The following is a 72,089-nucleotide window of genomic DNA, read 5'->3' as shown; positions in this document are numbered from 1 at the left end:
ATTCATCTCACAAAAATCATAGGAGTCCCTGATTGAAAATTTAGATCGAGTGAGATGATTAAGAAATTAAAATTAACTTCAAAATTAAAATTAACTTAAATTTTTTCAAAATTAAAATTAACTTAAATTTTTTCAAAATTAAAATTAACTAAAAATTTTTCAAAATTAAAATTAACTTAAATAAATTAACTTAAATATTTTTAAAATTAAAATTAACTTAAATATTTTCAAAATTAAAATTAACTTAAATATTTTCAAAATCAAAATTAATTTAAATTTTTTTCAAAATTAAAATTAACCTAAAATATTTTCAAAATTAAAATTAATTTAAAATATTTTCAAAATTAAAATTAACTTAAAATTAACTCAGATTGGGTAAGATGTAAAATTAAGGATTTACTTCAATTAAACTGTCTTTTGATCCATCAACTACTTTGTGTGTAGGAATTGGATCAATGGATGTTGGACAGTGGATGCTCCAGACATATGACTGGAGATAGGTTGAAGTTCACTAAGCTAAAACTAAAGAATCTAGGATCAGTTGCATTCGGCAACGATGGAAAACTGAAAGTAATCGGAAAAGGTAATATCGAACTTAATTCCGATTTTATTATTCGAAAAGTATTATTAGTTGAAAATTTTAATTTCAATTTATTAAGTATAAGCCAATTATGCGATACTGGTTACTCAGTTAATTTTACCAAGTCTGAATGTATAGTCAAACATATTGATAATCCAAAAATTAAGGGCACAAGGAAAGATAATGTCTACACCATTTATCTACCAACACCCTCGATAAAGTGTTTTCTAATACAACAAGAGGAAACTGAGTTGTGACACAGGAGATTGGGTCACACTCACATAAGACTCATTTCAAAAATGAGTCAAAATGGACTAGTCAGAGGATTGCCCAAATTAAAAGTTATTGAAAATTCAATCTGTAATGCGTGTCAATAAGGAAAACAAACCAAGTCAACCCACAAGTCAACCAATCTAGGTAGAACTACTTGTTTACTTGAGCTCCTTCACCTAGACTTATTTGATTCACACGGAGCCAAGTCACTAAGCAAGAACCAGTATTGCTTAGTTATAATAGATGATTTCTCCAGGTTCACCTGGGTAAAATTTCTAAAAACAAAAGATGAAACCTTTAAAATATTTAGTAATTTTTACAAATTAACAGAAAATGAAAAAGATACTAAAATTAAAAGAATAAGAAGTGACCATGGAGGAGAATTTGAGAATCACAACTTTACTGAATTTTATGAAATAAATGGGTACAAACATAAATACTCCTGCCCTAGGACCCCTCAACAAAATGGTTTAGTAGAACGTAAAAATAGAACTCTACAAGAAGTTGCTAGAACCATGTTAAACGAATATAAACTATCTAATCAATTCTGGGCTGAAGCAGTTAGTACAACATGTTACATTCAAAATAGGATTTTAATTAACAAATTTCAAAATAAAACACCCTATGAAATTTATTATAATAAAATTCCCAATTTAAACTATTTAAAAGTATTTGGGTGTAAAGTCTTCATTTTGAACACTAAAGACTACTTAGGGAAATTTACATCAAAAACAACCCCGGGAATATTTTTAGGATATTCAACAACCAGTAGAGCATATAGAGTATATAACAAAAATACCCTAAAAGTAGAAGAAACAATAAATATAATATTTGATGAAGAAAATAAGTTACCCAACACAATAAATGAAAATGAAAATACAGAAAACATTAACCCAATAAACAAAGAAGATCGACGAAATTCAACCTGAACCTATTGAATCTGAAGAACAAATCACTAACTCAAATGGTATACGACCAACTAGAACAAGCACAAACCACCCATCTGACCAAATTTTGGGTGACCCAACTATAGGAGTCAGAACCAGATCATCTTATAGAAACCAGAGCCAAATAGCCTTGATTTCAAAAATCGAACCCAAAACCATAGAAGAAGCCCTACCAGACCCAGATTGGACTCTAGCAATGCAAGAAGAATTGGCCCAATTTGAAAGAAATCAGGTCTGGGAATTATTGTCTAAACCCGTTAATAAATCCATAATTGACACTAAATGGGTTTTTAGAAACAAATTAAACGATCAAGGTGAAAATAGTTAGAAACAAAGCTAGGTTAGTAGCTAAAGGATTCAGTCAAGTAGAAGGGTTAGACTATGACGAGACCTATGCCCCAGTAGCAAGACTTGAATCCATTAGGATGTTGCTAGCCTATGCAGCACACAAAGGATTCAAGCTATTTCAAATGGACGTAAAATCCATATTTTTAAACGGATTTATCAAAGAAGAAGTATATGTAAGTCAACCCCCAGGATTTGAGGACTTAGAACAACCAAATTATGTCTTTAAATTAAAAAAGGCCCTATACGGACTAAAACAAGCACCTAGAGCTTGGTATAAACGTCTGTCCAATTACTTAATATCAAAAGGATTTAACCAAGGTCAAATAGACCCAACCCTGTTCGTAAAAACCTTAGAAAATGACATTTTTATAGTCCAAATTTACGTTGACAATATTATTTTCGATTCCACAAACTCTAAGTTTCTAAAAGAATTCACCAAACTTATGGAAAATGAATTCGAAATGAGTCTGGTAGGAGAACTTAATTTCTTCTTAGGTTTACAGATTAAGCAAACTAAAGATGGAATTTACATTTATCAGACTAAATATGCTAAGGAATTAATTAGAAAATTTGGCATGGAAAACTCAAAAATAATCAATACACCAATGGCTACAAATGCTAAAATTGACTCAGACTTAGAAGGTAAATCAGTAGACTTGAAATACTATAGGAGTGCGATAGGAAGTCTACTGTACCTAACTGCAAGTCAACCAGATATTATTTTTGCAGTAGGTATGTGTGCACGATATCAATCTTGTGCAAAAGAGTCCCACTTAACCCTTGTCAAAAGAATCCTTAGGTATATTAAGGGAACCCTAAATGTAGGACTATGGTACCCTAGATCTGGCACCCTTGACCTAACTGGCTACTCTGACTTAGACTATGCCGGATGCAAGCTAGATAGAAAAAGTACAAGTGGTAGCTGTCAATTTCTAGGACAATGCCTAGTAAGTTGGTCAAGTAGAAAACAACACTGTGTTGCTTTATCTACCACTGAAGCTGAATATATAGCCTTAGGTGAATGCACATCTCAGTTGCTGTGGATGATGCATACCCTTAAAGACTATCAACTGGAGTATCATAAAACTAAAATCTCAATTGATAATATAAGCTCAATAAATCTAACAAAAAACCCAATTCATCACTCAAGGACTAAACATATAGAAGTGAAGCACCATTTTGTAAGGGATCACGTAGCTAAGGGTGATATTGAACTCAACTATGTTGAGTCAAAATCAAACCTAGCTGACATCTTCACAAAGCCCTTACCTGAACTTGAGTTCAGCGCACTTAGAAGGCAAATAGGAATGTGCTGGGTAGAATAGATATAAATTTTCAAAATTCACTGTCTTATTTCAAAGCTCATTTTTTTTCAAAATCTAGGAAAAATAATAATTTTAAAATCCTATTTTCTTAGAATTTTCAAAAATTTGACTTAGCCTAGACTCTACCCTAGAAATCTTGTTCCCCTAGATTTAAGCCAGAGCATCTCACAAACACCTAGGTATACCTTGCTTGTGTTTGTAAAACATATAATGGTGTGAGATGCATAGGGTACAGCTTGGACTCAAGAATGCTTATTTCTGTGCATCAATATGAGTCTGGGCATTAAATACTTTATTAACAGTAATCAAGTCAAGTCTTCCAGCCTTAGTCAAATCTAACTGGACTAAATGACTTTACTTGACTAACCAAGTGAAAGTTGTTGCCCTCTAGGCAATCAGCAAGTAGCTAATGGTTAGACAGTTGGTGAAGGAAATGTTAAACTTAAGCATGATTTTACTTTAGGGCTCTGATACCTGAACAAAACAATTAAATTAACAATTTAATAAGTTAAACTTGACTCATGCTTGGACTTAAGAATCAACTGAATAAATTAAATTTTTAGTTACTCCCTCTTCGTCCTAAAATTTCAGAGATTCTTACTCCTATTCAAAATTATTTTTTTTTCAATCTGAAACTAAATTTTCAAAAGGCTTAGCTAAGTGGCACAGATAGTAACCTTCAAACTTAGCCATCTTTATGAACTTTTGCCTCGTTACCTATTAGATTCATTCTATACTTATCTAAAAGGAATTAAACACATACTTCTTTACCTGCAAAATTTAACTTATGACTTTCAAAATTTTTTATAAGTAAAAAGAATAAATTTGTTCTATGATAAGTAAAACTAAGTGTTAAACAGGCATTTGTTCTTGCAAAGAATAAATCTATTATTTTTCTAAAAAGTTAAAACTTGCTTTCAACTAGCTTATTTTTTATATGTGACAAAGGGGGAGAGTAAGAAATTCAATTCAAAAGTAAAAATTCAATTAAAAATTGCTTCTACTAAGGGGGAGAGTAGGAAATTTAAAAGTAAAAGGAAGCCCTGTATTAAGGGGGAGCTTCACAAAGTTCAAGTGTTAGCTTAAGTTATGCTTTTATTTTAATTTATATACTTAAGCTTGCTCACTTAAAATTTGTTAATATAGTTGTTTTACTTAACTTTGAATTTGGGTTGCCATAATCAAAAAGGGGGAGATTGTTGGTGCAGGAAGCATCCGACGATCGAACCTGAGTTTTGATAATGGCAAAGGATTCAAAGTTAAGGTGTGTTGTGGACTGACGTGCTTAATTGAGTGTTTCAGTAAGTCCTAACTGTGGTTAGGCAAGGTAAAAACCCTATGGGGTGGTAACCCTAGGTTATAGGGAGTGGTAACCCTATGCTGAAAGTCTTAGTGGGTCGAGTGCTTCAGGCAAAAGTCTTAGGGGGTGGTAACCCTAGGTGGAAAATCCTGGTGTCGCGAACCAGGTGGAAGACTGGACGAGTCGGGAAGCGGGCGTCCAGCAGAAAGTCTGAAAGCATCGAACACCGAGCAAAAGTCCAGTCGATCTGGAGGATCGAACTGGCAAAAGGTAAAATCTCCTGAATGGAGTAGGTGAGGACGCGTTCCTCGTAGAGGGAATAGTAGGCGTCGGGTCGACCTAGGGTTTCCGGTCGGAAACTCGAAGTCAGACTCGGACAGTCCGAAGACTGCCAATTCATTTGTTTATATATTATCTTTTGTGTTCTAACTCTGTTTTGCAGGAAACTAATACTTTTGTGCAGGGTTAGTACTGACCGCGATCGGTCGACCGAACCTTGGGATTGGTCGATCGAACCTTGGGATCGATCGACCGAACCTCCGAGCTACCAAATCAGATCTCTAGAAGTTGGACCAGGTTCGACCAGGGATCGGTCGACCGGACCTCGGGATCGGCCGACCGAACCTGGGATAGGTGTCGACTGGATCAAGCCGAGGTGTGCGGGTCAAAGGAGACTGATCGGTCGACCGAACCTTGGGATCGGTCGACCGAACCCAGGGATAAAGTTTGACCAGATCGAAGCGGAGCGACGGATGGACGGATCAGATGCGGTGGAGATCATCTGATCGGTCGACCGAACGTGAGGATCGGTCGATCGATCCGCTTCGGGTCAAATCTGATCCCGAGACTTGGGGTTTGGATCAGACCTTGCAAAGCTATAAAAAGAGGCCTCTAGGTGCAGCTCAGAACATCAACTTCGAACAAAAAACTCTGCTCTTCCGTGTGTTGCTGCTAAACGCCTCAACAACGCTCTGCTACTCCAACGAATCAATCCAAAGTTCTCTATTCTCCTTTTCATTGGTATAGTTTATTTACTACAATTACTTGTACTTATTCACTTGTAAAGATTTGCGCTATATAGTTGTTGCCCACCGAAAACGGTCAAGGATCGCGGACCTTCGAGTAGGAGTCGAGATAGGCTCCGAATGAAGTAAATCAATTGTGTCTTTGTATTTACTTTACTTTTCATTTCCGCTGCGTTACTTTAGTTACTCGAACGATTTCCGTAAATCGATAAAATAGCCACGAGCGTTATTCACCCCCCCCCCCCTCTAGCGCTTTCGATCCATCAATTGGTATTAGAGCCCGGACTGCCAGAAGGTTTAACCACCGACTGTGCACAAGAGCTATGGTATGATTAAGCCATGTGGGTACAATATTGACCTCGAACAAAGAAAGTGGAGGCTCCTATGTTCGGATCAAGAGGACCAGACACCAGGCAGGAAGTCCTAGTTGCAGCTAGACAAGGAAGTCCTAGTAGGTCGGGTGGACCGAAGGGCAGGAAGACCTGGTGGGTCGAGGATCGGACATGGGAAGCATGTGGTCTTTTGTTTTAGGGGGGGATTGTTGGTGTTGCAAGGTTTCAAATATAGTCCCACATTGGAAACACATGGGAAAGATCATGGGTTTATAAAGAGAAAGATATCTCCATTGGCATGAGGCCTTTTGGGGAGAACCCAAGAGCAAAACCATGAGGGCCTAGGCCCAAAGTGGACAATATCATGTCATTGTGGAGATATCTAAATTCTTTTCGATCCTACATATTTTCTAACAAGTTGTTAGGATTCCATGATAATATTGTTCCCAAAGGCATCTCAGCCGAAGGTTGACCAGACCGAGCACCCCTTGAAGTGAAGGCAGAATGGAAACCTGAGCTTTATAAGATTGGCCGATATTCTGTATTGCTCTACCATATCTGCGTGGTCATGTTGGAGCTTTGAATGAGTTACTGCTCGATTCTTGCTTTACTGCTCTACCATACCTACATGGTCATATTGAATCTCTGTGTGAGATACCGCTCGATCTTTAGGGTCGCTCAGATATATGGAGTCATCTAGAGTTCTGGGTTTACCACCCGGTCTTTAGGGTCGGTCGAATATATGGAGTCATCTGGAGTTCTGGGTAAGGTTTGCCCGGTCTTTAGTGTTGCTCAGATATATGAAGTCATCTGGAGTTCTGGGCGAGGTACTGCCCGATTTTTTGGGTTGTTCGGATATATGGAGTCATCTAGAGTTCTAGGTGAGGTACCTACCGATTTTTAGAGTCACTCGGATATATGGAGTCATTTGGAGTTCTGGGTGAGGTACCGTCTTTTTTAGGGTCACTTGAATATATGGAGTCATCTGGAGTTCTACACGAGGTACCGCCCAATCTTTGGGGTTGCTCGGATATATGGAGTCATAGAAACGAGTCTCTCAAATCTAAAAGGTCTTGTGACCACCCTACCATATACAAGGCTACCCGCCAATCATTAGGACTTGAACGCTTGTTCCTCAGGAATGACCGGACCTCAGGTAGGCTATCTTTAGAATGATCGGCCCTTAGACAGACCATCTTTACATTAGAGGCCTTAGTACTAATCGAGAGTCTAAACTCTATCTCAGGGTGACCCTCTAACTGTCACCCTATTTTAATTTTGATCTCTATCTTATCTTAATTTTTATTACCGTATCGTCCTCTGAGTCTGCTTGTTATGTCACATATCAAGTTCCCTATAATGTTGCAAGACCAAGGGACGGATCGAGAGTTGATATTGCAGGAACATAAGAACGAGGTGAGCAATCTAGAGGCACAATTATGGATTTGCTACTCAGTGCTGCTAAAAAGTTGCGGAAGATGAATTGACTTTACAACTGTAATATCAACTTTACTAAAAATTGCATGGGATATCATCCTTCACTACTTGGTTGTGTATTTTTGTGCCCATATTGTAACATCGACATAAGAATAGCTAAGCAAAGTTTAGTTATTGAGTCTTAGAATATCAGTCGACTGCACAAAAATGTTGTTAAGGAATCTGAAATAGAAAATATTGATTTCCGTGTATTATCTTCACTAATTCCTGAAGATATTATTCAGAACTTATCATTGTCACTTAATAAATCTTCAAAAAGGGGCATCACTTTATCCAAGGTAAATTATAGAAAATATGGAGAACAACAGTCATACAGTGTGTAAAGGAGGGGCCTAATAAGATTAGGAAGAAGTCAAAAGGACGTGACAGTCAATAATCAAGAGGAAATGACAGTCAACAATCAAGAAAAGACGGGAGTTAGACCGTCTCGGGTCGTCAATCGCATAATTCTAGGTCGGTCATAGTCAGGGTAGGTCCTCAAATCTGAGACATAAGATGAAGCTGGAACTAGTTTCTGGCCTGCTCCCGACTGATCGGATTTCCTCTGCTCGGACTTTATAAATGGTCCTAGTACTTTTATTAAGACAACTTCCGATCAACTCTTCAGCGGTCAAATCGTGAAAGATGGGCACCTCGCCACAGTCTCAAATAAAACCCGGTCGGTTCATCACAACTCATCCTTTTCATCAAAGCTTAGTCCTGGTAGCACACTTAAGCGGTCATCCCGAACTGTCTGTAGCTGAACCTGGGTGAGACAGAAAGTACTAAGCGACAACAATGTCAGAGAATCGTAACCTCCTGTCAGAGAATAACTGTCATACACCAAGGAATATTCAGTGGTCTACCACTCTCTGAGAGTGAAACCTTTCTTCAACCAATAGGAGGTCGTCGTACATCCTCTCTCACTCGACAAACTTTGACACCTGACATTCTCTGACAACGGTCAAACTCAAAAGACATGCAAAGTCATATAAAAAGGGAGATCTTCTTCCTTAACTAGATACGCACACATTCGCACTCATTTTCAACCGTTCTTTTTCCATCGTACATTGTTTTTTTAGGGAAAAATGATCTGACTTGAACGTTAGAGGGTCTGCACTGAAGACTTTTTTCTTGGTTTCTGATCTTTAATGTTTTGAGTGCTTATCTGAGTATATGCAGAGTCTAAGTACTACTAATTTTCTTATCATAGACTTTTGGGTTTCATGTGTGAATTTACCTTTCCGACATATATACATAAGGTACGTCAAAATCATCTCTCCATCAATACTAACATCATCTCTACTGATCTTACTCAGATTCTAAATAAGATGAAATGTTTTCAACGGACGACTTAAAAATCCAACACCCTATGATTACATTTTCCATCTGAAAATAAAATCCTTATAACAAACTGTAAATATCTATGGCACGTAGGCCGGAATACCACAACAACTCGCAGGCCGGAGCTCAGCACGCAGGCCGGATAAGCCCAATAACCCACAATGATGATAATGATACAAAAAGTAAAATACCTCGGCGCGATGGCCGGAATTATCCAAATAGTACCAAGCTGTGGCTACCTGGAAGGTGACGATATCTACTAAAGACAACGGCAGTAGACGCGTGAGGGGGCTATTGCAGCTCTGGCCGCGGGAGAGGGTAGCGGTGGCTGCCGGCGGCGGCTGTGGCCGCGGGAGAGGGCAGCGGTGGCTGCCGGCGGCGGCTGTGGCCGCGGGAGAGGGAGGAGAAGGAGAGGCGGAAGTCCGGTCCCTTGGCAGCGTCAGCCGGCGAGGAGGCCGAAGGCAGTGCTGACTGCGGGTGGCGGCGATAGAGGAACGCTCCTCCTCTCTCTCTCTCTGGCGGCGGATCCTTCCCCCTCCCTCTCGAACAGAAAAATCCCCTCGTCAAGAGCACGGTTCGTGCTCTTTTAAGCCCACAAAACCTAAAGGCCAAATGACAAAAAAACCCTCTTCCTTCTCCTTAATTAATCCCATGCCATTCCCTATATCCGGATCACAAGCCTCCCCTTCAAGTCTAGTCGAAGGAGGCGTGAGTCCGACTGACTGGACAGTCTATTGCAAAGATTTGAACCACTCTCGATGTCAAAGCCAAAACGCTGAACCAATAATATAATGTCCCTTGAGCGGTCGCGATAATAATGGTGTCGCAGGAGATGGTCACGATACCGAGCAAACTAAGTCGGAAACTGGACCAATGCCAAGTGCGCAGCCGCGAAAATACCGACCGGACGATCGAAGTGTTGTCGATCGGATGGATAGATGCTAGGCGAACGCTGTCGTGCGAGCGATCGAAATGATGTCGATCGGATGGATAGATGCTAGGCGAACGCTGTCGTGCGAGCGATCGAAATGATGTCGATCGGATGGATAGATGCCGGGCGGACGATACCGCGCGTGCGACCGGAATGATGTCGATCGGTCGGATAACTGCCGGGCGGACGATACCGCGCGTGCGACCGGAATGATGTCGATCGATCGGATAAATGCCGGGCGGACGATACCGCGCGTGCGACCGGAATGAGGTCGATCGATCGGATAAATGCCGGGCGGACGATACCGCGCGTGCGACCGGAATGATGTCGATCGGTCGGATAACTGCCGGGCGGATGATACCGCGCGTGCGACCGGAATGTCGATCGATCGGATAAATGCCAGGCGGACGATACCGCGCGTGCGACCGGAATGATGTCGATCGGTCGGATAACTACCGGGCGGACGATACCGCGCGTGCGACCGGAATGATGTCGATCGATCGGATAAATGCCGGGCGGACGATACCGCGCGTGCGACCGGAATGATGTCGATCGTAAGAATAGATACCTGGCCGAGCGGCTCAGGCCTTCGCTCCCTGAGGTAGTACTCAGCTAAAATGTACCTGGCCGAGCGGCTCAGGCCTTCGCTCCCTGAGGTAGTACTCAGCTAAAATGTACCTGGCCGAACGCTGCTTACATTCAGGCCGCTCATATCCTTCCCGACCGAACGGCTCGGGATCTTCTATTTCAAGCATCGCTCGTATCCCATACGCAGCCCGGCCAAACGGCTCGGGGTCTTCGGGTTCGAGCCCGTGGCTCGGATATAAACCTCCCGGCCGATCGGCTCGGGGGCCTTCGGCTTCGAGCCTGTGGCTCGGATATAAACCTCCCGGCCGATCGGCTCGGGGGCCTTCGGCTTCGAGCCTGTGGCTCGGATATAAACCTCCCGGCCGATCGGCTCGGCTCGAGCACGTGGCTCGGATATAAACCTCCCCGCCGATCGTCGGCCTCGAGCACGTGGCTCGGATATAAACCTCCTACCGATCGGCTCGGGGCCTTGACTTCAAGAAATAATCTGATCATATAACTAACCGAGAACAAATAACGGAAAACCGACCTAGGTCATGAGAATGGCGAACTCTCCAAGATCGTCCATCTTCACGTTCGGATCGGTGCGTTCCCACGCCAATTTGATCTGCTCGAAGCCGAGAAAACGAACTCAGCCGGTGTGACATGGTGGAATGTGGACCGCATCCTCATGACCCGGTGGTGAGCTGTCCGCTGCGTTGACCAGTCGTCAGAAGTCCTCCTCCGGTCCCCGGTCTCTGGTACCTCGGTGCTCGAGGCGAATTCCACAGACATATAAGCAACCGAATACTAATGACAGCATAATTAACTGAATGCAGAAAAGGTACGAGAACGTACCCTGGCCCAGGGGGCGCCCTCGGATGGAGCGATGAGCTGGTTCTGGTGAGGTGGATGAATGCAAGTCAGTCGGGCAGCCGAATCCGCGGGCGATAACTCGGAATCCAGTGCGGCATGGATCCAAAAGATGGCACGTAGGCCGGAATACCACAACAACTCGCAGGCCGGAGCTCAGCACGCAGGCCGGATAAGCCCAATAACCCACAATGATGATAATGATACAAAAAGTAAAATACCTCGGCGCGATGGCCGGAATTACCCAAATAGTACCAAGCTGTGGCTACCTGGAAGGTGACGATATCTACTAAAGACAACGGCAGTAGACGCGTGAGGGGGCTATTGCGGCTGTGGCCGCGGGAGAGGGCAGCGGTGGCTGCCGGCGGCGGCTGTGGCCGCGGGAGAGGGAGGAGAAGGAGAGGCGGAAGTCCGGTCCCTTGGCAGCGTCAGCCGGCGAGGAGGCCGAAGGCAGTGCTGACTGCGGGTGGCGGCGATAGAGGAACGCTCCTCCTCTCTCTCTCTGGCGGCGGATCCTTCCCCCTCCCTCTCGAACAGAAAAATCCCCTCGTCAAGAGCACGGTTCGTGCTCTTTTAAGCCCACAAAACCTAAAGGCCAAATGACAAAAAAGCCCTCTTCCTTCTCCTTAATTAATCCCATGTCATTCCCTATATCCGGATCACAAACATAGTCCCATATTGAAAAAACATGAAAAAGATCATGGGTTTATAAGAGAAAGATATCTCCATTGGCATGAGGCCTTTTAGGTAGAGCCCAAGAGCAAAACCATGAGGGCTTAGGCCCAAAGTGGACAATATCATGTCATTGTGGAGATATCTAAATTCTTTTCGATCCTACATAAATGATAACTTAACGTATTTTTAATACACCGTAATTTCAGGACATGTTAACCATATTTAAATATCATATGATATGAAAGTACAAACTCTCTCATTTTTATTAACTTAGTACAAGATTTCTCTATATTATTCTCCTCATGCACATTGTGTATATTAGTAGCTCGTTTGACAAACATTTGTTTCCATAATGCATTTCAAGCAATTAGTATATTTTTAATGTGAAAGAGAGCCTTGTCGTAATATTAAAATTGCTACGGTTATCAAAATATACTTAGGCTCGAGTATGATAGAAAATATACTCGAACCCTTGTCCAAGATTTCCATATCAACAGAAGTTTCATGCATCATACTGTTAATTTGCCATTAGTATATTTTTAAAGTATTTAAATATTATTTCTAATGAAACTACTGTATTTTTAAAATTAAAAATTAGAAAGAAACTCTTTATAAATTATTTTGAGTCATCAAAATTGATAAATTCCATTTCGCAATTGAATTACTTTCATGTCAAAAAAACACTTAAATGCCCCCATTCAAAATTTGTTGGAAAAACTTAAATGCATATCCCCGCAGCTCAAAGTCTAGGGTTTCTTAACCTTCTCTGAGTTGCAATCTTTCTCACCTCATCCGTGTTATCGATACTTTCTATTGGTTTTTATAATGCATCCATCTTTGGATCTGGCTGCAGGTGGGTGAGCTCGGCCTACACCCTAGTTCGGGAAGGAGGAGCGTTTTGTCTTTGATATGGAGGCGGAACGCGCGGAGTGTAATGGGTCCGTGAAGCTGGAAAAATCGCCAAGTGATGATTTGATCACTCACAAGAGGCGGAGGGACGATGGGTCCAGTGCGGAAGCTACTAAGGTTTGGTTGCTTCGTCCTTTCTTGTATTTCTTGAACTCATTGACAGATAATTGTTTCCCCCCAAATGTCGTGATGCTTTCATAATTACCGGAGCAGCTTGGTTGGTAAATTCAGTTAGATGTTGCTTTCGTTTGTAGTTTCTACCATGTCACCTATTGATCTTGCATGGCAATACATTACTTATCTAGAGCAACAAAACCAAGGAAATGCAATCACTGAGGATATGTAATCCTTGTTGCCCTGGAGTCATCATATAATTGACATTTTATCTCAGCAGCTATTATGTTGAAGCTACCAGATGCTCTAAAGTTTTTATGAAGTATATCAATCTTACAAAAAATAATTAACTATCATGAGCTGGAAAAGGATCGGAAGCTGATCAACAGTAGGTGCTCAACTAATGAGCTAATAGATGCACCAAGAAGGAAGCTGATCGACAGTAGGTGCTCGACTAATGACACCAAGAAAGAATAAAAGTATTCCTATCGAGCATTTTGCTTTCAATATTATTGAGGTCACTTTGTGTATGTAGCTACATAAGATTCATCAGTTTTGGGTTAATATCAACTCTTTCACAGGAGAACTAATATATAAACATCACTGATGCATATAGAAAGGAGGTCTTAATCTTATTGAAGCACAATGAATGCTATGTTTGTGACAAAAAATATGTATTCTTTCATTTAATTTTTCATTTTCATAATAAAGATCAATTGATTCTGTATGCCGATATGTAGGTTTTGGAAAGACCTGGTAGAAATAGGGATATTGGGTGGAACCATTGTGTCAGAGTTGGAGAAGGGAAATGGAAGCGCTTGAGGTGTAACTGGTGTACCTTTAGTACAGGTACGATAACTAAGATTAAGTATCATCTTATTCATCGTTGGCCAACAGCGAAGTGCCCAAATGTTCCAACTAAAGTTTCGAAGTCCATACTTGATCAAATGTTTGAGAAGAGAATGTGCAAGAACAAGAGGCTAGCACAAAACCGTAGCTTTGATGGAAAAGAGATGAGTAGTCCTTGTAAAGATGATATAGTTTATGCGAATTCCACAAAAAGCGACAAGGTTTTTCAGGTGGAAAGTTCTGGTATATTCAATCCGAAAGCAGATAAGCAATTTGAGAACACTAAAGCAGCTACTAAATCATCGGAGAGTGCTGATCATCGTTTAGGGACTACTTTCCAGCTACCTAAGACTGACATGACTAAGGTAATGCCTTTAATGTGAACTGAGTATATTTCTCTCTCACCTCTATTTTTTTTTTTTTTTTTTACATAGTTTAGCATGGCGGTGATTTCCTCAATTTTTATCTTGTAGAAGCAAATCTTATAAAAAATATGGCTTTGCAGAGTTATTAAATGCTTTTTCTAGTTTTTATCTTTTTTTTTTCTATGTAGATTTTTTCATTAGAATTTTACATTGGAGGGTTGGAGGGAGGGTATTTCTAGGTTTTAAGATGGTTTAAGTTTCCTTCCTCTCAAAGAATAGAAGGAAAGCAGAAAAAAGGTGGCCAGGGAGGCTAGGCAGAAGAATATTAGATACATAGTACAGGAATTGCTGGATGAATACTAGTAAAACCAAAAGTGGGGACGGGTAGTTGGGTGGCTAGCAATCTGTTTTGCTTCTTGTTCAACCAAGGGTATAAACGTTGGATCATATGGCCTTGTAAGGCATATATTGGTCCAATTTGGCACCACTGCACACATCACCCAACTTGGTGATTGTGGCCAACCGAAATAGGGCTTACCCGAATCCAATTTTCGGCCTTCTCTCGAGCAAGTTTTCGCTCCGGCTTCTCGTCCCTCGAACGTCGCGTACGTTCTTCTCGTCTACCAGTGCACTCTTCTGCAGCACTTCGTCCCTCGGATGCACTGAGCCTGTCGGCTTTCTTCCGTGTCATCCTTCTCGCTAGTTGCGTCTTCCGCTCGACTTCCTGTGCTCCTAAGCTCCTGCACACTTAGGCACATGGATCAAAACACAACAGGACCTAACTTAACTTAGTTGATCACACCAAAACTATCACGGGGTCCAACAATCTCTCTCTTTTTGATGTGCATCAACCCAAGTTCAAGTTAGGAAAAAAAAACAAACAAGTTGAAATAAATGTATTTGCAAAAATAAACATTTTAAGTATGAGGTTGCAATAAAAGAATTTGCAAACTTTGGAAAAAAAAAATCCTAACTCCCCCTAAACTTGTACTATTCCTCCCCCTTTGATTACATTAAAAAAAAAGTATAATAAGTTTCGTAAGTTAAGAGAACAAGTCACAAAAGCAATTTTTAAGTTTATGAAATTTTCAAAACAATTGACAAACATTAAAAGTATTATCTTCATTAATATCACACACTTATCAGTTTAATTAAATATTCAATTCAATAATCGACTTCTAGGCTGTGGCGAGACACTATGCCTTTTTGGTTATTGGATCATCAACTACTTTTAGACAAAGCTTCTTAAAAAATTTAAACATTTAATTTTTCTGAAAGCCTTAAATCCAAAGAGAAATGTTTAATCTAAGTATAATTTTGGAACCCAGTATAGGTTCCTTCCTACTGGGTTAAACTAAGTATCTGGGGGGTACATATCCTCTGGGAATTCTTCTAAGTTGTCCTTGGTGATGTCTAATATACTAATTTAATTTACTATATTTTCCATACTTTGGTTTTTGACAACTATTCAATTTCAAGCATGCATGGTCATTCAAACTTTTGATTTGAATTTTTAACTTATCATTTTCTGATTTCAAATTATCCAATTGTCTTTTTAAATCAACGTTCCCTTTTTCTAATTTTACTAAATTTTTCGAAAGTGCTTTAATGAACTGAAAAGAATGTTCGGGTGAAAGAGCACGTACCTCACTTATTTTAAGTTCTAAAGCTCCCCCTTCATTGCTGCTATCTTCCGATGATTCTCCCCCTTCATCAATGCTCATTGCTAAACTGGTATCGTCTTCCTCTTGATGGGTTGTCACTAGGGCTAGTTAGGCGTATGCTTTGATTTCGGATTCGGAGGACGACGACTCATCCCATGTGGCTTTGAGATTATGTTTGGGCCGAGCTAGCTTTTTATTCTTTTCCTTGTCTTTGTTCTTCAATTTTGGGTAGTCATCCTTGATGTGTTCTTCTTCGTTGCAATTGTAGCATCAGACGGTCCTTTTGTGTCGAAAGTGCTTTCTAGTCTGCGATTTAAATTTATTAGATTTAATAAATTTATTGAATTTTCTTACCATTACGGTTACTTCGGCTTCATCAATGGATGCTTCGGAGTCTTGATCTTCCGTCCTTGCCTTTAGGGCAATGTTGAGATTTGTTTTTTCTATTTCTTTAGGATCTGCAATTCGAGTTTCATGAAGTTCAATGTAGAAAACAAACTCTCTAGCGTACTTACCTTAAAATCCTTAGAGATGTAATATGCATCAACTAAGGATGATCATTCTGGAGTCCTCTGGAAGGCATTGAGCGCATATCGGATTGAGTCTCGGTTTGTTATTGATTCTCCGAGATTGCTTAGCTAAGTGATGAGTTCTTTGATTCATGCTTAGAGTTGTGCTACCTTTTCTCCATTGTTCATCCGTAGATTTGTTAGCTGGGTCCGGAGAATGTCTCGTCTTGCTAACTTTGCTTCCGAAGTGCCTTCATGGAGTTCTAGGAACTTCTCCCAAAACTCTTTAGCGGAGTCGTAGCTGCCGATGTGATTGACTTCCTGGCTGAAGAACGTTAAGCAGATGGAATTCTGCTTTATCATTTGCCACGAAGTCAGCTTGTTCCTTCTTCGTGCACTGATATTCTTCTTTGTCTTTCGGAACTACAAAATCATATTTCATTATTAATAGAATTTCAAAATATGTTTTGAAGAATACTTTCATCTGGCGTTTCCATTGTGCGAGGTCTCCTTCGAATTTTGGTGGGTGAATGCTTGCACCGGTCATCGTCTTGATCTTAATGTTTCGGTCGGCGGTTAGTCCTTCTGAGACGGTTGGGCTCTGATACCACTTGTTGGCTCAGAGGGGCCGGTAAGAGGGCATAGCGTCTGTTAAAAAAATGAGACAAAACCTTTTCCTTTTTCCAACTAAGATTAGTAGCACTATCACAATAATTATAAACTCAAATGAACAACTAATATAATTAAAAGAGGCTAATAGGTTTAACTTGGTTACAACCTAGGTGGTTGTTAATCCAAAACGGTTGCAAAGCTCCACTAGAAATATCTCGTTCGTGTAGGCGGAGAAGCCTCTTACAATCTATAAAAAGCTCAAAAAAGACTAGGAAATGGATTACTGAAGTTATTGTTGATTTCCTAGGTCCAGGGATCTTTTTATAGCCCCTGGAAAGTCTTATCTGTAACTTGAGGGCGCCTCCAAAGGGCTTAGAGGGCGTCTCTGGATAAAGCTTTATCCACTACGAACGACTATATTGATTGGCCGAAGGCGTCTTCCATACTTATGGAGGACGCCTTCTATGCTTATGGAAGGCGCCTTCTGCCTAAAAGTGGCGGAGGTACTCGCGCGCCTCGGAGGCGTCTTCAACTCCTGTTGAAGGCGCCTACAGCAGTATTCTCTAGCTCTTTTTGCTTTTCTGCTGCTCCGATTGTCTGGGTGATTGCGGCCAACCTAGTGTACTCTTAGCATTTATATTTTAATTCTAAACATATATACAATTAGTTTATGTAATTAGAAGTCGTTCTCAAATCCATAACAATCATCTCCAAATCCATAATCTTCATTGTGACCAACAATTTTAACGAGTTCATTCTCCTTTGACATTTGAACAACATCTTCATTGATCACATTTAAACCATTTTACATTCTCATCTTCATTAACAAAGTGAAAGTTTTGCATTTGATTGGCTTGTTTTCTCTTTCCATGAGATTCACTAGGTGTTTCATCAACTACATGAAAAAAAAAAAATGAATGTAATAAATTTAGCGCTAATATGTAAAAGTTAAAATCCAATGGAACTTTGCATGATAATCGATGATAAATAAAAATAACTTACCAGTTCTCATTACATGTGATGCAATGACTTCAACCTTATATATGAATGATAAGTTATGTTATCCATTCATCATAAGAAGGAAGATCTTCAAATGGATTTTTTTCAATATTCATCCTCTTTTGTTTTTCTCTTTCCCTCTTTTTCTTTTAATCTCAAGTTATACATCACAAAAACGAAATATTCATCCTTTTTGGGCTAAACAGTTTCTCCTTTTTGAATACACTAATTTTTCAATGAAAAAGTGTAAAGTATCAACACACCGAATTTGTTATAAGGGTTTTTCAGTAGTTTAGATTGTTTAGCTACTTGAAAAATTAAATAGCATACAAAAAAAAAAGTATATCATTTCAAATGCACTCCAATTACGTTCACATCTTGAAGAGCTACACGTCAATCTTAAAAAACTCTAATAGCAAATCATTGCAACTCCGAGCAATCATCCCCAAAAGAATGACACGAATCAGCTAGAGTAAAAGCAAAACATAAAAAAAAAAAAAATCATAAACATTTTTTATTACCATTAATTGAGTCTAAAACTCAAAAAAATAATATGGAGATTTTGTGTTCCTCAATCAAATAGCATTTTCAATGCTAAATAATACTTTTGTCATGCTGAATCTGTCCAATTATTGGTCAATTTTATCTCGATCTGGAATATTAGGAACAATTCTGGCCATGCATTCATAAAGTCCGCACTTGACATTCATATTTAGTTGAAAAGTTTGACTATAATGATATTGAGAATTCAAATAATAGCCTCCAACATGCAAAGGTTGACGAAGCATACATTCCCATCTCTTATTGACAACAAAAACTAGCTCTTGCTAAATTGTGTCTTCCACTTGAGACATAAAAGGGTTGGAGGCTATAAAAGAACCAAGGGGCTCATGTTTGAGGCATCAAGGGTTTTCTGTGACAAGGAACCCTAGGAGAGAGTCGTTTCCAAGAAGCCGGAAGGATTCTGTCACTGAGGAGCTTGGGGATCTTCCGAAGACATCGAACACCACGACTAAGCTTCTTCATCTTCTTTCTTTGATAGAAGTTGTAAAATGATTTTCATTATGCCTTTGGTTTGTATCTCCACCTCCATGAAATAGTTTTTCTAATTTTAGGATTAGGGAGTAGCATTGTTGACACTTGTTTTATTAATTCAACTCTTTTATCGCATGATGTGCTTGGTACATAGAAGGTTCTGCCATAGGACCGGAAGTCATTAGTTCTAGCCTGATTATCCCAAAGCTAGTGTATGCTTTCCTATTTTGACTTGCTCCCCTATCGTGATTGAACGAGAATGCATAAGACGCTTGTGGAATTGATGTGATAGGGTCAGGATGACTATATCGTTGGGAGCGAACTCCAGGCTAATATGAAGCGCATGGATACAAGTTATGCCTTAGAATGAAAGAGAATTCCGAATCCGCTTTATCTACGAACAAGGAAACTATAAATAATGCAACTGCCTGGATTAAGATGAACGCTGGCGGCATGCTTAACACATGCAAGTCGGATGAGAAGTGGTGTTTGGCGACCGGGTGAGTAACGCATAAGAACTTGTCTTCGAGAGAGGAACAACCACCGGAAACGGTGAACCTAATTATTTGACTTATTGAACTTGAGGATTTGTTTCGAAAGTAGTCCAAAATATCTCGAGGTACCATTGGCTATCACGAAGTTTAATGGGTCTACTCTGATTTGATGTCATGAAATATGAGATAACACCTAGAGAATCGTGGGGTAGCATGACCAGAGTCTCCCAGAGAAAATGATCGCTTTAGTAAGCCTACCTTGAAATTAGGCGTTGCATGAGTTGGTGCACTGTATTGTTCAAGAGGAAGTATCGAGTACCTTGGGATAGACTACTTTCATGCATATCGAAGGTAAAAGAGTGAGTTACATTTAGGGTGTCAACGATTATCACAGTGAAATCAAAGTCCTATAATTGCTTCCAAAAATCAATTTTCCACGCATATTCTCATTTGCTTTCTTAGTTTGTTTTTTTTTCACATACGACTCTCAATTTTGATTTGTTTAGATAACTTGCTTCGCATTTAGACTAATACTCAATCTAATGGTCCCAATGAACGATATTTTTTATTACTTGACGACATTGTACATTTGCGAATTTCGCATAAAGTTTTTGGAGGGAAAACTTCTTATCCATGATGATATGATCTTGAATCACGAAGAAGGCATCTATTATTTGTTTATTATATGGAATAGTTGTCTATGAGCTTCATATTTATTTATCTATTTATTTATTTATTTATTTGTGAATAATTACATATTGACGACTTTTGTTGTTTGATGACTTAATTCCCAAAAATTTCTGGTCTTTTGATAGTTTTGGTAATTCTGCAAATCTTTTACTGATTCAACGTCATCTCTGGTAGTAATAGGCACTGAGGTAATCTTCCTGTGACATTTAAAAAGCTGATCCAAGAATTGAAAGATTTGGCTCCAATATATAGTCACAGGATGTCTACTGATTCATTTTTTGAGTGAAATATAGCTTGCATTGATTGGTCAGTGTAAACTTGGGTTGAGCAAGTTAATCTTTGATGTTTGATGTCATCATACTCTTGTGATTACTCTTAACAATATTTAAAAATTGGGTTGAGAAACTTAATCTCTTTGTGGATTGTTAATCTTTGATGTTTGATGTCATCATACTCTTGTGATTACTCTTAACAATATTTAAACTTGGGTTGAGAAACTTAATCTCTTTGTGGATTGATTTCACCATCTTCAGAGTGATAATTTTTAACAATTTTATATCATGATACAATTTTCATGTGTAATATACATTTTTTAGTTTCAAATTTGGGTTAGTCTGTCCTGTGTGAATCATAGAATTTTGATGATGGATACTAAAAGCCTTCTTTTGTCAATACTGTCTCTCCTTTGACATTCCTTCTGTGATATCAAATTATCAATTTACCAATGCCCTTCTTACTGTCTTTTTGAATATGAACATTGCTATCCTTTAACTGGCTGTAGACCAAATTACACATGATGATCATGACCAGCAATATTTGTACTTCAGAAAGGCTCATCTTCCATTTTTAGTGACACGATGATAACAAGTGACTGGTTACTTTGGATTCCTCTCCATTCAACTCTTTATGTCTTCCACTTCTCTGCTCTGTTTTTTCCAATTTCTGCATTCCTTGTTTCCTTTTCCAAACAAATTGTCTGCTCAGGATTAGTTAGAGATTCATTCAAATGACTGTTTCTAATTTTTATTGAGATAATTTCTTTATGTCTTCCACTTCTCTGCTCTGTTTCTTCCAATTTCTGCATTCCTTGTTTCCTTTTCCAAACAAATTGTCTGCTCAGGATTAGTTAGAGATTCATTCAAATGACTGTTTCTAATTTTTATTGAGATAATTTCTTCCTATTTTTCTTTGATGGTACTAATCTCAGGGTTGACTAATTTAGGAAACCACTAAGTATGTTTCTGAGCAAAAGACAAAATCTAAAAAGTTATATAAGATGATATAATCATGTTCAAGGGTGTTTCCTAGATGATTGGTAACTTGCGTCTAGTTATTAAATTTAAATGAATAATATTTATGATGTAAAGGTACTTAGTTTGAATCATTAAAAATAGGGTTAGTGGCCTACCATCGTGCGCCCCGCGAAAATGGTGCATATAGACATCAGCTCTTAGGACTTCACACCTTATGGCTTCTTGTTGTCATCATTGTCAGAGATGAGATTGACATTGCAATGGACAACTTCTCATTTAGGAGAGAATCATGGAATAGAAGAATGATAGCCTGCACACCTTTATGTGAGCTCCTGTGGATGACGCCCGATGTGGGCGATCTGACGTGGCCAAATTTAATTTTTTTAATCTCTCTCATCTGCATGCAATAACTCTTTTCTTTCTTCTTTGATCGCATGCAAGGTGATGTTGGTTTGTAGAAGTCAGCACCACCTTGGTGCTGGTGGTGCTGGTGGTCCAAGGTGGTGATGGTCTATAAAGACCAACTCCAACGTTGGTGCTGGTATTTAAGACCAGCACCAAGTGGTGCTAGCTTGGTGAAACCGACACTACGTACAAACCAACACCAAGGTGGATGGTGTTGGAACCCCGTGGTAGTTTTGATATGATCAACCAAGTTAAAGTTAGGTTCTATTATGTTTGATCTTGTGTCTAAGTGTGTAGGAACTTAGGAACGCAAGAAGTCGAGCGGAAGACGCAGCTAACGAAAAGGATGGCACGAGAAGGGAGACGGCGGGCTCGGTGCATTCGAGGGGCGAGATGCAGCAGAAGAGTACACCGGTGGACGAGAAGGACGTGCGCGACGTTCGAGGGACGAGAAGCCAGAGCGGAAACCTGCTCGAGGAAAAGGTCGCAAAATGGGTCCAGGTGAGCCCTATTCCGGATGGCCACGATCACCCAGGCGATCGGAACAGCAGAAGAGTGAAAGGAGGTTGGAAATACTGCTGGAGGCGCTTTTAAAGAGAATTGAAGGCGCCTCCGCGCCTCACTGTGGAAGGCGCCTTCCATGGCTGGACGGCGCCTTCGATGAACATTATGAAGGCACCTTCCAGCCTTATGGAAGGCGCCTTCGACCAGGCAGAAGTGAACGTTGGCGAGGATAAAACTTTATCCTCGCTTGCCTCGCTGGAGGAGTCTTGCAGCCCTATGGAAGACGCCTTCCAGCCACGGATAACTTATCCCAGGGGTTATAGAAAGACCCCTGGATCTAGGAAATATTAGAACAACTCTTGTAATCATTTCCTAGCAATTATCTGAGCTTTCAACAAGTGTAAGAGGCTTCTCCGCCTTCAAAGAAGGAGACTTTTTAGTGCGTTTATTTGTCTTGGATTAGCATCCATCTAGGTTGTAACCAAGTAAATCTGTTAGCCTCTTTTAAATTATTAGTTGTTCATTTTTGCTTATTCTAATTGTGATATTGCTTTTAATCTGAGTTGGAGAACGAGAAAGGTATTATTTTCTTTTTCAGGCAATTCACCCCTTCTTGCCGGCCCCGCTGCGCCGACAGATGGTACTGGTTTGGTGGTGCCAACACCAAGGTGGATGGTGCTAGTTTCTAGAAACCAGCACTACCTTGCATGAAATCAAAGTAGAGAAGAGAGTTGTTACATGCAAATGAGAGAGGGATTAAAAAAATTAGATTTGGACTGTGTCAGATCTCCCACGTCAGATGTCACCCACAACCACTCACATAAAGGTGTGCATGCTATCATTCTTATCATGGGGCATAGTGCTCAAATACTTGAGTCTTGATCTGGGCATTTCAATTGTCTCCTAGGATTTTCTTGATAATCTATCTATATAATATCTATCTATAAATATATATTGTTTGTTGGTCTATTCTATTTTCTATTTTTGTTAATATATATATATATATATATTTGTGAGGCTTGTGTTGTTCCGTTGCTATCAGGCTGAAATCAGAGTTTTGTATATTGTGGTATGGCCCCTCTAAATTAAAGTGTTGGACAATTAAGAAACAAGATAAAAAAATTAATGTAACATAGATGAACAATGGTAACATGAACAGGCAAATAAATTAGGAAAGAGAAAAGAAAAATAAAAACTATAGGAGATAACTATGTGAAGCTCCAATGTATGATAAACTGAGAGAGAATGTGTTAAGATATCATGAAACATATAATAAATTTTATAGTAAGATATGTTGAATAAGTTAGAAGAAAATGTGAGGGGTAGAAGTAGATTAAAAAACTCTAGATGCAAAAGATTTGAATATTAATCACATTATCGTCTTGCATAAATTTCATTTAAGGGAAAAATCCATTTAGTCAACTCTAAATATTTGGAACCATTACTGTTTGATATGATGATATGGATTTTGATAGTTGTGCAAATTAATTGGTACGATGTAATTGTAGAAGTTGGGGGAAAGAAAAAAGTGTATTGCATCATAATGAGAACTACCCATGCTAAATCCTAAGCTTAAAATACCAATGTGGTATTAAACCCACTACACCAATAAACCTATTAATCTAATTATTTAAAATACCTCTAATACCACTGAGGTCAGCCTATGCGAATGAAAGCATCTCATTATTTTAAGGTACCCTTTAATATTTAGCGAGGATCCATTAAAATGTAGCTATAATACTGTATGTGCAATGCGAGTTGTTTCTCTCTATTGTTAACTGTATATTTATTGAATATTAATATATATTTTTCTTTATCATCAACAAAAACATTTATATGTAAATTCATGGTATGCAGATTTCCATACGGCCTTAAGATATTAACTTATCGTGTTCTTTTACAGCTGGAAATAATTGGCCCTGCTGAGACTGTTTCATTTACTGATTCTGATCCAGAAAGACATGACAGGATATATCGTCGTTGGAAAAGTGCAATAGAATGCCTGCTCAAGCTATCCTATTTGATCCCAGGTCAAGGTATCTGGAATACCCTCCATGCTGCATTATCCTTGGATCATTCTCAACTATCACATAAGTTGATGATGAATGAAGTTATCATGGACAATGAACGGCTAAAGGTACTTAATTGACGTGTTTCCTCATTCCTTGTGTAGGTAACCTAATCTCTAATCTGGATGTTTCATGGATTCCAGGACATTCAGTTAGGGGATTCAGAACTAAAGTTTCAATCTCAGAAGCTCAATTCTTTGTCAGCTAATGAACAAATAGTTTTGGAATCCACCGCTAGCTATCATAAAGAAGATACTAACACTAGAAAGTGCGAAAAGGCTTTCCTTGAGATTTTGGTTTCAAGAAAATTTGCTCTGTTGTGTGATTTTCTTTTGGGAATCTTTGATGAGAACATAACCAAATCTTTTTTAGACTTTAGCATGATTGATTCAAAATTGAAAAGTGGTGATTATGAGCAGTCAGCAGAGTTGTTTAACCAGGATGTTGAGCAGGTAATCCACTGGTGCATTTTCTTTTGGTTTGGCTTTTGTCAAAGTTGTCTTGCCTTTTGTGATTACGTATTTCTTATTGGACTCTGATTGAGTAAGATTGATTTTAGCAAAATTTTTTGAGATATTTTGATTTGTTCAATATTTTGAATATTTGCATCAACATGTTGATAGCTTATTATGCTTGTCAAGCATCTAGTGACTTCTGAAGGGTCACGTTGTTCTTGCTTCATTTGTTACTATATTTCATTGGTGCATTCATCCCACAGCAAGAAAAGCAGCATTAGGTTGTCAGTTTGTTTGGTGCCAATGGATGGATGCTGGTTCATTTTCATGTCCAACATTAGATGTTCTATGCTCTCTCATACTTATGGTCATTTCATAATTTGTGCCAGCCTGTTACTCTCAACCGTCCAATTGTTGGATTAATTTATATGATCTCAATATTCCCATGCCAACTGAATGTCTTCCCATGAGGATATCTTATCTACCAGGGCTGTTAATTGACTAAAACATTCTTTTTAAACTTTGCTTTCCACTGTAATATATTTTGATAAAAAAAAATCCAATATGTTCATTTCAAAATTGTTGTACTTGTTCTAAACATCAATAAGTTAGCTTTATGGGTATCAGGTATCCTTTTATTGTTCTGGCATTTCCTTAAACTTGCATATGCTTTGTAAATGTGTTCTTACCGGTCTGAATCTACACCTCACATTTTATAATTAAGTCACTTCCTCAGATATTCATGCAGCACAAGTGCTATAAATCATGAATTTTGCCTAAGCCTTGTGCATTTCTAAGATGAAAGTAATTTAACCGTTTATAATTTTTCGAGCCATGATCTTTGAGATGTTGATGCTTTAAAATTGGTTTTATTTGATTTTGTCCCAACAGCTTGTAGACTACTATCAAGCAACTCCAATCCTTTTTTATGGAAAAAAATTCTTTAAATGTTGTGTGGATCTGCTGATATACTAACCAAACGTTCCTCATTCTTCAGATATGGAACAAAGTGCAAAAAATTGGTGAAAAGATGACTACTTTAGCTTCAAACTTGTCCTCTTGTCATAAACAGGTTAACATCGTATCTTGTTTGGTTTTTTATTTTTGACCTATTGGTATGTTAGATGGACATTGTTATTACTTTCTTGTATCCAAATATGCTGCTAGATTCATAATTTAGAAATGTAATTTTAGTATGTATGCATGTATCTCTGAAGTGTCCTGATAAGGAAGTTGTATTACATTCAATTACCTGCATATGCTTTTTATGTTATATTCCTTGCAATCAACTTACTGTAACATAAAATTAGTAGCCAGGTTGTGGAGAAGTTGTTAAATGTAGCTATAGGTTTTTTATATAACAATTGGTTAACTGATATATACCACTTAAGTTTTTGTAATATGTGTTATGAAATTGTGTCCAATCAAATTCCAAGTGCAGTTTTTCAGCTTCATGGTTCTTTTGCAGGAGACAGGTCAAGTAGGTGTTATACGGAAGAATTCCATTGTACCTCGTGCTACAAAACAGTTTTCTGTTGGACCAGATTTTTCCACAAAACCGGATCGTATGGAGGTGTCTAATCCAAATTGCGCATCTATTTGTAATAAGTGTCGGACTGAAGCAAATGGGGGTAACAGTATTGCTTGTGGTGGTAACATTTTCAGTTGTGGGGGTAACAGTGTTAGAGAGATACCTAATCAAAGCTGTCATTGTGCTGTCTGTCCATCAACTGATAAAGATTCTGATCCAGTCTGCAAAGATAATAAGAAAGAATTTTATAAAGTTTCTGTGACAGAAGAAGACCTCGATGAGAATGGATGTGGGATCAAGGCAGCTACCAATTCTGGAGAGACTTTAGTTTCCTGTATGGAGTCTGCAGATCTGGTTGAACCATCCCAAACTGTTAATTCACGCTTGTGCAAGATATGCAGGACATGTGAGGCTGAAGATCGTAAGTTCTTGGTATGCGGTCATACTCGCTGCCCTTACAAATTCTATCACATCAGATGCCTAAGAACTAGTCAGATTGCTAGTGTTGAGCAACAAAACCGACCATGTTGGTATTGCCCATCCTGTTTATGCAGAGGTTGTCTCTGTGATAGGAATGACAACTGGATTGTCTTGTGTGATGGGTGTGATGAGGCCTACCACACTCACTGCATGAAACCACCTCGTGCAGTGGGTGCCCAAGGGGCAATGGTATTGTCTTCCCTGCAATGTTGCGAGAGCAAGGGACGGAATGAGAAGATCTGAGGATTTGATATTGCAGCAACATAAGAACGAAGGTGAGCAGTCTAGAGAGGCTATTTGGCCGATGGATTTGCTACTCAGTGCTGCTGAAAAGTTCTTGGAAGATGAATTGACTTTAAAGCGGTAATGTCGGCTGTAATAAAAATTGCACGGGATATATCATCCTACATTGCTTGGCTCTGTATTGTCGTGCCCATCTTGTAACAGTGGCATAGGAATAGAGCTAAGCAAAGTTCAGATGCTTTAGCATTAAAAGGTTACAAACACTTGCACATAAGTGGTTAAGCAAGATCAGTTACTGAATCTTAGAATGTCAGTCAGAATGCACAAAAAATGTAGTCGACTATAATATCAGTTGTGTATTTTTTGTGCCCATTGTGTATCACTGGCATAAGAATACCTAAGCAAAGTTCAGTTACTGAATCTTAGCATGTCAGTCGCCTGCACAAAAAAAATGTAGTTAAGGAATCTGAAATTGAAAATGTTGATTCCTGTGTATTATTTTCACTAATTCCTGAAGACATTATTCAGAACTTATCATTGTCACTTGCTAAATCTTCAGAAAGGGACAACTTTATCCAAGGTAAATTATGAAAAATGTCGAGGAGAACGGCATTAAAGTTGTTTGACGGAAGCTTTTTAAGGCATTTTCTGTCGTCGGTGGATTTCCAGTTTCAATAAATATTTTGATGTGTTTGGAAAATTGCAGTCATTTTGGTAGTTGTACTTGCCAAAGTTAAATATGCCTACAAATCTATAGTAAATTATTTAACCAATCTTTATAATAATTATAGAGATTATAATATAGTTGGGTAGTTGAGACTTTTTCCATGAGGTTATTGCGTTAAGATAAAATATTATCCATGATTTATTTGTCTGGATTTTATCGTGGAATTGGTGATATTGAATTGTTTAGGTTGAGCGAACAATATCACTTTTACTCCAACAGAGATAACAATATAAAGTACTAATCTTCAAAGTGCTATGTAAGAACTCATAACCTTTTTTTAACCAGTTTTAGTTAACAATTATGTAAATCTAGCTAAGAAAATCAAACAAAATTATAAGTTATAATCCACATAAGCAATCAAAGAACAAAGAAAGAAAGAAACCAACTGCTCCCGAGGCAACGGTGCAACGTTTAGACCCTTTAAATGGTTAATCAAATATTCAAAAGTTGAATTTTAGTTGCGGCAACTGCAGATATTTTCCTCAACTATTTGAAGAGAATTTAAGAAAAAAACAATAGCAGCTGAACCAATTTTTGCCCAGATTTGGCAACTTAAAGAAAATAAAGTAATCCGTGGAAATTAAAGGATTATTCAGTTCCTCGACGATAGACTGCCTCCTCCTCGTACTCTGGATCTGGTGTTGCACTCGTTGCAACTTTGCCTTCTGCATGCATTTTGATGATGGCTTGTAAACACCGTTCTCTCTCAGACTCTCCTTCGAACGCTTATGACGAGCAGCCATCGAATTCAATGGAGAACGAGTTATTTTCGCAGGGAGAGACCGAGTGCTTGGAGATGGGGAGGCAATTGCTTGCTTATGGGATCGAGCACAACTATGAGCGGTTTATGCTTTGCAGAAGAAAGCTGACGACACACTACTGAGCAAAAATTTAATTCGGTATTGTGCAAGATTTAATATTATCCATTTCATATACTCAAGTTTTAAATTTTCAAAAACACATAGAACTACGAGAGACGAAGTAATTATCGGCGGTCTTTCGACAGACAGTATTTCTTTTCCTCAAATGGGTGAGGATCACACTTAGGTGGTCAAGCTTCTTCCAAAAGCTTCGCCACCAAGTGCGAGATTTTCTTTTGTAACCTTAAATCTTGACTACCTTCGTTGAGATTAGACAATAAAGGTTGGAAAGATCCAACTGCGTATCTCGGCTGATCTTCTGTTGCTACTTTTCAAAATCGAGTTATAGTAGTTTTATGTAAGAGTTTCCCATAAACAGCACCAATTTGATGGCTCCTCTTTCCACTAGCTCGGGCTCCTCCTCTGCAAGCTCTCCCTTTCTATACAACTTCATAGATCTGAGAAAGTGACACCGGTTAGAGTCGGGCAGGCTCATCCAGCGCGGTCCCTCTGACGCGTAAGTTAGTGATCAATGGGAAGTCAAAGAGAATAAAGAACTTAAAGAAAGAATTGTCTCCGCTTGTTAAAAAAAAAATCATCGTACCTAAAAGCTACCATCTGAAGTGCATATATAGTTGTTAGAAGAAATCTTCAAATTACTTGTCTTCATGCCATTTTACTTCTCCCCGCCTAAACTAGCGAGGATGCAGTCCTGATGGTTCGTTCCATGCTCTCAATCCTTGACTGTCGTGTAAAGTGAAGTGGGCTCCTAGGGAACCGCCTCTAACAACCACTACTCATCTGTTATTTACTATTTACCGTGTATTATGAAGAAGGAATCAAGAAAACCGCCTCTGATGTCCAACGCCTTGAACATCTATCCATTTAGTTATCGTCACATGTTGATAATCAAAAGCTTGATGATGAAAGACTCGCTTAATAATATTGCTTTGCGAATCGCAATGTTATTGCCCTGTAGACTTTTAGCATTACTGCTCGGCTATTCTTCATAAGGTTGATCTGCAGAACGTAGAGTTATTGCTTGGCTAATAAGATTACTCTGTGGGATGTAGAGTTATTGCTCAGTGAACTTCATAAGATTACTCCGTGGCAGTAGCGTAGCTAGAATTTGCATTCAGGGGGGGTGAATGCAAGCTAACCACGACACACTATTGAGGTCATGCCCAACCTCGCCATCTCACTGCAAGGCCGCAACCAAGGAAAGACCTCACTGTGAGGCTATGGCCAAAGCGAGACCTCGCTGTGAGGCCACCACCAAGCAATCACTAAGAGAGGAGAGGGAGTAGGAGAAGATCATGCATACCGACGAGATGCATGCCAGTGCTGGAGATCGAAGAGGAGAGGAGCATGTCAAAGATTGGAGAGAAAGTCGATCAGGGAGGAAGATTTTAGGGCGCTGGGAAGAAAAATTGAGAATAAAAACCTTAATTAAAAAGTTAATTAGTGACGGAAACTTAATTGAGTTACTAAAATAGAGACGAAAACTTATTTTGTTGTTAAAATAGCGAGGGAATTAAGTTTTCATAGCTAATTAAATAGGTTAAATAAGTATAGAGATGGAATTGACAACGAAATTTAATTTTTTTCGCTAAATTACTGACCATAATTTATTTAAGTCGCTAATTAGTGACGACAATTAAATTTCATCGTTAATTACAGGTTTTCTTGTAGTGAATTATATGATGAGAAATAATAAATGATAAGATTTAATTAATCAAATTTTGAACGATCGTCAATGAAATTGATCACTTTCATATAACAATCAAACATTAAATACATAGAAGATCTCAATATCTATAAATGTTTGGCATACTTAACTAGAAAATAAATTATAAATATATGAAAAATTAACACTATATGCTTTTCCAATACTTAAATTCATAATCAAAAGAGATAAAGCAAAAAAACTTTACCTCAATCAAAACGTGTTTGCTGTGGAGCGTCGGCAAAGCGACGATGGCAACGCTGCAGCAAATGACAACGGTTGGTGATAGCGGCGATAGCAACGTGGATGACAACAACATCAATGTACGACAAAGAATTTTAAGAGTAAAATTAAGATTAGAAAAAGAATAATAAGAGGATTATGAAAGGAAGAAGACCACAAGAGAGAAAAAAGGAGAGGGGATTAGGAGAAGAAAAAAAAAAAAATATGGAACCGCCACATCAGCGGCCCCCCTAGAGCCGGTCCCACGGATATGGAGGGAGGTAAATGCAGGTACACAGGTGGAAAGTGCATAGCGGAGACGTTAACCCCAGGCAGTGACACCCCGGGGATCGACCCCTGGACCTTTCAGCCACAGAACCATGCACTCCCCATCTGTGCTACGCCCTGGGGACGGGGGATTAGGAGAAGAAAGAAAACACAGCAATGGGAGAGAGAAAAACAAATATTGAGAGAGAAAAAAAAAATTGGTGGAAAGAGAGAAAAAAAAAATGTTTAGGTTCTTGTTTATTTTAATTGAATATTTTATGAAAAAATCCAAAAAAAATTAGAATTTATAACTAAATCTTTTTTTTTTAAATCACTGTATTAATTTTCTCTCTCAAAATTTCAGAGGAGACGGTCGCACCCCCTCGGCCCCATATAGCTACGCCCTTGCTCCGTGGGATGCAGAATTATTGCTCGGCGAACCTCATAAAGTTACTCTGCGGGACACAGATTTATTGTTTGGTAAGAACATAGACTTATTGCTTAGCAAACCATAATAACATTGTTCTGTGAATCTCCATGCGGTTACTTTATGGAAACATGATTTTATTGCTCAGCAGACCTTTAACGCCGCTTGGTGGTACATCGCCCTGCATGCTTTGATAATATTGTCGGGACATATTTATTCAGCCTTCAAAGGAGGAACTCAACTATATCGTTCGGAAGAATCTACTGCATCTTGGGATAAATCCGATCACCATAAATATGAAAATTTATGATTTGCATATTCCCACATGGCCTTAAGATATTAACTTGTCTTGCTCTTTTACAGCCGGAAATAAGTGTCCCTGCTGGGAGTGTTTCATTTACTGATTCTCATCCAGAAAGACATGACAGGATATGTCATCATTGGAAAAGTGCAATAGAATGCCAGATCAAGCTATCCTATGTGACCCCAGGTCAAGGTATCTGGAATACATGCTGCACTATCTTTTGATCATTCTCAACTATCACATAAGTTGATGATGAATGATGTTATCATGGACAATGAACAGCTAAAGGTACTTAGTTGACATATGTGTTTCTTCATTCCTTGTGTAGGTAACCTAATCTCTAATCTGGATGTTTCATGGATTCCAGGGCATTCAGAACTAACGGTTCAATCTCAGAAGCTCAATCTTTGTCAGCTAATGAACAAATAGTTTTGGAATCCACCGCCAGTGATCACAAAGAAGATACTAACACTAGAAAGTGTGAAAAGGCTTCCTTTGAGATTTTGATTTCAGCAAAATTTGCTCTGTTGTGTGATTTTCTTTTGGGGATCTTTGATGAGAACATGACCAAATCTTTTTTAGACTTTAGCCTGATTGATTCAAAATTGAAAAGTGGTGATTATGAGCAGTCAGTAGAGTTGTTTAACCAAGATGTTGGTCCCAACATCTTGCAGACGACTATCAAGACTACTATCAAGCAACTCGAACCCTTTTTTTGTGGATCTGCTGATATACTAACCAAACGTTCCTCATTCTTCATATATGGAATAAAGTGCAAAAAATTGGTGAAAAAGATGACTACTTTAGCTTCAAACTTGTCCTCTTGTCATAAACAGGTCAACAACCTATCTTGTTTGGTTTTTTATTTTCAACCTATTGGAATGTTAGATGGATATTGTTATTACTTTCTTGCATCCAATTATGCTCCTAGATTCATAATTTAGAAATGTAATTTTAGTTTGTGAGGCAATTCACCATTTTTCCTGTACTGACTACTCTATCAGAGACATCCCTAATGGAAGCTGGCACTGTGCTGCCTGTCCATCAACTGATAAAGATTCTGCTCTAGTCTGCACCGATAATAAGAAAAAAGTTGATGAAGTTTCTGTGACAGAAGAAGATCTCGATAAGAATGGAAACGGGATCAAGACAGCTATCGATTCTGGAGAGATTTCAGTCCCCAGTTTGGAGTCTGCAGATCCGGTTGAACCATCCAAAACTCTTAATTCACGCTTGTGCAAGATATGCCTATAATCATAGAGATTATAAGAGCTGAGAACAAAGAGGTGCTTGATAATACAAGTTTTTGTTAACGATTATGTAAAATCAAACAAAATTATAAATTATAATCCACATAGGCAATCAAAGAATAAAGAAAGAAAGAAGCAACTGACCGAATCTTTGCCCACAAACTTGGCCACTTAAAGAAAAATAAAACAATCCATGGAAATTAGAGGATTATTCAGGTTTAAGAGTGCTCAATGTGTTAACATTCTAAGAGTGCTCATTGTCTCATGATTATGAGCATCTTCATATATTTGAAATTGTGTCTCTCATCAGCTAATCATGCACAACATCTGATCTGTGAGACCATACTCATATGCTTGGAATGGTGGTAAAAAGAAATGATGATTAATATGCAACAAAGGTTTAAATCTCACTCGGAATATTTTCATGTGGAATTTAAATCACCGGTGAAATTAGGGTCTCGTGTCAGGATCCATCTCTTATTCTCGAATTTATTTAATGATCGATTTATAAGGTTAGACTGCCTCCTTCAAAAAAAACATGGATCCTCATATCCGTAAAAATTACGGATGAGAGGATGGGAGGATGGTCTATTTTGATGGATACATCACTTAAATAGATGAGGTTCATCATAATTCACTAATCATAAGTGGTGGATCATCCTCCGATACATAATATATAGACTAAAAGATCTCGTTTATCATTAAAATTATTTGGACTAACATCTAGATTAAAAAAAATTGAAAATGTTGCCCAAGAATAAATAGTGTATTCTTTTATGCGATCAAAAAAATTTCAGAGAATACTAAATAATTGGACGATACTTTAAGACAATGTAATTAATCGTATAGATATCGTATGTAAAGACCATAACAACTATACAAGAGTTACACATGCTAACTTAAAGCATCTCCAATGCAAGGTTTATGAGAAGTTTTTAAAATTAAAAAAGTTGAATAAAAAAGTTTAAATCATTATAGATATGAGGTTTGAGGTTTATAGTTCAAGAGCAGTAGTGAAAACTCAAATCTATTCTTTTATATTAAATCGATGTAAATACATGGAGTCATGCAACTACCTGCTATGAATTATATCATAAAAAAAATTCATTTAGAATTTTAATCATTTGGGGATGTTTAAATGAGGTTTTATAATATTGACATGGCATAGAACTTTAACAATTGGAGATGGCCGCATTAGTATAAATTCCGTGGCTCATTTGGCAAACATTTCTTTCCGATTTGTTGGAAATAAATAAATCCACGCAGCCCAAAGTTTAGGGTTTCTTAATCCTTCTTAAGAAACCTTCTCCGAGTTGCAATCTTTCTCATCTGATACTCTCTCTCGGTTTTACTCATGCATCCATCTTTGGATCTGGCTGCAGGTAGGTGAGCTCAGCCTAGACCCTAGTTCGGGAAGGAGGAGCGTTTTGTCTTTGATATGGAGACGGAAGGCGCTGAGTGTAATGGGTCCGTGAAGCTTGGAAAATCGCCAAGTGATGATTTGATCACTCGCAAGAGGCGGAGGGAGGATGGATCCAGTGCGGATGCTACTAAGGTTAGGTTGCTTCGTCCTTTCTTACATTTCTGGAACTCATTGATCAAATAATTGTTTCCCCCACATGTCGTGATGATTTCATAATTACCGGAGCAACATGGTTGGTCATAAGATCTCGTGGATTTATTGTGTCTGTGTGCCCTTTGTCTTTATCGCTTTGCCTCAAGTATTTTTGATACACGCATTCAAGTTTTTTCTTCTTCTTCTAGAATTTGGTTGTTTTAATGCATTTTGGTATCTTCATCTGGCGTATTAGCTTCACTTGTGGACAAGTGTAATTGAGAAATGGGTTTTGTTATTCATGAAGAGATAACTTTGTTGCAAGAAGTGAGAGATTAGTCGTTGCTTGATGTATTATTTCTTTTAATTTTCCTAGGTTGACCGAATTGTTATAGTGATTAGGCACAGGTATTCAAGTTCTCTAAAATAATTAGTGTTTAAATTAATGTAAGTGCCTGATGGAACACTACTAGGTAGTGGGGGTTCAAAAACTAAAAATGGATTATACGCAAACTAAAAGTAAGGTAAGCATAAGTTTGGGTTTTTCCATAAAACATAAAGTGCATATTAGCTACTGAATGAATGCCATATATAATGGAACTCATCAAGCAAGCGCTGAAGTTTCCCTAGTTGAATCCTGTTCTAGGGCCATAGTTGCCTGGTGTTTTGCAGAATTCTATGCTTACATGCTGCTTTATTATGCTCTTTTTTTTAATGGCTATATGGTCTGTGTTAGGTACTCAAGTATGTTGCACTCCGCGTGTATGCAATTAGGTAACATTCTTTAATAGTTTATTAGGAAAGCTAGATACGTTGGTTAGTTTAAAATTAAATTGGATTGGTTATTGGTATGACTAAATGGAGAACAACTGTATGTCAAATGTCTCAAATCAGGCACTGGAGTTAGTATGTCTCTAATATGCCGATTCAGCATAGACCGATAAATCAAGGCTGATGCATGCATTTGTAAGTTATATTTGTTTTGAAGTTTGTTGTATGCTTGATATATTAGATTTATGCCAAGCCCACACTAATGTTTCATGTTTGTTTGTTGGTATCTTTTGAATTATAAAGTTTCTGATGCTGGAACAGAAGAGATATTTTAATCTTTTTATTATTCTTGTCAAGTTATGATTTTAGGGGTATTTTTGTGTTTCGCAGGGTTAGGGTTTAAGTCTATTTAAACATATGTTTGGGTTGATGTAAGACAGTTTTGGTTTAATTCTATTTTGAGCCGCTGTCTCCTTCGTGGAACAAGGTATTTTATCTATTTCTTGGTATTTTCTTTCGAATCAATAGGGATTAGATCCGGTATTCATGTGCGAATCAACGGAGTCGATAGTATTTGGTGCGTCAGAGCCGGATTGATCTTGTGATCATGCCGCCGAGAAGACAACAACGTGTTGATAATGTTGACAATGTGTGTGAACGCAATCTGGAACAACGATTTCGAGAGATGTTGGACGAATGGGTGGCGCGGATTGAAGGGGTCGTGGAATGATTTGCTGACAAGATGGCAACGATGTTCGAGAACCAAATTGGCATAAATCCGGTCCATCGTCATCACTGAGCAAACTCGGATGTGGGAACGGGATGATGTGGAGGAGGATATCAACTTAGACGACAAGATCAAAATAGTCGGTGACCCAATCCATGACGATGATGATGGAGAAGAGGATCTGGTTATTGTCACCGATGAGGACCAGCATTATTGCCTCCCTTCCATGGAAGAGCAAGATTGGAGTGAAGAGGCTATGCAGCCAGTAGGGGATTGTAGAGCTGTTTTTGGATGTTGTTTTGTTAAATATGCAACTTCCAACGAGGCAGCTGTTTTTGGATGTTGTTTTGTTAAATATGCAACTTCCGACGAGGCCGATAGAGCCATCAGGGCTTTACATAATCGGTATACTTTACCTGGAGGAACAAGACCTATTCAGGTAAGATATGCCGATGGAGACAGAAATCATCCTAGTGCTGCTGATGACAAATTATTTGTTGCATCGCTGAACGAGCACGCCACTCCAAAGGAGATTGAGGATACTTTTTCTCCATATGGACGAGTTGAAGATGTCTACATAATGAGAGATGCATTAAATCAAAATCGTGGTTGTGGCTTTGTTAAATTCTCAAATAGAGAGATGGCAGTTGCAACTTTGAATTCTCTTAATGGAACTTTTGTGATGAGGGGATGTGATCAATCTTTGGTTGTTTGATTTGCTGATGCTAAGCGGCCTAGGACTGCGGACAAGAGGAATGGACCTGCATTTGGTGGACCTGGTCTTAGTCCTCGATCTGATGCCGCATTAGTTATCAGCCAACAGCTAATCTGGATAAACCAAGAAATGGGAGTAAAACAGCTGATTCTTGGCGGTCACCAAGTCCTGATTCCTTCGGTCCAGCTTCTCAGTCTAATCCATATGGATCTGGAGATACCTTGCAAGTCAAAGGTGACCCCATTGCAACAACTTCAGATCCTGGCATTTATGGACCAGCTGCTGTTTCGAATACTGAGCCAGTCTCAAGTCTTTCAGTGCCACCATCACAGCAGGGATTCAATCCTTCAATGACAGCAGCTGCTTCATTTGGTGCCCATCAAATATCACAATTGCAAAAGCCAATGATAGACCCACAAACTTCCCATTGCCTCCTCATGGGGCGATGAATTTTTATACATATGGATCTCACTTATTAAATCAGTCAGCAACAACACCTAATAGCAGCCCTCTCACTTTTGCCGAATTGATGCTGAAGGATCTTCCTCCTAGACTACCACCTGAACTCAAGGACGAGTTCTTTTCAACTCGGGAAGAATGATGCTGGAACAGAAGAGACATTTTAATCTTTTTATTATTCTTGTCAAGTTAGGGTTTTAGGGGTATTTTTGTGTTTTGCAGGATTAGGGTTTAAGTCTATTTAAATATAGGTTTGGGTTGATGTAAGATAGTTTTGGTTTAATACTATTTTTAGCCGTTGTCTCCTTTGTGGAACGATGAGTTTTCCCTTCTTGGTATTCTTTCTTCAAATCAACAGGGATTAGAAGTATCAATTCTGATATTTGTGCGCGAATCAACGGAGTCGATAGTATCCGCTCTGTCACTTTCTAATCTAAGTATCATCTTCTCATGTAAACTATAGCATTTTTGGAAGTTATAGTTATGCTTTTATAGGTGGTATAATAATGCCTAAAACATGTTAACAAAAGTGTTAATAACCACTACAAAATTGATAATTGTCGATCCCAGTATCATTGACTCATGTCTATTATTGATCTTATATTTGTTTGACTGAGAAGATTCAGTGTTGGTATGGACTAAGGTGTTTAAACATTGGTTTGTATACTTTTATTTTTAGACAATGTTACTACTTTGAATAATTTATATGCTCATAAACTAGTAATTTCTTGGTAAAATATATTAGTTAAGAAGTTCATCTCAGTTGGGATTTCTAATTTATATTTCTAGTTGTATAATCCTGGTATAACATGTATGTTTGTGAGAAAATATATGAATGTTTTGATTTATTTTTTCATTTTCAAAATAAAGTTCAATTGATTCTGTATGCTGTTATGTAGGTTTTGGAAACACCTGGTAGAAATAGGGATATTGGGTGGAACCATTGCGTCAGAGTTGGAGAAGGGAAGTGGTCTTGCTTGAAGTGTAACTGGTGTGGCTCTTCAATTCGTTCAATAACTAAGATTAAGTATCATCTTGCTGGTGAATGGGGAATCTATAAGTGTCCAAAGGTTCCAGCTAAAGTTAGGAAGTCCATAATGAATCAACTGGCCGAGATGAGAATGCGCAATAAAAACAACAGGCTAGCACAAAACCGTAGATTTGATGAAGCACAGATGAGTAATCCTTGTAAAGATGATATAGTTTATGTGGTTTCCACAAAAGGTGACAAGGAGATTCAGGTGGAAAGTGCTGGGATATTCAATCTAAAAGCGGATAAGCAATTTGAGAACACTAAAGCGGCTACTAAATCATCGAAGAGTGCTGATCAACATTCAGGGACAGCTTCCCTGCTATCTAAGACTGACATGATTAAGGTAATGTCTTTAATATGAACCGAGTATCTTTGTTTCTTTCCTCCATTCAAGTTTGGTTACTTATGCCTTTTAGCTTTATATTTTTACATTGTTTTGCTTGGGTGGTCATTTCCACAATTTTTATCCTGTAGAAATAATTTTACCGATCTCACTTACTGGGATAAGGCTTGGTTGTTGTTGTTGTTATTGTTGATGTTGTTGTTGATGAAACTAATTTTATAGAAAACATGACTTTGCACACTTATTATGTTTTTCTGGTGATTACTTGGGTGAAATATAGCTTGCGTTGATTGGTCAGTGTAAACTTGGGTTGAGCAACTTTATCTTTGATGATTGATTTCTTCATTCTCTTGTGATTACTCTTAACAATTTTTAAACTTGGGTTGAGCAACTTAATCTCTTTGTGGATTGATTTTATCATCTTCAGAGTGATGATGTTTAATAATTTTATATGGTGATATAGTTTTCATGTGCAATATACATTCTTAGTTTCAAATTGGGGTTAGTCTGTTCTGTGGCAATCATAGAATTTTGATGATGAATACTAAAAGCCTTCTTTTGTCAATACTGGCTCTCCTTTGGCATTCCTTATGTGATATCAGATTATCACTCTACCATTGCCCTTCTTACTGTCTTTTTGAATATCAACATTGCTATCCTTTAACTGGCTGTAGACCAAATTACACATGATGGTCATGGCCAGCAATATTTGTACTTCAGAAAGGCTCATCTTCCATTTTTAGTGACATGATGATAACTAATGGCTGGTTACTTTAGATTCCTCTCCGTTTTACTCTTTATGCTGCCACTTCTCTCCACTGTTTCTTCCCGATTTCTGCATTCTTTGTTTCCTTTTCCAGACAAATTGTCTGCTCAGGATTAGTAAGAGATCCATTCAAATGATCATTTCTAATTTTTATCGAGATAATTTCTTCCTATTTTTCTTTGATGGTACTAATCTCAAGGTTGACTAATTTAGGAAACTACTAGGTATGCTTCTGAGCAAGGGCAAAATCTAAAACGTTATATAAAGTGATATAATCATGTTCCAGGGTGTCTCCTAGCTGACTGGTAACTTGCGTCCAGTTATTAAATTTAAATGATAAATAATTTTTACAATGTAAAGATACTTAGTTTGAATCATCAAAAATAGGGATAGTGGCCTATCATTGTGCTTCCCAGTTCAGGGAAAATGGTGCATATAGACAAGTCAGCTCTTAGAACTTTGCACCTTATGGCTTCTTGTTGTCATCTCTGTCAAAGAAGAGATTGACATTGCAAATGGGCAACTTCTCATTTAGGAGAGAATCATGAGACATAGGTAATTTGTTCATATACTAAAATTTTGATCTTGGCATTTCAATTGTCTCCTGGGATTTTCTTGAAGGTATTTTGTACCTTAGATATAATTAATCCTGATCTGACAATATAGGATAAACCACTGAAGCACATAACGCCCTCTATGGAAGCAGCCTTCAAATTTCATATTGATTCACTTCTCAATTTAAAGGTGATTCATCCTAGTCGAAGTCGACATCGAACAATGGCTTTTATAGTCCAATCAGGCACAATGGTTGATCCAACTACGGGGAAAGAAACTAAAGGTGAAGAGAGAATGGTTTTCAATTATAGATCCTTGTATGTATTGTCATTTAAGGATATATAATTGAAAACCATTCTCTCTTTACCTTTAGTTTCCTTCTCCGTAGTTGGATCAACCATTGTGCCTGATTGGACTATAAAAGCCATTGTTCGATGTCGACTTCGACTAGGACGAATCACCTTTAAATTGAGAAGTGAATCAATATGAAATTTGAAGCCTGCTTCCATAGAGGGCGTTATGTGCTTCAGTGGTTTATCCTGTATTGTCAGATCAGGATTAATTATATCTAAGGTACAAAATACCTTATTATTTGCCCAGAACTTGAGGGGGTTGTTGCCAATATAGCCGGATTCCTTCAGTCTTTGAAATATGGGAGAATATCGAGCTTTAAAATCAATATTAAATAGAGAGTATTGTGGAGAAATATCATAAATATTTAAATACTCATCTTCATCAAGCTCGAGCTCAGGGATTGCTTTAGCAGAAATGAAAACTTCTGGAGAGGTTTTAATGGTTGTGATTTTGTTATAAAAGGTTACCTCTGTACCTTCAATCCTGAGTCCTCCCGCCATAGATTTGATAAAATTACAACCAATTAACATCTGAATGCCATCCTTTAAATTCATCTCTAATTGATATGTAAAGGGAATTCTGAATTTGTGAATACCGATGGTCATATACCCATTTTTTAATTTCTTTGAAGACTCCTGTTGAGAGTTAATTCCGGAAAATAGAACCTTATAATTGATTTCTTCGAAGGCTTCCTCTGGCATTGCATTATACAACATGTTGTTGCTCCCGTATCCAGAATTGCTTGTACCTTTGTATTACTGATACCTGGTATTTGTAAAATAACCTCCGTATTATAGAGCCTATTAATCAAGGATTTTTTGGAGGCAGAAAATGCCAATTCCTGTGTACTTGGTCCTGGTTCAATTTCATCAGTTGAACCAAATGCTCCATCTCCTCGCTCAGTATTTTCAAGATTAGTGACTTCAATTACCGGTGGTGCCATAATCTTTTCAAAAATTAACTGAGCTATTGAACTACCATGGGCAAGAGATAAGGTTATTGTAGAAAAATTGTAAATAACCACACATACCTCTCCCCGGAAATCTGAATCAATGACACCAGCATTGATTAAATAATTAAGACGAAGGGCTGTGCCTGATCTTGGTGCAATGCGTGCATAGTACCCATCTGTAAACTCCAGGCTAATACCTGTTTTAGCCATATATTGTTGTTGAGGTAATATATGCACTTCTTCGTCTAAAAATAAGTCATAACCAGCTGATCCTTTTGTCTTTTGAACAGGTATTTTTGCTGTACTGGTTAAACATTTGACCTTTAGAAATTGATATTCTTCTTGTTGGGGTGCTTTGTTCATAATACTTCGCAAGTAAGATGTGTAATCAAGTAATTCCTGGATGACCCTTTCCTCTTTATGATATGGTGGAATGACTTCGGTCTTTTTGAGCTTTAGAGTTTTGTTCAGATAAAAAGTGTCGCATGCAGGACAGACGGTCATCCTGCAAATTAGGCAATGAATTCTCATAGAATCAGTTGTGATTAACTTACAGAGAGTACAGCAGAGGTACTTGCTGTCAGTAATAACTTGATTTTCCTCCCATTGGTGTTGGCAATTTTTCATTTTATCTCCAACGAAGACTTGACTTCTCCATCCACAATTTTCTGCTCCTAACATATAGATGGTATCCTGTATCCAAGGAGTGTCATCAAGAATAAGATTAATATAACCTATTCCAGTTTCTCCTTCAGAAAAAGAGCAAATAGCATCTGAATCTGCCTCATTTAGGTCTACTGAGAGAACATCATAATCCGATGGTAAATCTAACTGTTCTATAATTGATGCACGGGCAATATTTCCTGTTTGCTTTTTACAGTCCCGGGCAAAATGTCCTGGTTCTCCGCAAATAAAACATTTGCACTTCTTCTGCTGATCTACCTTCTTTTTCTTAAATACACGAACATGAGAATCGTGAGGTTTACCTTTATAAATCTTTGCTTTGCGGAGCCCATATTTCTTTTGCTTGTTATAATACCCAGGAATGGGTATTTTACTACAAAAAGCCAGATCCTTGACGCTTTTTTGTATAGCTGCTTTCTTACATATTTCTGCCAAATATTGATATGTAAAATGTATTCGAGGAATAACACCAACCTGATTTGCCGGGTATTTTGCTTTAAATGCTGCTTCAACTTCATTTCCAATTATTGGTGGCATTTTCCTGAATAGCTTATCAGATAATTCAGGACTTATAAACATTCTTCCAGATTTCGCAGCCAAAATTTTGTAATCATTAAGATAATTAAAAATATCTTTCATGTTATGACATGTGAGGCGTTCTATGTCAATATACGCCTGATCTTGTTCTACTGTTGAACCCTGGTATGGGTCTTCCAACAGAAATGACCTTCTAATAGCAGACAAGATATTTTGTGTTTCACCAGCTATTTGGATCAGAGCTTCATACTCTGCGGCGTAGACCATACGCCATTGTATCCACATTTTTTTTCTCATTTTCTCCCAATAGATTTTCAATAAATTGAACTTTCTGAGCATTATCTAACCAGGTTTTTTGGTTAACTAAATTGTTGGTAATTGATTCCCAACGAGAAATAACTTCAGAATACTGACCTATGTCTTCTGGGAGAATTAGTATAGCTCCGTCATTTGTTTGAGCTGAAGGGAGTGCCCATGGTTGGTGGTTAATCCCTCGGGGTCTGAATCTTCCATTTATAGCTGGAGCTTCTACTTGTATTGTTCTGTTCTCAATTTGTGCTGGTGGGTAATTTACCTGCCCCATTAATGGTTCCTGTGGGTGGTAATCCAGAGTTTCAAGCTGCTCCATAATAGAATCCGTTCCCATATGAGCTGCTTCATTGTTTTGTCCTGCATATGATAACCATTCATTAGGTTCATTACCTTCTTGTGATGTTGTTTCTTCCTGAATAGAAAGTCTTCTGACTTCATTGGTCATGGCTTGTTCCGCTTCATAGTGTTCTTCAATTCTTTCAACTTGTTCAACTATATTTTGCCAGTATTCATCAGATACTTCATCTTCATCATCCCATCGTGGTTGCTGTAAAACTGTTGTGGGGGATAAGCTTGGATATTCATTTTCTAGGTTTTCTAGACCCAGAAAATAAGCTTCTCTATCATCGTCTTCTTCTTCTTCTTGAAAATATTCTTCTCTGGGAGGTGTTGGTAAGTCTTCTAGTTCAAACTCTGGGTCATCTTCCCAGGGTGTGTCTTCTCAAATATTCGGAAACACTGCTTCAGATATTGTTACTTTGGATGTTACTGCCTCATTATTTTCATCTTCCCATCCCGTGGGTGGTGGCATTTCTGTATCAAGAAAACTATCTGGGATATCATATCTAACCATATAATCGTACTTACCGCTTGGTTCACCAAGGGTATCCCATCGTCCTTCTTTGAATTTATTTTTGTTCTTGCTTGTTGTCTTTCCTCTTCTTCATCATCAGTGTCCCAATTTGGATATTCATATGAAGGAATGTCTGATGGTAAAGATAATTCACTTATGAATACCCCAGCAAATTCTTCTTCTCCTTCATCTGTAATTCTTTCAGTATCAACACTACTAATTCTTCTGGGCTCCTGCCTTTTTGTTGCTTTATATCCCTGAAATGTTAGTGCAACAGAACCATCTAATAAGGTTGAAGTTCTTACTTCTTGAGGATTTCTTATTTGTGATTCTGTAGGAGGTTGCAAAATCCATCTCATGCCTTGTAAATCAGTTATCGATCTTGGAGACGCTGCTACTGCATGTATTCCTGTACTTGCTAGATAATCTGCTACATTCTGAACATTGTATCTGAAGCCAGCATAACTCGTATTTGTCAGTCTTCCTATTAATCCTCTGGTTATCAATAGATTAGATTCTGCAGAGTTCCATTCCTCATAGCCATGTGTTTGGATTGCCAGTTCAATATGATTATAGAAATCTTCAATACTTAACAGCATATTGGGAGCAATATATACTAGCTGCGTACCTCCCGTCAAATCTATCTCCATGGTACCAATAATGGATCTATCATCCCTCCATCGAGTATCTCGAAGGATTACTAAGGCATTTACTCCAGCATCCCTGCGGTGTAAAGCATGTATTCTGATCATTACTAACCCAAGATGAATGAGCTGCATACCTTCTTGCCTTAATCTGGAGAAACTTTCTTGATTGATTAAAGGGAGGTTTTGTTGTCCCCCTATAACCAATATTCTTGTCTCAGAGTAATGCTGATAAACTCTGTGTCTAGGTTCTGACCAATTTGTTGAGTATAAAGTCTCAGCAGGGACCAGCGAAGCCCGCTGTCTTTGAGATAACTCCAATTCTGCTTCAGGGTTTAACTGGCTTTCAAGGGTCCTTCCTCTTGAATTATTTAGCCTTCTTTGTGCTTCATAACGCAATCTTGCCATCCTTCTATAGCTTCTTATTTGATCCTCCTGTGTTGAAGTAACTGGCTCCACTTCTCCAGTAATTGTTGGTTTGTTTATTGTTTCTGAGATTACTGGCCTATTCCTTGTCGCCATTCAGTTTCAATTTATCTTTTTCCTTTTTGAAAATTTTTAGGGGATCTTGATAGACGTAGAAAGGATCTCTTTTGACTGACCTTTCTTTACTCAGGTGCAGTCCTTCCAATTGCTTAATGAGGCTTGATACCTACTCAGTATTATTGGAAGTAGACTTTTGCAATAACTGATCAAGCTTTATATTTATTCTGATAAGCAAGTCTATAATGGTATTGTTTTATCTATTGATATCTTTATTAGTTGCATCTTTAACAATAACAAAACCAGCAGCAGGTGAACTAACCTCCTCTGTGTTGCTCAATGCATCATCATAATCTTTATTTCTTGAAGAGGGAGGAAAGTTCATGAAACTTGCCTTTTTACTTCTTGAACAGTTTTCTTAATGCTTGATATCTCAAAAATCAACTCCTTCAGGTCCTCCTTTGTTACTGGTTTGTATAACAAGATTTCCCTTTGGAGCGCTAATATTCCTTCCCGAATTTTCTTTTGTTCCTGAGAGATTCTGATAATATCTTCGTGGTTTTGCTTCAGCAATTCAGTCACAGTTTTGTATTCTGCAATAGAGAGTTTTGAGTGCAATAGTAACCTATCGTAGATTACACCAATATTATTAGAAATTCCTTTCAAAGTTTCCTTTACTTCAAGATATATTCTAGTTTAGCAGTTCGCGAGTTCTGATACCAATTTTTAATTGTTTGCTCAAATCTTTCAGACATGTTAATAAATAAATTTTAAGACATTCTTTACCCCTCAAGCTTACCATAAAATCCTTTTTCAGATATTTCTCGAGCCCTGCTCCTTTAATCTTACTGAGACCTTTTATGGCTCCATATGGGGTTTAGACTTATCTCTAATTTATTTAAAAACAGCTAAAATTTTTTGAACAAATATTAAAGATTAGATCATACCTGTTGAATCTGCTTTCGCCAGAATATCCTGATATAAGTTTTAGCCAAGAAACTTCATATTGATAACAACCACGCTCTGATACCAAGTGGAAACGTAAATTTAAACAAGAGGAAAACCTGAGTCTAGATCCGTGAGGATACTTGAACCCAGGAAATTTTTATTTCTCGCACACTAACAAGCACTCTTACAACTGTAGTAAGACTCACACTTACAGTAAAGCTCACACTTACAAGTACTCTGGCTTAGTAACACTTCGAGTATCTCTCGCTTGTGTTTCTAAGCATACTAGGAACACTTACTTATAAGCTAGGAAAAGCATCTGATAAGATCGATTTCATAGTGATCGAATCTTATCTATAGTTATATTATTAAAGTTTGTCTGTCATTCAATAATGGTGTAAGGAAAGAACGGCTCCCCGGGGCTCAGTTCTTTTCTTTGCCACTAAGTAAAGCTCTAGTGAACAGGGTTTTGATTGTGTTGCCAAGAATCTCTTTTGTGCTGTCGCTTGCATCCTGAGTTTCCTCCACCGATTCACAAACTTGCTTTAATAATTAAAGCTGGCACTCAGGTAAAGTGACTTTATCAGTGACATGACGCACTATTCGTGATAATGCATCTGCTAGCTGGTTGTTGGTACTTTCAACGTGCTCAAATTCAATATTAATACCGGTTCCAGTAATGTAGTCAGTGAATGCAATTCACCTGACACGGGAGGGTTTGTTACTTGCTGACTTGTTGAAAAACTTTATAATTGCATGGCAGTCGGTTCTCAACGTAATTTCCTTTTTGTCCAAATAATGAATTTTGAACGCAGATAATGCCTCCATACAAGCATGTATTTCGGCATCTATTGTGGATTTAATCACGGAGAACTTTCCACTGGCATATGCACATACTTTCTCAGTTTTTCTGCTATCGTATTTTGCCATTTTCCACTTGCATACTCCTTCCCATCCTTCCATACTTCCATCTGTTTCAATTATCAAATATGCTTCCTGAGGAGGTAATTCCAGATCTGGTAATGTTTGGACCAAACTTTTGATTTCTTTTATAATTTTCCAATCTGCTGCCTTGAAACGTCTATCACCATGGGGTGAAGTTTTGGAATATAATGGACCAAGAATTTTACTCAAATTCGGGATATGTGATCTTGCATAATTAAGAATACCCAGAAAAGATCTTAATCCCTTCAGAGTTGTTATAACTTTTTCATCGAAATTAATAATTTTTCTTAATAATATGCTCCTGAAGTTTGACTTTTCTATTACCAATAATAACTCCCAAGAATTCTATCTCAGTTTGAGCAATCTTCATTTTTGTTGGAGAAAGTATTAGTCCTTCTTTTTGGCAAATATCCAGAAACTGATTTAAATGGTGACAATGCTGTTCCTCATTTCAGAATAAATCAGGATATCATCAATATAGACGACTAGAAATTTTTCACAATCCTTAAAGCAAGAATCCATTTTTCTCTGAAAAACGGCTGGTGCATTTTTTAAGCCAAATGGCATTACCAGCCATTCAAATAGTCCTTGTGGAACCAGGAAAGCCGTCCATGGAATTGAGTCTTCCGCCATTGCTACTTGATGAAATCCCGATTTTAAGTCAAATTTGGAAAAAATTCTTCCATTACCTATTTTCTTGAGGATTAAATTAATCCCAGGCAGAGAGTACTGATCCTTGTATGTATTGTCATTTAAGGATTTATAATTGAAAACCATTCTCTCTTTACCTTTAGTTTCCTTCCCCGTAGTTGGATCAACCATTGTGCCTGATTGGACTATAAAAGTCATTGTTCGATGTCGACTTCGACTAGGACGAATCACCTTTAAATTGAGAAGTGAATCAATATGAAATTTGAAGGCTGCTTCCATAGAGGGCGTTATGTGCTTCAGTGGTTTATCCTGTATTGTCAGATCAGGATTAATTATATCTAAGGTACAAAATACCTTATTATTTGCCCAGAACTTGAGGGGGTTGTTGCCAATATAGCCGGATTCCTTCAGTCTTTGAAATATGGGAGAATATCGAGCTTTAAAATCAATATTAAATAGAGAGTATTGTGGAGAAATATCATAAATATTTAAATACTCATCTTCATCAAGCTCGAGCTCAGGGATTGCTTTAGCAGAAATGAAAACTTCTGGAGAGGTTTTAATGGTTGTGATTTCGTTATAAAAGGTTACCTCTGTACCTTCAATCCTGAGTCCTTCCGCCATAGATTTGATAAAATTACAACCAATTAACATCTGAATGCCATCTTTTAAATTCATCTCTAATTGATATGTAAAGGGAATTCTGAATTTGTGAATACCGATGGTCATATACCCATTTTTTAATTTCTTTGAAGACTCCTGTTGAGAGTTAATTCCGGAAAATAGAACCTTATAATTGATTTCTTCGAAGGCTTCCTCTGGCATTGCATTTTTACATATACAACATGTTGTTGCTCTCGTATCCAGAATTGCTTGTACCTTTGTATTACTGATACTTGGTATTTGTAAAATAACCTCCATATTATAGAGCCTATTAATCAAGGATTTTTTGGAGGCAGAAAATGCCAATTCCTGTGTACTTGGTCCTGGTTCAATTTCATCAGTTGAACCAAATGCTCCATCTCCTCGCTCAGTATTTTCAAGATTAGTGACTTCAATTACCGGTGGTGCCATAATCTTTTCAAAAATTAACTGAGCTATTGAACTACCATGGGCAAGAGATAAGGTTATTGTAGAAAAATTGTAAATAACCACATATACCTCTTCGTGAGGATACTTGAACCCAGGAAATTTTTATTTCTGGCACACTTACAAGCACTCTTACAACTGTAGTAAGACTCACACTTAGAGTAAAGCTCACACTTACAAGTACTCTGGCTTAGTAACACTTCGAGTATCTCTCGCTTGTGTTTCTAAGCATACTAGGAACACTTACTTATAAGCTAGGAAAAGCATCTGATAAGATCGATTTCATAGTGATCGAATCTTATCTATAGTTACATTATTAAAATTTGTCTGCCATTCAATAATGGTGTAAGGAAAGAACGGCTCCCCGGGGCTCAGTTCTTTTCTTTGCCACTAAGTAAAGCTCTAGTGAACAGGGTTTTGATTGTGTTGCCAAGAATCTCTTTTGTGCTGTCGCTTGCATCCTGAGTTTCCTCCACCGATTCACAAACTTGCTTTAATAATTGAAGCTGGCACTCAGGTAAAGTGACTTTATCAGTGACATAACGCACTATTCGTGATAATGCATCTGCTAGCTGGTTGTTGGTACCTTCAACGTGCTCAAATTCAATATTAATACCGGTTCCAGTAATGTAGTCAGTGAATGCAATCCACCTGACACGGGAGGGTTTGTTACTTGCTGACTTATTGAAAAACTTTATAATTGCATGACAGTCGGTTCTCAACGTAATTTCCTTTTTGTCCAAATAATGAATTTTGAACGCAGATAATGCCTCCATACAAGCATGTATTTCGGCATCTATTATGGATTTAATCACGGAGAACTTTCCACTGGCATAAATTTTTAAATGACAATACATACAAGGATCAATACTCTCTGCCTGGGATTAATTTAATCCTCAAGAAAATAGGTAATGGAAGAATTTTTTCCAAATTTGACTTAAAATCGGGATTTTATCAAGTAGCAATGGCGGAAGACTCAATTCCATGGACGGCTTTCCTGGTTCCACAAGGACTATTTGAATGGCTGGTAATGCCATTTGGCTTAAAAAATGCACCAGCCGTTTTTCAGAGAAAAATGGATTCTTGCTTTAAGGATTGTGAAAAATTTCTAGTCGTCTATATTGATGATATCCTGATTTATTCTGAAATGAGGAACAGCATTGTCACCATTTAAATCAGTTTCTGGATATTTGCCAAAAAGAAGGACTAATACTTTCTCCAACAAAAATGAAGATTGCTCAAACTGAGATAGAATTCTTGGGAGTTATTATTGGTAATAGAAAAGTCAAACTTCAGGAGCATATTATTAAGAAAAATTATTAATTTCGATGAAAAAGTTATAACAACTCTGAAGGGATTAAGATCTTTTCTGGGTATTCTTAATTATGCAAGATCACATATCCCGAATTTGAGTAAAATTCTTGGTCCATTATATTCCAAAACTTCACCCCATGGTGATAGACGTTTCAAGGCAGCAGATTGGAAAATTATAAAAGAAATCAAAAGTTTGGTCCAAACATTACCAGATCTGGAATTACCTCCTCAGAAAGCATATTTGATAATTGAAACAGATGGAAGTATGGAAGGATGGGGAGGAGTATGCAAGTGGAAAATGGCAAAATACGATAGCAGAAAAACTGAGAAAATATGTGCATATGCCAGTGGAAAGTTCTCCGTGATTAAATCCACAATAGATGCCGAAATACATGCTTGTATGGAGGCATTATCTGCGTTCAAAATTCATTATTTGGACAAAAAGGAAATTACGTTGAGAACCGACTGCCATGCAATTATAAAGTTTTTCAACAAGTCAGCAAGTAACAAACCCTCCCGTGTCAGGTGGATTGCATTCACTGACTACATTACTGGAACCGGTATTAATATTGAATTTGAGCACGTTGAAGGTACCAACAACCAGCTAGCAGATGCATTATCACGAATAGTGCGTCATGTCACTAATAAAGTCACTTTACCTGAGTGTCAGCTTCAATTATTAAAGCAAGTTTGTGAATCGGTGGAGGAAACTCAGGATGCAAGCGACAGCACAAAAGAGATTCTTGGCAACACAATCGAAACCCTGTTCACTAGAGCTTTACTTAGTGGCAAAGAAAAGAACTGAGCCCCGGGGAGCCGTTCTTTCCTTACACCATTATTGAATGACAGACAAACTTTAATAATATAACTATAGATAAGATTCGATCACTATGAAATCGATCTTATCAGATGCTTTTCCTAGCTTATAAGTAAGTGTTCCTAGTATGCTTAGAAACACAAGCGAGAGATACTCGAAGTGTTACTAAGCCAGAGTACTTGTAAGTGTGAGCTTTACTGTAAGTGTGAGTCTTACTACAGTTGTAAGAGTGCTTGTTAGTGTGCGAGAAATAAAAATTTCCTGGGTTCAAGTATCCTCACGGATCTAGACTCAGGTTTTCCTCTTGTTTAAATTTACGTTTCCACTTGGTATCAGAGCGTGGTTGTTATCAATATGAAGTTTCTTGGCTAAAACTTATATCAGGATATTCTGGCGAAAGCAGATTCAACAGGTATGATCTAATCTTTAATATTTGTTCAAAAAAATTTTAGCTGTTTTTAAATAAATTAGAGATAAGTCTAAACCCCATATGGAGCCATAAAAGGTCTCAGTAAGATTAAAGGAGCAGGGCTCGAGAAATATCTGAAAAAGGATTTTATGGTAAGCTTGAGGGGTAAAGAATGTCTTAAAATTTATTTATTAACATGTCTGAAAGATTTGAGCAAACAATTAAAAATTGGTATCAGAACTCGCGAATTGCTAAACTAGAATATATCTTGAAGTAAAGGAACCTTTGAAAGGAATTTCTAATAATATTGGTGTAATCTACGATAGGTTACTATTGCACTCAAAAGTCTCTATTGCAGAATACAAAACTGTGACTGAATTGCTGAAGCAAAACCACGAAGATATTATCAGAATCTCTCAGGAACAAAAGAAAATTCGGGAAGGAATATTAGCGCTCCAAAGGGAAATCTTGTTATACAAACCAGTAACAAAGGAGGACCTGAAGGAGTTGATTTTTGAGATATCAAGCATTAAGAAAACTGTTCAAGAAGTAAAAAGGCAAGTTTCATGAACTTTCCTCCCTCTTCAAGAAATAAAGATTATGATGATGCATTGAGCAACACAGAGGAGGTTAGTTCACCTGCTGCTGGTTTTGTTATTGTTAAAGATGCAACTAATAAAGATATCAATAGACAAAACAATACCATTATAGACTTGCTTATCAGAATAAATATAAAGCTTGATCAGTTATTGCAAAAGTCTACTTCCAATAATACTGAGTAGGTATCAAGCCTCATTAAGCAATTGGAAGGACTGCACCTGAGTAAAGAAAGGTCAGTCAAAAGAGATCCTTTCTACGTCTATCAAGATCCCCTAAAAATTTTCAAAAAGGAAAAAGATAAATTGAAACTGAATGGCGACAAGGAATAGGCCAGTAATCTCAGAAACAATAAACAAACCAACAATTACTGGAGAAGTGGAGCCAGTTACTTCAACACAGGGGGATCAAATAAGAAGCTATAGAAGGATGGCAAGATTGCGTTATGAAGCACAAAGAAGGCTAAATAATTCAAGAGGAAGGACCCTTGAAAGCCAGTTAAACCCTGAAGCAGAATTGGAGTTATCTCAAAGACAGCGGGCTTCGCTGGTTCCTGCTGAGACTTTATACTCAACAAATTGGTCAGAACCTAGACACAGAGTTTATCAGCATTACTCTGAGACAAGAATATTGGTTATAGGGGGACAACAAAACCTCCCTTTAATCAATCAAGAAAGTTTCTCCAGATTAAGGCAAGAAGGTATGCAGCTCATTCATCTTGGGTTAGTAATGATCAGAATACATGCTTTACACCGCAGGGATGCTGGAGTAAATGCCTTAGTAATCCTTCGAGATACTCGATGGAGGGATGATAGATCCATTATTGGTACCATGGAGATAGATTTGACGGGAGGTACGCAGCTAGTATATATTGCTCCCAATATGCTGTTAAGTATTGAAGATTTCTATAATCATATTGAACTGGCAATCCAAACACATGGCTATGAGGAATGGAAATCTGCAGAATCTAATCTATTGATAACCAGAGGATTAATAGGAAGACTGACAAATACGAGTTATGCTGGCTTCAGATACAATGTTCAGAATGTAGCAGATTATCTAGCAAGTACAGGAATACATGCAGTAGCAGCGTCTCCAAGATCGATAACTGATTTACAAGGCATGAGATGGATTTTGCAACCTCCTACAGAATCACAAATAAGAAATCCTCAAGAAGTAAGAACTTCAACCTTATTAGATGGTTCTGTTGCACTAACATTTCAGGGATATAAAGCAACAAAAAGGCAGGAGCCCAGAAGAATTAGTAGTGTTGATACTGAAAGAATTACAGATGAAGGAGAAGAAGAATTTGCTGGGGTATTCATAAGTGAATTATCTTTACCATCAGACATTCCTTCATATGAATATCCAAATTGGGACACTGATGATGAAGAAGAGGAAAGACAACAAGCAAGAAGAAGGAAGAACAAAAATAAATTCAAAGAAGGACGATGGGATACCCTTGGTGAACCAAGCGGTAAGTACGATTATATGGTTAGATATGATATCCCAGATAGTTTTCTTGATACAGAAATGCCACCACCCACGGGATGGGAAGATGAAAATAATGAGGCAGTAACATCCAAAGTAACAATATCTGAAGCAGTGTTTTCGAATATTTGAGAAGACACACCCTGGGAAGATGACCCAGAGTTTGAACTAGAAGACTTACCAACACCTCCCAGAGAAGAATATTTTCAAGAAGAAGAAGAAGAAGATGATAGTGAAGCTTATTTTCTGGGTCTAGAAAACCTAGAAAATGAATATCCAAGCTTATCCCCCACAACAGTTTTACAGCAACCACGATGGGATGATGAAGATGAAGTATCTGATGAATACTGGCAAAATATAGTTGAACAAGTTGAAAGAATTGAAGAACACTATGAAGCGGAACAAGCCATGACCAATGAAGTCAGAAGACTTTCTATTCAGGAAGAAACAACATCACAAGAAGGTAATGAACCTAATGAATGGTTACCATATGCAGGACAAAACAATGAAGCAGCTCATATGGGAACGGATTCTATTATGGAGCAGCTTGAAACTCTGGATTACCCAATCCTAAGAAGCATGGTTGAACAAGCAACAAATGAGAATGTCTTAGCAAGTAGCAATGCTATATCAAGATACAACCCCCCACAGGAACCATTAATGGGGCAGGTAAATTACCCACCAGCACAAATTGAGAACAGAACAATACAAGTAGAAGCTCCAGCTATAAATGGAAGATTCAGACCCCGAGGGATTAACCACCAACCATGGGCACTCCCTTCAGCTCAAACAAATGACGGAGCTATACTAATTCTCCTAGAAGACATAGGTCAGTATTCTGAAGTTATTTCTCGTTGGGAATCAATTACCAACAATTTAGTTAACCAAAAAACCTGGTTAGATAATGCTCAGAAAGTTCAATTTATTGAAAATCTATTGGGAGAAAATGAGAAAAAAAACGTGGATACAATGGCGTATGGCCTACGCCGCAGAGTATGAAGCTCTGATCCAAATAGCTGGTGAAACACAAAATATCTTGTCTGCTATTAGAAGGTCATTTCTGTTGGAAGACCCATACCAGGGTTCAACAGTAGAACAAGATCAGGCGTATATTGACATAGAACGCCTCACATGTCATAACATGAAAGATATTTTTAATTATCTTAATGATTACAAAATTTTGGCTGCAAAATCTGGTTTATAAGTCCTGAATTATTTGATAAGTTATTCAGGAAAATGCCACCAATAATTGGAAATGAAGTTGAAGCAGCATTTAAAGCAAAATACCCGGCAAATCAGGTTGGTGTTATTCCTCGAATACATTTTACATATCAATATTTGGCAGAAATATGTAAGAAAGCAGTTATACAAAAAAGCGTCAAGGATCTGGCTTTTTGTAGTAAAATACCCATTCCTGGGTATTATAACAGGCAAAAGAAATATGGGCTCCGCAAAGCAAAGACTTATAAAGGTAAACCTCACGATTCTCATGTTCGTGTATTTAAGAAAAAGAAGGCAGATCAGCAGAAGAAGTGCAAATGTTTTGTTTGTGGAGAACCAGGACATTTTGCCCGGGACTGTAAAAAGCAAACAGGAAATATTGCCCGTGCATCAATTATAGAACAGTTAGATTTACCATCGGATTATGATGTTCTCTCAGTAGACCTAAATGAGGCAGATTCAGATGCTATTTGCTCTTTTTCTGAAGGAGAAACTGGAACAGGTTATATTAATCTTATTCTTGATGACACTCCTTGGATACAGGATACCATCTATATGTTAGGAGCAGAAAATTGTGGATGGAGAAGTCAAGTCTTCGTTGGAGATAAAATGAAAAATTACCAACACCAATGGGAGGAAAATCAAGTTATTACTGACAGCAAGTACCTCTGCTGTACTCTCTGTAAGTTAATCACAACTGATTCTATGAGAATTCATTGCCTAATTTGCAGGATGACCGTCTGTCCTGCATGCGGCCCTTTTTATCTGAACAAAACTCTAAAGCTCAAAAAGACCGAAGTCATTCCACCATATCATAAAGAGGAAAGGGTCATCCAGGAATTACTTGATTACACATCTTACTTGCGAAGTATTATGAACAAAGCACCCCAACAAGAAGAATATCAATTTCTAAAGGTCAAATGTTTAACCAGTACAGCAAAAATACCTGTTCAAAAGACAAAAGGATCAGCTGGTTATGACTTATTTTTAGACGAAGAAGTGCATATATTACCTCAACAACAATATATGGCTAAAACAGGTATTAGCCTGGAGTTTACAGATGGGTACTATGCACGCATTGCACCAAGATCAGGCACAGCCCTTCGTCTTAATTATTTAATCAATGCTGGTGTCATTGATTCAGATTTCCGGGGAGAGGTATGTGTGGTTATTTACAATTTTTCTACAATAACCTTATCTCTTGCCCATGGTAGTTCAATAGCTCAGTTAATTTTTGAAAAGATTATGGCACCACCGGTAATTGAAGTCACTAATCTTGAAAATATTGAGCGAGGAGATGGAGCATTTGGTTCAACTGATGAAATTGAACCAGGACCAAGTACACAGGAATTGACATTTTCTGCCTCCAAAAAATCCTTGATTAATAGGCTCTATAATATGGAGGTTATTTTACAAATACCAGGTATCAGTAATACAAAGGTACAAGCAATTCTGGATACGGGAGCAACAACATGTTGTATATGTAAAAATGCAATGCCAGAGAAAGCCTTCGAAGAAATCATTTATAAGGTTCTATTTTCCGGAATTAACTCTCAACAGGAGTCTTCAAAGAAATTAAAAAATGGGTATATGACCATCGGTATTTACAAATTCAGAATTCCCTTTACATATCAATTAGAGATGAATTTAAAGGATGACATGCAGATGTTAATTGGTTGTAATTTTATCAAATCTATGGCGGGAGGACTCAGGATTGAAGGTACAGAGGTAACCTTTTATAAGGAAATCACAACCATTAAAACCTCTCCAGAAGTTTTCATTTCTGCTAAAGCAATCCCTGAGCTCGAGCTTGATGAAGATGAGTATTTAAATATTTATGATATTTCTCCACAATACTCTCTATTTAATATTGATTTTAAAGCTTGATATTCTCCCATATTTCAAAGACTGAAGGAATCCGGCTATATTGGCAACAACCCCCTCAAGTTCTGGGCAAATAATAAGGTATTTTGTACCTTAGATATAATTAATCCTGATCTGACAATACAGGATAAACCACTGAAGCACATAACGCCCTCTATGGAAGCAGCCTTCAAATTTCATATTGATTCACTTCTCAATTTAAAGGTGATTCGTCCTAGTCGAAGTCGACATCGAACAATGGCTTTTATAGTCCAATCAGGCACAATGGTTGATCCAACTACGGGGAAGGAAACTAAAGGTAAAGAGAGAATGGTTTTCAATTATAAATCCTTAAATGACAATACATACAAGGATTAGTACTCTCTGCCTGGGATTAATTTAATCCTCAAGAAAATAGGTAATGGAAGTATTTTTTCCAAATTTGACTTAAAATCGGGATTTCATCAAGTAGCAATGGCGGAAGAATCAATTCCATGGACGGCTTTCCTGGTTCCACAAGGACTATTTGAATGGCTGGTAATGCCATTTGGCTTAAAAAATACACCAGCCGTTTTTCAGAGAAAAATGGATTCTTGCTTTAAGGATTGTGAAAAATTTCTAGTCGTCTATATTGATGATATCCTGATTTATTCTGAAAATGAGGAACAACATTGTCACCATTTAAATCAGTTTCTGGATATTTGCCAAAAAGAAATACTAATACTTTCTCCAACAAAAATGAAGATTGCTCAAACTGAGATAGAATTCTTGGGAGTTATTATTGGTAATAGAAAAGTCAAACTTCAGGAGCATATTATCAAGAAAATTATTAATTTCGATGAAAAGGTTATAACAACTCTGAAGGGATTAAGATCTTTTCTGGGTATTCTTAATTATGCAAGATCACATATCCCGAATTTGAGTAAAATTCTTGGTCCATTATATTCCAAAACTTCACCCCATGGTGATAGACGTTTCAAGGCAGCAGATTGGAAAATTATAAAAGAAATCAAAAGTTTGGTCCAAACATTACCAGATCTGGAATTACCTCCTCATGAAGCATATTTGATAATTGAAACAGATGGAAGTATGGAAGGATGGGGAGGAGTATGCAAGTGGAAAATGGCAAAATATGATAGCAGAAAAACTGAGAAAGTATGTGCATATGCCAATGGAAAGTTCTCCGTGATTAAATCCACAATAGATGCCGAAATACATGCTTGTATGGAGGCATTATCTGCGTTCAAAATTCATTATTTGGACAAAAAGGAAATTACGTTGAGAACCGACTGCCATGCAATTATAAAGTTTTTCAACAAGTCAGCAAGTAACAAACCCTCCCGTGTCAGGTGGATTGCATTCACTGACTACATTACTGGAACCGGTATTAATATTGAATTTGAGCACGTTGAAGGTACCAACAACCAACTAGCAGATGCATTATCACGAATAGTGCGTCATGTCACTGATAGTCACTTTACCTGAGTGTCAGCTTCAATTATTAAAGCAAGTTTGTGAATCGGTGGAGGAAACTCAGGATGCAAGCGACAGCACAAAAGAGATTCTTGGCAACACAATCAAAACCCTGTTCACTAGAGCTTTACTTAGTGGCAAAGAAAAGAACTGAGCCCCGGGGAGCCGTTCTTGTCTGTCTGTCTGTCTGTCTGTTGTTTGCTGGCCTATATTCTCAATGATTTATTTTCTATTTTTGTTAATATATATTTTTTTGTGCGGCTCGTGTTGTTCCGTTGTTGTCAGGCTGAAATCAAAATTTTGTATATTGTGGTATAATCCCTCTAAATTAAAGTGTTGGACAATTAAGAAACAAGATAAAAACTTTAATGTAACATAGATGAACAATGGTAACATGAATGAGCAATGAAATTAGAAAAGAGAAAAGATAAGTAAAAATTATTGGAGATAACTATGTATAGCTCCAATGTATGATAAACTGAGAGAGAATGTGTTAAGATATCATGAAATATATAATAAATTTTATAGTAAGATATGTTGAATAAGTTAGAGTTGAAAATGTGAGGGGTAGAAGTAGATTAAAAAATTCTAGATGCAAAAGATTTGAATATTAATCACATTATAGCCTTGCATAAAATTCAATTAAAGGAAAAGAAATCCATTTAGTCAACTCTAAACACTTGGAACCATTTTTGTTTGATATGGTGACATGGATTTTGATACTTGTGCTAATCAATTGGTACAATGTAATTGTAGAAGTTGGGGGTAGGAAAAAGGTGTTTTGCATCATAACGAGAACTACTCATGCTAAATCCTAAGCTTAAAATACCAATGTGGTATTAAACCCACTACACCAATAAACCTATTAATCTAATTATTTAAAATACCTCTAATATCACTCAGGTTAGCTTATACGAATGAAAGCATCTCATTATTTTAAGGTACTGTTTAATATTTAGTGAGGATCCATTAAAATGGAGCTATAATACTTAAATGCAATGCAAGTTTCTGTTTCTCTCTATTGCTAACTGTATATTTATTGAATATTAAAATTTATTGCTCTATATCATCAACAAAATCATTTATATGAAAATTCATGGTATGCAGATTCCCACGTGGCCTTACGTTATTAATTTGTCTTGTTCTTTTACAGCTGGAGATCATTGACCCTGCTGAGACTGTTTCATTTGCTGATTCTCATCCCGAAATACATGACAGGATATGTCGTCGTTGGAAAAGTGCAATAGAATGCCAGCTCAAGCTATCCTATGTGACCCCAGGTCAAGGTATCTGGAATACCCTCCATGCTGCATTATCCTTTGATAATTCTCAACTATCACATAAGTTGATGATGAATGATGTTATCATGGACAATGAACAGCTAAAGGTACTTAGTTGACATGTGTTTTCCTCATTCCTTGTGTAGGTAACCTAATCTCTAATCTGGATGTTTCATGGATTCCAGGACATTCAGTTAGGGGATTCAGGACTAAAGCTTCAATCTCAGAAGCTCAATTCTTTGTCAGCAAATGAACAAATAGTTTTGGAATCCACCGCTAGCTATCACGAAGATACTAACACTAGAAAGTGTGAAAAGGCTTTCCTTGAGATTTTGATTTCAGCGAAATTTGCTCTGTTGTGTGATTTTCTTTTGGGGATCTTTGATGAGAACATAACCAAATCTTTTTTAGACTTCAGCCTGATTGATTCAAAATTGAAAACTGGTGATTATGAGCAGTCAGCAGAGTTGTTTAACCAGGATGTTGAGCTGGTAATCCATTGGCACATTTTCTTTTGGTTTCTCATGTGTTGTTAAATTGCCAATTTTGGCTTTTGTCGGAGTTGTCTTGCCTTTTGTAATATCTTATATACTTATAGGACTCTGATTGAGTAAGATTGATTTTAGCAAATTTTTTGAGACATTATTTTGATTTGTTCAATATTTTGAATATTTGCATCAACATGTTGATAGCTTATTATGCTCGTCAATCATTTAGTGACTTCTGAAGGGTCACATTGTTCTTTCTTCATTTGTTACTATAGTTTCATTGGTGCATTCATCCCACAGCAAGAAAAGCAGCATTAGGTTGTCAGTTTGTTTGGTGCCAATGGATGGGTTGCTGGTGCATTATCATGTCTAACATTTGATGTTCTATGCTCTTATACTTATGGTCTTTTCATAATTTGTGCCAGCCTGTTACTCTCAACTGTCCAGCAATTGTTGGATTAATTTATATGATCTCATGATACCCATGTCAACTGCATGTCTTCCCATGGGGATATCTCATCTACCAGGGCTGTTAATTGACTAGAATATTCTTCTTAAACTTTGTGTTCCATTGTAATATGTTTTGATGAAAAGAATCCAATATGTTCATTTCAAAATCATTGCTGTACTTGTTCTAAACATCACTAAGTTAGCTTTATGGGTATCAGGTTTCCTTTTATTGTTCTGGCATTTCCTTAAACTTGCATATGCTTTATAAATGTGTTCTTACCGGTCTGAATCTACACCTCACATTTTATACTTAAGTCGTTACTTCAGATATTCATGCAATACATGCGCTATAAATCATGCATTTTTCCTAAGCCTCGTGCATTTCTAAGATGAAATTAATTTATCCTTTTTAATTTTTTTAGCCATGATCTTTCGTATGTTGATGCTTTAAAATTGGTTTTATTTGATTTTGTCCGAACAACTTGTAAATTAATATAAAGAAACTCCAATCCTTTTTTATGGAAAAAAATTCTTTAAATGTTGTGTGGATCTGCTGATATACTAACCAAACGTTTCTCATTCTTCAGATATGGAACAAAGTGCAAAAAATTGGTGAAAAGATGGCTACTTTAGCTTCAATCTTGTCCTCTTTTCATAAACAGGTCAACATCCTATCTTGTTTGTTTTTTTTTTTAATTTTCAACCTATTGGAATGTTAGATGGACATTTTTATTACTTTCTTGCATCCAAATATGCTTTTAGATTCATAATTTAGAAATGTAATTTTAGTTTGTATACATCTCTCTCTGAAGTATGCTGATAAGGAAGTTGTATTACATGTACTTACCTGCATATGCTTTTTATGTTATATTCCTTGCAATCAAATTTACTGTAACATAAAATTAGTAACCAGGTTGTGGAGAAGTTAAATGTAGCTCCTTGAGCTTAAAGCAGAGGTAGGTTTTTTTATATAACATTTGGTTAACTGGTAGAACCACTTAAGTTTTTGTAATTCGTGTTATGAAATTGTGGCCAATCAAATTCCTACTGCAGTTTTTCAGCTTCATGGTTCTTTTGCAGGAGATTGGTCAAGTAGGTGTCATACAGAAGAATTCCATTGTGCCTCATGCTACAAAACAGTGTCTTGTTGGACCAGATTGTTCCTCAAAACCGAATCATAAGGAGGCGTCTAATCCAAATTGTGCATCTATTTGTAACAAGCATGGGACTGAAGCAATACAGAAGAATTCACCAGATTGTTCCTCAAAACCGAATCATATGGAGGCATCTAATCCAAATTGTGGATCTATTTGTAATAAGTGTGGAATCAGAGAGATCCCTAATCCAAGCTGGCACTGTGCTGCCTGTTCATCGACTGATAAAAATTCTGATCCAGTCTGCACAGATAATAAGAAAAAAATTGATGAAGTTTTTGTGACAGAAGAAGACCTCAATGAGAATGGAAGCAGGACCAATTCTGGAAAGACCTTAGTCTCCAGTATAGCAGAAGGGAGGGCTGAGTTCAGCCATCTATCGGAGCAATTGAACAACATTTCTCAGCAACTGAACTTCATGAGTGCCATCCAAGCCGAACTGGTTGTTGCCAAGGCCGGGCGTGAGGCAGCAGAGATGCAAGCAGCCGAGGAGAGAGGCAAGAGCGAACTGCTGGCCTCTGAGCTGGAATGTGCCAAAGTGGAGTTGATCAACTACAAGGCTGGTGAAGAAGGGCGATGGGCGAACCAAAAAAAAACCTTCTTGAAGTCGCCTGAGTTTTTTGATTTGCTTGGTGCCCAGTCTGCCTCTGTATTTGAGTACGGTTATAGATGTGCTATGAAACAATTTAGAGAAGCTGACTATCCACCTGACGGAACCTCGACCAGCTTCCTGGATCCTCAAACAACCCTCGCCAGCATCCCCGATGTCAGCAGAGCACAAACCCTATTTTGAACTTTTGACGCCTCTGCAACTCCCTGTATCATAGCTCATCTTCCAAGACAGTAGTTTCTTACTACTTTACAGCTAAATAAAAGAGATTTAATCGCCTAATTTCAGCATGATAATTTTTCCTAAAACAGAGTAAATAATGTGTGATGATTTATGATTTTGAACTGAACTTAAACTGAATTATACATAACTTCTTCGTGACGTAGAGGGTTTAAAGAAACAACCTTGTTAGTTGAATGGGCGGTGATTTATGATTTTGAACTTAACTTACGTGGCGTTGAGGGTTTAAAGAAACAACCTTGTTAGCTGAACCCTAGTTGTACAACAAAGACTGGCTTTAAACTTCACCTGTCCCATTGGCAAAAGGTGGAACCGTCACTCTAGTGGCCCCTTGACCCCGGCCCCACAAGATTTCAGAGGGAGTAAATCACGGTTAATGCTGGACAGGATAAGTGACTGAGGGTCGAAGGAATTTTTGGCACAGCAGACCAGATTTTATCCCCGAGTACAACTGGCGACATTCGACCCCACGACTTCATTAGCAGGCTACAGACACCTAACCAGCAGACCAGCACTTCACCTGTCCCATGAATAGACTGCAGGATGTCCCTTCTTCTTTTCCTCTCCCGATTTCGATTCCATAACTTTTCAGTGATTGTTCGTGAGCCTTCCTTACCCGATTTGTCCTGAAATCGGGGATTATCTCTAGGAGCCCCTTGCCTAGTTTTACGGTCTCTTCGAGGGATCCTCTAGAGACTCCTCTTCGAATATTAACAATACCTTGCCGTCTCGGCTCCGGCTCACAATGCCTCCGTGTTGCTTCAATAATTCTCTGATCTTCATGCTGTCCCTGGGACTCAGCCGAACTGGACATTTAGCTGAGGGTGGAGGAGTTGGCTATGGAGGGGATCAAGCTTGTTGGTGGTTTTGTACAGTCATGTTGATTTCTTTAACAAATTTGTGACATGATTGAGTGAAATGTCCGTATACCTGGTGAAAATGCATAATGATCTCGACCCTGGGAAGAGCTGTTTGAGTTGGGTGTACTCGTAACTAATTCAGCGTAGGATGTTCTTCCAATGCTGGAACAACCTTTCTCCTTCTTTCTGTATTTGGGGCGCAATTGAGGAGGGGTTGAGGAGCTATGTTTCGAGAAGATAGGTGAGCAGCTCTTTTTTACTAGTCGAGTTTGGGACTTTTAGATGTCCCAGAGGGATATCAGCATATTCATTCTTCTGAGTGTGCTAATTCTCTTCCACGGTAATATATTTCTCGACTTTTCCTAGGAGGTCGTCAAAATTTGTCGGAGATTTCTTTAAGAATTCTCCTTCTAACAACAAGCCTTCACAAAAAATACTAACGAGAATTTATGTAGTAGAGGACCTAGAGGTACTCCTAAAGCAACGATTAAATCGCTGAATGTATTCCAACAAAGTCTTCTTAATTTGAGTTTAATATGCTAAACCACCTGTGTGGGTAGGCCTACCAAAGTTGTTAGAAAAATCATTGGGCAAAAGGTGATATTAATCACGGTAACCGAAGAAATTAATGCGTAGTGGGAAGAGGGGCACGGGGACCAAGGATTTACGCCTTGACTATCTCGCGATTCAAACTCACGATCTCATTAGGCAATCTTCTACGCACTAACCACTTAAAGGAGGACGAGGAGGAGAAGAAGACGACGACGAAGACACATGAGGGGAAGTAGAAGAGGCTGAGGACGAATAAACGAAGGAAGAGGTGTGTGTATCGAGGAGATCATCACGATAGAGTTCGGTAGCAACAATCGTGGACTCAAGATGATAAGCATCTTTTGCACTTGCCAAAGTTAAATATGCCTAGTTGGTCACACAAATCTTAATTATTTGACCAATCTTTATAATAATTGATGCGGAATTCGTGTTTCATAGTGTCAAAAGTCATTCTGATTTATCAGTCAAAATCAAAGTAAAATAGATACTACTAACGAGGGGATTAAACTTATCATAGAAAAAACTCAAGTCTAATCCAGTAAAGCCCAATACATTCCTCCCAAAGATTCAAGATTAATCAAGTACAAGTTGTTAGTACTCCAAACTATTTTTGATGTGATCAATCAATTTAGGTTAGGTCCTATTAATTTTTAACCCTGTGTCTAAATGTACATGAACTTAGGAGCACAAGAAGTCGAACGAGAGACGCAGCTAGCGAAAAGAACGGCACGAGAGAAAGCTGACGGACTCTCAGTTAAGTATATAAGTTGCAGCTAATAACACACCTTTCTAATAGGAAATAAACAAATTAACTTGAGTCATCATAGACCTAACAATATCGGGAAGAGTTCGATTTCTTCTTTTAGTGACCCTATTTTGCTGTAGAGTTACAGGGATAGTTAGTTGTCTAATAATCCCTTTCTCATTATACATTGTCTTGAACTGATCCGACAAATATTCACTTCCACAGTCAATGCGTAATGTCTTAACTTTATATTTTAATTGATTCTCAACTTCGTTCAAGTAATGATTGAAGCAATTTAATCTTCATATTTGTGAGAAATTAAATACACATGACCAAAATATATGGAGTAATCGATAAATGTAATGAAATATGAACTTCTATGTCTATCCTTCATATTTATTGGACAACAAATATCCGAATAAATTAATTGGAACGATGATTCAGTCCTAATAGTTCTTACCAAATGATTTCTTAGTTGTTTTTCCAGTAAAACAATACTCACATATAGATAAGTTAACTTTAGCATGAGTGTCGACCAGACTTTTTTTAACTAATTTATTTATTTATTCTTGTCCTATATGTCCTAATCCAGCATGCTAAACTTTATTATTTACATCAGCATTGCTAGTAAGGGCAGTATTTGAAAAACAACCATTATTATTATAATCAATACTTGGTTCTACATCAAGAACCATGAAACCATTTGATACATAACTATATCCTATTAACATAGAGTTAATTCTTAGTTCCACACAGCGACTGTAAAAATTTGTACAATAATCCAAATCAAGAAGACTATTAACGAAAATCAGATTTCGTCGAATCTCAGGAGCATACAAGACATCATGTAGAAATAAGGTATCTCTATCACGTAGGTTGAGTTTGCAAGTGTCAACTCCTTTGACTTCAATCCTTGTAGTGTTGTCAGCTAGTACCCGATGGTACTCCATATATATAGCTCAATCATGAGCTACATGGTTTGTTGCTCCTAAATTTATAATCCATAAAGGATAAAAATTAGCAAATAATACTAAACTAGCAACATAATGTTCACAAAAAGAAGATAAACATGAATCTACTTTTTTCGGCTCAGTACCTTCCCGAGTATAATGGCCCTTTTTGCCACAGTTATAGCAAGTCAGCTTGTTTTTAGATTTCTGTTCATATTTCTTTTCTTTCTTTTTAATTGGGTCAGCAAGCAGCACCAGCTTCTTTTTCCTTTCCCTTTCCTCTCTTAAACCATCTTCTATTATTCTTGGAATCAGAATCTTCAATTATAAAATCTAGATCATAAATCCTTTTCGATTCTATTCTCTTCGCCTCCAGTTCTACATAGCATGAGACATCAGTGAAAGTCTTAGTATTTTCACTGTGAGTTAGATTTTGTTTCATTATTTCTTAAGAATCAGGAAGGGAACAGATAACTGCCTGAACCTGTTGTTCATCAGTCAACTCATGACCAACAATTTTTAGCTCCCGAATCAATATTCGTCATTTCCCTCAAATATTAGGTCATGGTAACATTAAGGCACTTTTTGTAGCTGTCAAATTTTATTGTTAGCTGACGAAACTTGCTTAAACTTACTCCACTATATTTCTCTCTAAGGGCAACCCAAACTACATAAGCATATAGTAATGACTCATACTCAAATATTAGGTCGTCTACCATTGAATTAATCAATATTCCCTTAGCAGCGGGCATTAAGGTCATGTTTGTGTTGTGATGTAGAATCATCAATAGGTTCTTCCATGAACTGATTTACAGTCTCTAGAACTTCTTTTTTCTCAAGAAAATATTGTATCTTAAAGTGTCAGATTTTGTAGTTATCCCCATATAATTTATCTCTGTTATTGAGTTTAGCTATGATGTTAAACACATTATTTAGTAATTCCGTGTATTTCACATGTATATAATTTATGATTGATTCAATATTAATTTGAGTTGGTATATAAAATCAAGTGACAATTACGTTTCCACTTATCATTTATATAATCCAATCTAACCAACATTGATTAATACTATTATACACATCTCATCAAATGAACTAAGCATTAAGTGAACAAATTATGAAATAAATTCATTATTTAAATGAACTAATCATTCTTTTAATACCGTTAACACATAACATTCCCTTTTCTAATTTGTTAACACATAACATTCCCTTTTATAAGAGATCTTATGCTTTCACAACATCATAATCATATAGCAAGCAGAAAGATTTATCATGCATTCAACGTTCGCTCTGATACCATTGTTGATCTAAATACATGAAATGTAGAAATATGAAATCTGTAAAACTCACAGTGATTTATCGTAGTATATTTTGATCTTCACTTGTCATCGGAAGAATGATAAAAAACGAATCGAAAAGTTCTTCAAGATTCCATGAACCAAATCCTAAGTCTTCTCTTGTGTTCTTCCTTCACTCTTATGATGAACTACTCCTTCAAATCCTTCAGGACAATGGCAGCATTAATGATCGTTTAATGCCAACTTAATTACATAAGCAGCAAAAAGGTTTGTGTGACAAAATGTTAGTTGCCGCTTGGGCAAACACAAGCAAGTCGTGCTCGCACACGAGTCAACATAGTTCAATGCAATCCAAGCCCTAGGCCTACGCATGAGAAAAAATCTCTCTCCATGCATTTGTTCATAACTCTAATGTAGATGAATCAATATAAACTAAACAATATGCCCAAAAACTCATAATGTGAGACTAATATCACATTCTTAATGAAATTTGTATCTTCTTCCACCTCTTCTCTATTCGCACATATTCAACAATTCTAACTCTCTGTTTGCCCTTCCTCTCCTTCATGAACGATCTTCAAGGATAAGCGCACGTCAACCGATTCGTTGATAGATGGCTTGAATATCTATGATATTTGACCGGAACATTAATCATAGAGATTATAACATAAAGTCTAAAACTAATCTTCGAAGTGCTCTGTACGAGCTCATAAGCTTTTTTTAAGTCGGTAACCGTTATCAGAGTTAAGAACAACGAGGTGCTTGATAATCGAAGTTTTGGGTAACAATTATGAAAATGTAGCTAAGAAAAATCAAACAAAATTATAAATTATAATCCACATTCCACATAGGCAGTCAAAGAACAAAGAAATAAACAAACAAACTGACCAAATCTTTACCCACAAACTTGGCAACTTTAAAGAAAAATAAAACAATCCATGGAAATTAGAGGATTGTTCAGGTCCTCAACGAGAGGTTGCCTCCTCCTCGCACTCTGGATCTGGTTCTGCACTCGTTGCAACTTTACCTTCTCCATGCATTTTGATGAAGGCTTGTAAACACCGTTCTCTCTCAAACTCTCCTTCGAACGCTTATGACGAGCAGTCATCGAGTTCAATGGAGAACGAGTTCTTTTCGCAGGGAGAGCCTGAGTTCTTGGAGATAGGGAGACAATTACTTGCTTATGGGGATCAAGCACAACTATGAGCGGTTTAGCTGAGGGTGGAGGAGTTGGCTGTGGAGGAGATCGAGCTTGTTGGTGGTTTTGTACAGTCATGTTGATTTCTTTAACAAGTCTGTGACATAGATTGAGTGGAATGTTCGTATACCCGGTGAAAAATACATAATGATCTCGACCCTGGGAAGAGCTGTTTGAGTTGGGTGTACTCGTGACTAATTCAGCGTAGGATGTTCTTCCAATGCTGGAACAACCTTTCCCCTTCTTTCTGTATTTGGGGCGCAATTGAGGAGGGGTTGAGGAGCTATGTTTCGAGAAGGTAGATGAGTAGCTCTTTTTTACTAGTCGAGTTTGGGACTTTTAGATGTCCCAGAGGGATATCAGCAGATTCATTCTTCTGAGTGTGCTGATTCTCTTCAACGGTAATATATTTCTCGACTTTTCCTAGGAGGTCGTCAAAATTTGTCGAAGATTTCTTTACCAAAGATTTAAAGAATTCTCCTTCTAACAACAAGCCTTCACAAAAAATACTAACGAGAATTTATGTAGTAGAGGACCTAGAGGTACTCCTAAAGCAACGATTAAAACGCTGAATGTATTCCAACAAAGTCTTCTTAATCTGAGTTTAATATGCTAAACCACCTGTGTGGGTGGGCCTACCAAAGTTGTTAGAAAAATCATTGGGCAAAAGACGATAACGCTCGTCTCCAGCACCTCCGTCGTATCTTGTCCAAGGTTATCACGAAGGAGATTAATCACGGTAACCGAAGAAGCTAATGCGTAGTGGGAAGAGGGAAACGGGGACCAAGGATTTACGCTCTGATTATCTCGCGATTCGAACTCACGATCTCATTAGGCAATCTTCTACGCACTAACCACTTAAAGGAGGAGGAGGAGAAGAAGACGACGACGAAGACGCATAAGGAGAAGTAGAAGAGGCTGAGGACGAATAAACGAAGGAAGAGGTGTGTGTTTCGGGGAGATCATCACGATAGAGTTCGGTAGCAACAATCGTGGACTCAAGATAGATGATGAGCATCTCTTGCACTTGCCAAAGTTAAATATGCCTAGTTGGTGACACAAATCTTAATTATTTGACCAATCTTTATAATAATTGATGCGGAATTCGTGTTTCATAGTGTCAAAAGTCATACTGATTCATCAGTCAAAATCAAAGTAAGATAAATACTACTAACGAGGGGATCAAACTCATCATAGAAAAAACTCAAGTCTAATCCAGTAAGCCCAATACATTCCTCCCAAAGATTCAAGATTAATCATGTACAAGTTGTTAGTACTCCAAAATATTTTTGATATGATCAATCAATTTAGGTTAGACACTATTAATTTTTAACCCTGTGTTTAAATGTATATGAACTTAGGAGCACAGGAAGTCGAGCGAGAGACGCAGCTAGCGAGAAGGACGATACGAGAAAAAGCTGACGGACTCTCAGTTAAGTATATAGGTTGCAGCTAATAACACACCTTTCTAATAGGAAATAAACAAATTAACTTGAGTCATCATAGACCTAACAATATCGGGAAGAGTTCGATTTTTTCTTTTAGTGACCCCATTTTGCTGTAGAGTTACAGGGATAGTTAGTTGTCTAATAATTCCTTTCTCATTACACATTGTCTTGAACTGATCAGACAAATATTCACCTCTACGGTCAATGCATAATGTCTTAACCTTATATTCTAATTAATTCTCAACTTCCTTCAAGTAATGATTGAAGCAATTTAATCTTGATATTTGTGAGAAATTAAATACATATGACCAAAATATATGGAGTAATCGATAAATGTAATGAAATAAGAACTTCTATGTCTATTCTTCATATTTATTGGACAACAAATATCCGAATAAATTAATTGGAACGATGATTCAGCCCTAATAGTCTTACCAAATGGTTTCTTAGTTGTTTTTCCATAAAACAATGTTCACATATAGATAAGTTAACTTTAGCATGAGTGTCAACCAGACTTTTTTTAGCTAAGTTATTTATTTATTCTTGTCCTATATGTCCTAATCTAGCATACCAAATTTTATTATTTACAACAACATAGCTAGTAAGGGCAATGTTTGAAAAACAACCATTATTATTATAATCAATACTTGGTTCTACATCAAGAACCATGAATCCATTCGATACATAACTATATCCTATTAACACATAGTTAATTCTTAGTTCCATACAACGACTGTAAAAGTTTGTACAATAATCCAAATCAAGAAGACTATTAACGAAAAATAGATTTCGTCGAATCTCAGAAGCATACAAGACATCATGTAGAAACAAGGTATCTCTATCACGTAGGTTGAGTTTGCAAGTGTCAACTCCTTTGACTTCAATCCTTGCAGTGTTGTCAGCTAGTACCCGACAACACTCTATATATATAGCTCAATCATGAGCTACATGGTTTGTTGCTCCTGAATTTATAATCCATAAAGGATAAAAATTAGCAAATAATACTAAACTATAGCAACATAATGTTCACAAAAAGAAGATAAACATGAATCTACTTTTTTCGGCTCAGTACCTTCCCGAGTATAATGATCCTTTTTGCCACAGTTATAGCAAATCAGCTTGTTTTTAGATTTCTGTTCATACTTCTTTTCTTTCTTTTTGATTGGGTCAGCAAGCAGCACCAGCTTCTTTTTCCTTTCCCTTTCCTCTCTTAAACCATCTTCTATTATTCTTGGAATCCGAATCTTCAACTACAAAAGCTAGATCAAAAATCCTTGTCGATTCTATTCTCTTCGCCTCCAGTTCTACATAGTATGAGACATCAGTGAAAGTCTTAGTATTTTCACTGTGAGTTAGATTTTGTTTCATTATTTCCTAAGAATCAGGAAAGGAACAGATAACTGTCTGAACCTGTTGTTCATCAGTCAACTCATGACCAACAATTTTTAGCTCCCAAATATTCGTCATTTCCTTCAAATATTAGGTCATGGTAACATGAAGGCACTTTTTGTAGCTGTCAAATTTTATTGTTAGCTGATGAAGGTTGCTTAAACTTACTCCACTATATTTCTCTCTAAGGGCAACCCAAACTATATAAGCAAATGGTAATGACTCATACTCAAATACCAGGTCGTCTACCATTGAACTAATCAATATTCCCTTAGCAGCGAGCATTAAAGTCACGTTTGTGTTGTGATGTAGAATCATCAATAGGTTCTTCCATGAACTGATTTACAGTCTCTAGAACTTCTTTTTTCTCAAGAATACATTGTATCTTAAAGTGTCAGATTTTATAGTCATCCCCATATAATTTATCTCTGTTATTAAGTTTAGCTATGATGTTAAACACATTATTTAGTAATTCCGTGAATTTCACATGTATATAATTTATAATTGATTCAATATTAATTTGAGTTGGCATATAAAATCAAGTGACAATTATGTTTCCACTTATCATTTATATAATCCAATCTAACCAACATTGATTAATACTATTATACACATCTAATCAAATGAACTAAGCATTAAGTAAATAAATTATGAAATAAATTCATCATTTAAATGAACTAATCATTCTTTTAATTTTGTTAACACATAACATTCCCTTTTTCTAGTTTGTTAACACGTAACATTCCCTTTTATAAGAGATCTTATGCTTTCACAACAACATAATCATATAGCAAGCAGAAAGATTTATCATGCATTTAACGTTTGCTATGATACCATTGTTGATCTAAATGCATGAAATGTAGAAATATAAAATCTGTAAAACTCACAGTGATCTATCGTAGTAGATTTTGATCTTCGCTTGTCATCGGAAGAATGATCAAAAATGGATCGCAAAGTTCTTCAAGATTCCACGAACCAAATCCTAAGCCTTCTCTCTTCCTTCACTCTTATAATGAACTACTTCAAATCCTTAAGGACAATGGCAGCATTAATGATCGTTTAATGCCAACTTAATTACGTAAGCAACAAAAATGTTTGTATGACAAAATGTTAGTTGATCCGCTTGGGCACTCGGACACAAATCAACATAATTCAGTGCAATCCAAGCCCTACGCCTGAGAAAAAATCTCTCTCCATGTATTTGTTCATAATCTCAATATAGGTGAATCAATATAAACCAAACAATATGCCTAAAAACTCTCAATATGGGACTAACATCTCATTCATAATGGAACTTGTATCTTCTTCCACCTCTTCTCTATTCACACATATTCATTAATTCTAACTCTCTCTTTGCCCATCCTCTCCTTCACCGACGATCTCCAAGGATAAACACACATCAACTGATTCGTTGACAGATGGCTTGAATATCTACGATATTTGACCGGAACATTAATCATAGAGATTATAACATAAAGTCTAAAACTAATCTTCAAAGTGCTCTGTACGAGCTCAGGAGCTCATAAGCTTTTTTTTAAGTCGGTAACCGTTATCAGAGTTGAGAACAAAGAGGTGCTTGATAATCGAAGTTTTGGGTAACAATTATAAAAATGTAGCTAAGAAAAATCAAACAAAATTATAAATTATAATCCACATTCCACATAGGCAGTCAAAGAACAAAAAAATAAACAAACAAACTGACCAAATCTTTACCCACAAACTTGGCAACTTTAAAGAAAAATAAAACAATCCATGGAAATTAGAGGATTGTTCAGGTCCTCAACGAGAGGCTGCCTCCTCCTCGCACTCTGGATCTGGTGCTGCACTCGTTGCAACTTTGCCTTCTCCATGCATTTTGATGACGGCTTGTAAACACCGTTCTCTCTCAAACTCTCCTTCGAACG

At 37.5% G+C, this 72,089-nt stretch overlaps 2 protein-coding genes and 1 pseudogene across 4 annotated transcripts; 2 read left to right on the top strand and 1 right to left on the bottom strand.

Annotated features, from left to right (window-relative positions):
- The first annotated feature begins 12,686 nt into the window (after positions 1-12,686).
- LOC121970822 lies at positions 12,687-27,802 on the top strand (annotated as a pseudogene).
- Positions 27,803-34,166: 6,364 nt separating this feature from the next.
- On the top strand, positions 34,167-61,792 carry LOC121970820. 3 transcript variants are annotated; one of them, XM_042521791.1, is made up of 8 exons: positions 34,167-34,514; positions 35,251-35,288; positions 35,409-35,480; positions 38,086-38,562; positions 58,674-58,907; positions 58,986-59,291; positions 60,326-60,400; positions 60,819-61,792. In XM_042521791.1, the coding sequence occupies exons 3-8, from the start codon at positions 35,469-35,471 to the stop codon at positions 61,683-61,685; spliced, it is 1,971 nt and encodes a 656-aa protein (XP_042377725.1). In that variant the 5' UTR covers positions 34,167-34,514; positions 35,251-35,288; positions 35,409-35,468; the 3' UTR covers positions 61,686-61,792. The 3 variants fall into 3 exon arrangements, with proteins under 3 accessions (XP_042377725.1, XP_042377727.1, XP_042377724.1); XM_042521793.1 differs by having other exon boundaries at positions 35,251-35,480; XM_042521790.1 differs by lacking the exons at positions 35,251-35,288; positions 35,409-35,480.
- Positions 41,807-45,585, bottom strand: LOC121970821. Its single transcript, XM_042521794.1, has 2 exons — positions 45,025-45,585; positions 41,807-44,871 (listed from the first exon to the last, which is right to left on the bottom strand). The coding sequence occupies exon 2, from the start codon at positions 44,739-44,741 to the stop codon at positions 43,488-43,490; it is 1,254 nt and encodes a 417-aa protein (XP_042377728.1). The 5' UTR covers positions 44,742-44,871; positions 45,025-45,585; the 3' UTR covers positions 41,807-43,487.
- Positions 61,793-72,089: the final 10,297 nt, after the last annotated feature.

Source organism: Zingiber officinale, chromosome 4A (assembly GCF_018446385.1).
Source record: "Zingiber officinale cultivar Zhangliang chromosome 4A, Zo_v1.1, whole genome shotgun sequence".
NCBI classification, from domain to species: Eukaryota; Viridiplantae; Streptophyta; class Magnoliopsida; order Zingiberales; family Zingiberaceae; genus Zingiber; species Zingiber officinale.
Note: the sequence above shows the minus strand (reverse complement) of the source record. Positions and strands in the feature narration are given on the sequence as shown.

Excerpts from the sequence above, each read along its gene's own strand:
- LOC121970820 (XM_042521790.1), top strand. The coding sequence starts at position 34,398 with ATGGAGACGGAAGGCGCTGAGTGTAATGGGTCCGTGAAGCTTGGAAAA. Across the intron at positions 59,292-60,325 it reads TTAACCAGGATGTTGAGCTG|ATATGGAACAAAGTGCAAAA; the intron begins GTAATCCATTGG and ends CTCATTCTTCAG. Across the intron at positions 60,401-60,818 it reads TGTCCTCTTTTCATAAACAG|GAGATTGGTCAAGTAGGTGT; the intron begins GTCAACATCCTA and ends GTTCTTTTGCAG.
- LOC121970821 (XM_042521794.1), bottom strand. The coding sequence starts at position 44,741 with ATGGCGACAAGGAATAGGCCAGTAATCTCAGAAACAATAAACAAACCA.